This window comes from Carassius auratus, chromosome 36 (genome assembly GCF_003368295.1).
Source record: "Carassius auratus strain Wakin chromosome 36, ASM336829v1, whole genome shotgun sequence".
Lineage (NCBI taxonomy): Eukaryota > Metazoa > Chordata > Actinopteri > Cypriniformes > Cyprinidae > Carassius > Carassius auratus.
This window is the reverse complement of record NC_039278.1, coordinates 6,463,026-6,521,219: the sequence shown is the minus strand read 5'-3', so window position 1 is coordinate 6,521,219 and position 58,194 is coordinate 6,463,026. Positions and strand designations below refer to the sequence as shown.

The 58,194-nt window shown below is 37.9% G+C and overlaps 2 protein-coding genes across 11 annotated transcripts; one reads left to right on the top strand and one right to left on the bottom strand.

The window, feature by feature from the left end:
* The first annotated feature begins 6,088 nt into the window (after nt 1-6,088).
* mast3b (microtubule associated serine/threonine kinase 3b) lies at nt 6,089-39,882 on the top strand. Of its 10 annotated transcripts, none has more exons than XM_026221039.1 (28): nt 6,089-6,485; nt 10,507-10,593; nt 12,962-13,044; nt 14,111-14,186; nt 14,394-14,414; nt 14,730-14,808; nt 14,978-15,135; nt 18,541-18,616; nt 18,693-18,902; nt 25,640-25,741; nt 25,817-25,949; nt 26,041-26,108; nt 26,205-26,290; nt 26,958-27,166; nt 27,326-27,464; nt 27,547-27,679; nt 27,781-27,946; nt 28,065-28,166; nt 28,918-29,040; nt 29,221-29,333; nt 29,659-29,822; nt 31,084-31,205; nt 31,550-31,750; nt 32,633-32,859; nt 32,940-33,062; nt 34,190-34,326; nt 35,591-35,772; nt 36,803-39,882. In XM_026221039.1, exons 1-28 carry the CDS (start codon nt 6,442-6,444, stop codon nt 37,810-37,812), a joined length of 4,374 nt encoding a protein of 1,457 aa, XP_026076824.1. In that variant the 5' UTR covers nt 6,089-6,441; the 3' UTR covers nt 37,813-39,882. The 10 variants fall into 10 exon arrangements, with proteins under 10 accessions (XP_026076824.1, XP_026076823.1, XP_026076822.1 ...); XM_026221038.1 differs by having other exon boundaries at nt 26,202-26,290; XM_026221037.1 differs by having other exon boundaries at nt 6,090-6,485; nt 26,038-26,108.
* A 1,660-nt stretch (nt 39,883-41,542) lies between these two features.
* On the bottom strand, nt 41,543-56,483 carry abcb11b (ATP-binding cassette, sub-family B (MDR/TAP), member 11b). Its single transcript, XM_026221047.1, has 29 exons — nt 56,301-56,483; nt 56,112-56,205; nt 56,007-56,025; nt 55,864-55,890; nt 55,724-55,778; nt 55,201-55,445; nt 54,324-54,411; nt 54,104-54,237; nt 53,822-53,993; nt 53,415-53,539; nt 53,131-53,305; nt 52,931-53,044; nt 51,400-51,510; nt 51,196-51,321; nt 50,914-51,117; nt 50,397-50,567; nt 50,042-50,243; nt 48,276-48,357; nt 47,997-48,102; nt 47,745-47,912; nt 47,563-47,667; nt 46,261-46,422; nt 45,969-46,172; nt 45,327-45,568; nt 45,082-45,238; nt 42,934-43,131; nt 42,618-42,824; nt 42,056-42,202; nt 41,543-41,968 (listed from the first exon to the last, which is right to left on the bottom strand). Exons 2-29 carry the CDS (start codon nt 56,185-56,187, stop codon nt 41,768-41,770), a joined length of 4,023 nt encoding a protein of 1,340 aa, XP_026076832.1. The 5' UTR covers nt 56,188-56,205; nt 56,301-56,483; the 3' UTR covers nt 41,543-41,767.
* Nucleotides 56,484-58,194: the final 1,711 nt, after the last annotated feature.

Here is a 58,194-nt window from a genome sequence, read left to right as displayed (position 1 = left end):
TGACATTCATTTCCTCTGACGTTGACTCTTTTTCAAATGTTAAAATATGAATACTAATCAAAATTATATATAAATGTAATTCACTTGTAAAAATGTTCCCATGTTTAAAAAAATTAATATATATATAAAAAATTATTAAAACATTTACAATATGTTCCTGGCTGCTACAGGAACTAAGGTTCCCATGCATACACTGCTATCAGTTTTATTCTTATTCTGACTGAGAGAAAAATAATTAAAGTTGTTAAATGAATTCCAGTTCAAATTTAGGGTAATTAAATTTCTGGTCGTTACATATTACATTTTTCCTACATTTTCATTCATTTGATTCATGCTTTGTTTACAGTATTTATGGCAGAGAGTAACATTAGCCATAACTGATTTCACATAAAAATTCTAAATGCAGAAATTATTATTAAATCTTAAAAACGTTTAACACATGAGTCACAGAGATTCTGTTGTTTTTTAAACTAAAACAAAATCTGAATTACCTTCCTGTGTTTGCATAGGCTACAAAAAAGACCAATGCTGAAAATGCATAACTTGAATAAATGACAAGGGATTTATTTTATCTAAAATAAAAAGATGAATAAGATGCCGATATATTATATTTATAATAATTTTAGGAAAAATAATATGCATCTGATTTTCAGCCAAAATCGAATTTTGTCGCCATCTCGTGGTCAGAATTTTAATTGACAGTATGTCTACCTCTGTAACCCCACAAAAAGTATGATAGATAGATAGATAGATAGATAGATAGATAGATAGATAGATAGATAGATAGATAGATAGATAGATAGATAGATAGATAGATAGATAGATAGATAGATAGATAGATAGATAGATAGATAGATAGATAGATAGATAGATAGATAGATAGATAGATAGATATTTTGAGCCAGTGAAAAATAAATAATTGCCCTAAACAATATTTTCTATGTCTATGAAAACTATTTTATAAAACTTGGCACAAAGTGTATTTTTCTTGTTGAAGAAAGTAAATTAATTTAAATTATATTTTTGACCCTAACAAAAAAAAATATATATATATAGATTTAATCAAAACTTCTACTTTATTATTATTTTTATTTATTACAAAACATTGGCAGTACTGAATTTTAGGTGCTAACTCACCTTTTCTGAGGTTGAACATTACCTTCTGAATAAAATATAAAGTGCTTTTCAAAACTTAGTCCAGGTGCAGGGCATAAATCAGTCTGAAAACAATGGACATAGAAGGCCTGAGTTCAGTCGGAAGTTTTCTTCCCAGATGATTCCCACTCTAGATGTGGACTTGCTTTATCAACGCTGAAGATTCTTACTAGAGTCTGTCTTGTGATCTGCATCAAGTCAAGTCAAGTCTGCTTTATTTTCAATTCTTCCACATGTACAGTAAATACATACAGAAAATCACTCTCAGACCCCCAGTGCATACAGATAACACTAACAGTGGAGCTTAAAAATCTAGATCAAATATAAAATCTAAGACACAACTATACAATAAGGGCATGTAAAAAAGGCATATATATAATAAAAAAACTCTCTTAAAGTCAACAACAATCTCCTTCGTCTTCTCCACATTCAGAGAGAGATTGTGATCACTGGAGCACCCGGTCAGGCAGCTCACCCCGCTCATGAAGCTTGTCTCATATCTGTTACTAATGAGACCCACCACAGTGGTGTCATCCTAACAGAGGAAGAAACAGATCAATAAAGACATTTAAAGTCAGATAGATGATGCTGTTGTCAAATACTGAAGATCATGCGTTCACACCATGTTCTACTTAAGAACTGTTCATGTCCTTGGACCGGGAACTGTGCGTTTCTATGGCAACTATGGAGTTGGAATCTTGTAAGTATGCAAACACAACATGAGATGAATGCACTTACACCTGGTTTGCTGTAAAAATATGTGGTGATGTGGGTGATGTCAGTCTGAAACCTGTCTGTGAATCCGGGCAGGGCACATCATCCTTCTGAAAGATATTTTAAACAAATTTGTCAGAGTTGAGAAATGAAAAATATTAATATTTATCAATGTTTTGAACAAAAAAAAAAATGAACTCGAAAAATAAAACAAAAACAAAAACACAACCAATATGTATTATACTGGCATTTCATATTTATGCTGAGAGCCCAAAACTTTCTCATTTCAGCTCAAGATTCGTCAAAATTCTATTATTATTATTAAAATCATGTTTATGAATGCATAAATATGCATTGGCATGCATAAAAATCTGTGGTCATGCTGCAATTAATCAGATCTTATTGTTGCTGTATTGTATTGCACCACCAATATATTTTATTTTTAATAACAAAAATAAAAAATAAAAAAAACAGAAGTGGTTGTGACACAGTTAGTCATTCTGTATTCGCTGAGTTCACTTCTGTTTACCACCGATTTATAATCTGCAAAAAAGAGATGGAGAGGAGAAGGTAGGTCCTCATCTCCATGGTAACTGAGAGACCTCAGCTCTCTCTTATTTTGCAGTGTTCAAGTCCTCAACACAAAGACAAAGAGAACAGAAAGGAAAGGCCCAAAATGTTTATGTTGATGGAAATATCAAAGCCAGGTGTATATTATTCAATCAGATCATTCTGAAAACTCTTACTTCTATTACATATTTGTCATATTTATTTCATCTACAGATCATTTTAAGTGTTGAGTTAGTTCATTGCATTGATGTAAGTGTTTTGTAATCAGGAAGCAATACAATACTTGTACTTCTGGTTTGTGCAAAATGCACGTCTGCATGCCTGCTTTTGCAGCCAGAAAATGCAATCAGCTGATTGGTCAAAGGCTGCATTGACCATGAAAAGTGTAATCATTAATAACATGCCAAGGCACTGAGATAAAATGTCTCATAGATATTGAAATAACATGCCCCAGCACTGTAGGGACAGTTTCCAAGTGGATTCTTTTGAGGGTTTCTGGTGCTGTTTGTTTTTCCACCTGTGAACAAATGGCAGAGTTGATGCACATTGTTGAAGTAAGTTATGGCAAGCAAATTTAACATTTATTTCCTAAATGAACTAGAATCTATTGTTATGTTACTAGTGCCTATAAATTTAATTACTAAATCCCGGGCTAAGTTTTGTCTTTTTTGGCCCTGTTCCAAATAGCACACTTCATGAGTTTGTTGCGTTCAAGTACTTTGTTGTCAGAAAGAACACAAATCAGGGTGAATGGCCTATTCATGAGTTTATTTTGCCTGTTTCTTAGAGAAATTAAGTTAAAGCCAAAAGGTATAAGATATTTAGTCAATCTCCAACAGGTTTTGAATAAAATGCAGCATCCCATTGATTGGTAAACATGTAAACAATCACACCATTGTCTAGATATTCAGCTGGCAGATGATTCTTAAATTTTGGTCAAATGAATGCAATTTTGACTGTGTTCAATTACATACAATATGCATTAAATGGTTATTTATACATGTAAATATACATGACTGTAATGGCAAGAGAAAACAAATAAATTTTACAGTACAGTTATGTTTCACTCCTCATGTTAATGGCCCACCCAACTCAGAAACTCATGCTCCCTTCATGCCATGTTGTAATTACCATAATTCTGAGATGACAACACGTGACATTTTACACAGAGCTGATTTATGTGTTTCTATGGCAACACAATCAACGCCAAATCCTTCACATGATCCAGAACTCGTAATTATAACATGTGAGCTCTGAATGTTCTGAAAGCTATGACTTTGACCATGTAACAGCTGCACCACCTGACAGCCACCAGGTTCATTTAGGCGCTACAAAGGCACTACATCCAACAGACGAGCTACTGTAGCTCAAATTGCTCAAGCAGTAATGCTGGTTCTGATGGAAAGGTGTCAGAATACACAGTGCATCGCAGTTTGTTGTGTATGGGGCAGCATAGCCGTAGACCAGTCAGGGTTTCTATGCTGACCCCTGTTCACAGCCGAAAGTGCCAACAGTGGGCATGTGAGCATCAGAACTGGACCACAAAGCAATAAAAAAAGGTGGTCTGGTCTGAGGAATCACATTTTTTTTCACATCACGTGGATGGCCGGGTGCATGTGCATCGCTTAACTGGGGAACTCATGGCACCAGATGCACAAAGAAGGCAAGTGGTGGAGACAGTGTGATGCTTTGGGCAATGTTCTGCTGGGAAACCTTGGGTCCTGCATTCCATGTGGATGTTACTTTGACATGTAACACCTACCTAAGCATTGTTTCAGACCATCTACATCCTTTTATGGAAACGGTATTCCCTGGTGACTGTGGCCTCTTTCAGAAGGATAATGAGAGCAGTGGGAATAGAGCGAGGCCGGTGGAGTGATTGGAAATGAACGACACCTACGACACTCACCGGCCAATGTAACAATATTCTTTCGTGGGAAGAAGGAGGTGGGAACCGGTGGACAATCAGAGAAGATTTTAATAATAAAATAAAGACAAAACGGCGCAAAAGCCCCTCACAGACGACTGCCGCACACAAACAAAATCAAAACATAAAATAAAACCCAGGCCTGGTCCTCTCTCGTCCTTCACTGTCGTCGCTCCTCTTTTGTATCCTTCCATCTCCTCCGTGGGACTAGAGACCGGTGAGTGTTGCAGGTGTCGTTCATTTCCAATCACTCCACCAGCCTTGCTCCATTCCCACGGCTCTCGGCCCCGCCCCACTTGTCACAATATTATATAAATATATAAAGTGTATAAAGTATATTATATATTATTATGTAAAGTATATTATAGACTATAATATAATATAATATTGTATTGTGTTATAGTTATTATATCCAAGTTGTCTGTCTGGAACACAGCATTAGGTTAACATCAATATACGATAGTAGGGGTGCTCCGATCACGATTGGCCGATCGTTATGCGCATCTCGTCAGTAAAGCCGGTTCTCTAATCAGCGGTTAACTCCATCAGATGCATGATTTCACATAGAGCAGCTGTTACTACACAAAGCCGTTGTTAATAGAGAAGATGCGCAAATCCACTTCATTTTCAGTGTTTTTTGGCGCATCTTCTCAGTTAACAACGGCTCTGTGTAGTAACAGCTGCTCTATGTGAAATCATGCATCTGATGGAATTAACCACTGATTAGAGAACCGGCTTTACTGACGAGATGGGCATTAACGATCGGCCAATCGTGATCGGAGCACCCCTAAACGATAGTGTACTACTATTAAGAGCCATTCTATAATGTGACATTTAAGCACTTAATAAACGGATAGCGACTCCTAAGGAGCACTTAAAGCACAGCTACGTGCTACTGTGTTAAGTACATTGTTGGGAAACGCACTTGAAACAATAACGAACGATCGCAAAATTAAAAATAGAAAACGTTCTTAAGCTCTAAGATCAATTGTTATCGGGAAACCCGGCCCAGGTAAAGTAGCCTGTGTTACACTATGTTCTACAAATATCACTACATATTTTTGCATGTATCTGCTGATGGACACATGCTGCTCTGTCACAGGAACATGCACAGGAAATCATGTCGCTCCTTTTGCAAAGTGCATTCCTAACGACTACTTATTGGCACGCACGTGCCCTACTCATTTCAAAGTCCCCACTCCAAGGGGATAAGGATGAACACTTCCATTTTTCCTGGGAACCGTTCGGTACCGTTACTAGTATGGCACACCCCATTACAAAGTGTGGTTCTAGCAGCTAGGAGTCTGCTCAGGTAGCAGCGGCAGTAGAATTAGTCCGGTGAAGAGGTGTTCCACCATAACCTTGCTGTAAGGTTAAACTGATATTTTAAGGTTAAAAATGTACATATAGCTGCTTTAATTGCACAAATTAGAAATTTATTTCCATTAATAATGGAACAGTGACTACTATAGTTTATAGGAATAAGACTAATTGAAAATATATTTAATAGTAAATTCAAAACAACAGTAGAATAAGTATAGTAGAACAAAAACATAACAAAAGTTATAATGAATAAATGTTAACACAGCTTGCCACACAAACAGCTCATTGGTCAAAAACTGCTTCTTATGCCATGCAAATTGTAATTACATGCTAGTTTATCAATGTAAAATGTCATATGAATATTGAAATGACAGTTTCCAGTGGTCTTTCGGGTTGTTTTCCTTTTTTTCTCTTTTCTTTGAGTGTTTGTTTTTTTCCACCTGAGTGTTTAAGCACACCTCCTCTTTGCAATCACATGGGAGATGTGACCGCACCATTCAATCTCAATCATCTCTCACTCGCTCTGCGTACCCGAGTCACTTTCGCTGAGAGATCTCTTTAACTAAAAGTGTTCCTTGAGAATTTGTCTATTTTAAGGAAGTCTCTACACCAGCACAGCACAACCTCTCACGCTGTCGTTTGGCAGATGTTAAACGACGATGTGTAAACAGTGGGCACTTTGTGTCGTCTCGCGTGAGATCTGAAACAAGCTGCTTATTTACACCTGACCGCGCTTCACGGGATTCTTAGAGATGAAGAGGAGAGACAAGCTGAAAATCCCCTCCCTCACTTTGGAGTAAGCGTAAATATGTTTTTTCCATTTCTCAAATGTTGGTATTGAATGATTTTCTCGCGACGGGGGAACCCCCCCGGAACTGATGAGTGAGTTTGTTGAGTCGAGCCGGCGGCGAAATTGTACAAAATAATCCCTTCGTTTACTGATTTCTCTTCATTCCCCGTGTGTTTTAGGGTTGGTATTGGTGTTAACTAAACGCTAAACAGTAAGCAGTGAAGTGTCGGTAGCGCGTTCTCATTCAGTGTTTGGTGTACGGAAGAAAATGCTGTTCAACGTTAAGCGATCAATCTGTTACAATAAGGATTATTACTTGATTATGGAGTAAATTTATCATTTTGTGACGTGAAACAAGTTTTGTATTTGTTTCATGCGCATTACCCAACCAGTTAGTTTCTTAAACCTTAAAACCAAAATGTATGTAATTTCTTTAAATGTCATATATGATATATGGCTTTTTCTGTTTCAGCTTACACTGTAGAAAAATATAGACATTTTAATGTTAAAATAATGATACAGTAAAACTGTTAACTGTATAATCTTTACAAAATAAACATTTATATATTTAAGAGCCTTCACGTGTAATTTTACTGCACAAATTACCGAAAAATGTGTTTTTGACGTAAAAAGTATGAATTGCCTTATTTAACCGCAGTAAAATATTGTTAAAATAAATTTAAGTAAAAATGTGTCGCCTTGTTTATGGAGAAAAAAGAAAAACAGTAAAAGTTCTCATAAAAGCTTGATTTTTTTTTTCTTTTTCTTACACGTTTCCAAGTTTGTTACCTTTCATGTTGTTTAGTTAAAGGATTCGTTCACTTCTAGAATATAAATTCCCTGATAATTTACTCGCACCCATGTCATCCGTGATGTTCACTTCTTTCTTTCCTCAGCTCAGTCGGAGAGAAATTGTAGTTTGTGATGAAAACATTCCAGGATTTTTCTTCATATAATGGACTTCAATTGGGACCAACGGGTTGAAGGTCCAAACTGTAGTTTCAGTACAGCTTCAAAAGGCTCTACACGATCCCAGCTGAGGAATAAGGGTCTTATCTAGCAAAATGACTTGCCATTTAAAAAAAAAAAAAAACATTCATATACTTTTTAACCACAAATGGACTTCACGCATTGCATAGTCTGATTGGATAGGTCATGCAGATGGAAGCGCAGTGTTTACAAAGCGAATATGCAAAGAAAGTCGAACACCCTTTACAAAAAGAAGGTCAATCAGCGATGTCAGACGATTTTGAAGTTGGAGTAGAAACTGAGATGGAGTTTTTCACCCACTAAGGTGTACATAGACGAAGTCCTATCCGTGCGCAACCTTTCCAACATGATTACACAATGCATGAATTTGTGGATTTGCGTTTGTGGTTAAAGTATATACATTTTTATTAATTAATTAAATAATTTATTTATTTAGAAAATGGCCAATGGTTAAACTAGATAAGACCCTTATTCCTTGGCTGGGATTCCTTTGAAGCTGCACTGAAACTGCAACTTGAACCTTCAACCCGCCGGTCCCCATTGAAGTCCATTATATGGAGAAAAATCCTGGAATGTTTACATCGAAATCCTTAATTTCTTTGCGACTGAAGAAAGACATGAACATATCAGATGACATGGGGGTGAGTAAAATTATCAAGAAATTGTTATTCTGGAAGTGAACTAATCCTTTAATATTTACTGTATTATTTTAGTTTCATGAGTGTTACCCTAACAGTGTTTGTGTACTGTTGGCGGTTAATACATAGGCCCACTTGTTGTTATCATATTTTTATTGTACATTTTTCAAAAACAATAGTTTTAGAGTGAATTTTCAAGTACTGTAAATTAGTTACCATTGCTTATTAGTCCGAATTGTCTTCACTATAGTCTCTTCCTGCGAAATGTCCTTTTATTGGAATAATTGTTATAATCACATCGCATCACATTACAGTTTGAATACTTGCAGATGTGCTTTCTATTGAGTGAACTCTCGAATCACACTTTCAGGATCCTACTATGAGTCGAGCTTTTAAGTGAGAACACGAGTCTGAGTGTTCTGACACTTTCCTTATCGCATCCGTAATGTTTTCCTGCGTTTCTGACACTTCCTTCTGCCTGGATTCAACATGCTCACTGCAGCTTTCCAACCCCGTCCTCCCACTCTGAACTGGGAGGGAATATAGCCGACCCCACGGCCCACTACATTCCCAATCCCAGTGTGGAGGAGCCCATATCCAGATCCTTTCGTCAGCGAAAGCAACTCCCTGTTTGATTGAGGATCACTGCTGATTTACAGGGATTTTCAGCTCTGGGTTCCAAAAGCACTGCATTGTGTCAATAAGAAAGATACAAAGCTCTTCATCAGATGCTGCTTTGCTTATTCTGAATGCACAAAGAATGGTTGAAAGCAGCATAACGTCAGATTGTTAAGCACAGGGGGGTAGTATTCACAGTTGGGTCGTCTCCAGTTTTCTCTCTTCACCATGACAACATCTTCACACTTCTAGAGCGCTTGTTGCAATCGCTTGCGGTGAGAACATGCAAACTGCCAGACAGTGGCAGCCCTATTTGTACAGTCATGCGTGCTTAATGTTCTGGTTAGCTTTCAGGCCACCGAAATACCCATTTGTTACGCAAAAACCAAAGTTCCTCGAAGTTCGGGGGATCATTTAGTACAAAGAGTAGAACGGTCAGTACTAAATCAGCACATTACCCACGTCAAGGGTCACAATAATCAATACCAGTCTAAACTGGCTTCCGCTAACAACATGCCTCGTGTCTGTTTTGATGTGCTCCATTAATTCTGCTTTCAGTGTGACATGTAAATACCTGTCGGGTCAGCCTGAATATGTTTTAGGCTGCTCTGCTGACTGAATGGCATGAAGGGACATGAGAAATTGTGTTTCCTGCAGTTGCGGGGCTTGTCTTGATTCCACCAATGCATTTTGTGGAACTGAAAGTTATGGTGGCGGTAAACGGTAAATGACTTTGAAGGTCGCACATGAAAGTAATTTAGTGAACTTTCCTGGAAAACTCCTGCTTCCTGTAGGGCCAGATTTGACAAGGTGTTGACAAGAAAGGCGGAAATGTGAGATTATATGGTTTTATGTTGACGGAACCCTTCTAATAATCGCGTGCGTATTAGATCTTTGATTGTATGAATCATGTTGCACACATTGGCTGGTTATCATAAATGATGCATTTCATCTCAACTCCTGTGACATTTTCCATCAGGTTGAAATGATGTCATTTAAAGATGCTGTATTGATGTTAGCCATCTTGCTAACCTTCGTCAGACTAAAATAGACTGTCTCCAGTCATCCACATGCCTTGTGAGTCCAAGTTTGCTGATTGGCTGAAAAAGTGTGGGCCATGCTTAGATTTCGTTACTTCTTACAAAACCTTACAGAGTGACTAATGACAATACAGATTTATAGATATCTTAAATGCTGTTTTTTTATTTTTATTTAATTAATTCTGTAATTAAGATCTCAGATTCCACATAATATTAATCTGTATTCATTATTGATATTCATAATAAATGTGTATTGAGCAGTAAATATTAGACACACTAGAGACTGAAGTGAAGATGCTGAAAATTCAGCTTTGCATCACAGGAATATATAACACATTAAAGTAGAAAACTAATGATATTTCACAATATTACTGTATTACTGCAACCTCAGTGAACATAAGAGAGTTCTTCCAAAAACATTATGAATTTTTCCCGACCCCAAGCTTTTGAACAATAATGAGACTTATGGCCATTTAATGCATAATGTTAAGAGAATCACTTACAGCAGCTTTAAGATGGTCTTTTCAAAGCCACTGTTCATATCTCATTCATTCATTTGTGCATTTATGTTCTCTTTCCATCATTTCATTGCCGTGTTGCAGCACCAGTATGCCACTTAATGAATCCCTAAAGCACACTGATTTGCAGTGCTGCCGAGAGCATGAAGAAACACCAAGAACAATACAGTCCACATGCACTTAGTCAGAGCGCTAATGCATGTAAACGTGTCTTGCTTTACAGTTTGTCACCCAGCCAGAGTCCCATCATCCTGAGTCCATGCAGTCCAGGCAGCCCCTGCAGTCCTTTACAATCCCTTCACCCCTGGAGGTAAGACAGCCGATCCGCATGCCAAAGCATTACATAAACCTGCTCCGGTCCTGCAGAGAGACAGAACTGTCTTCAGTTAGTCAGCATGACACACACATCTCATTGATTTTTTTTTTCTCATTTAATGGGACCATCACTCATATCTATATGTAAAGCTCATGTTATTTGATTCATATGGATAGAAGAATCACCTGAGCACGACTGACTTGCTGATTTTAGTGTGGTTTATATCCTTTTTAGAATACCCCGCAACAAGACAGTTTATTTAATATGAGAGATTTAATGTTATAATTTGATGCACATGTTAAATATATTTTAGTATATAATGTTATGTGATATATATGGAACAAGCTTGAAGCCCATACTGCTTCCCACAATTACATTTTTCATAATGTAAAACTCAAACACTTTTGTAATTTTACTCACAAAAGAAATGTACACATTTGTATTTTTTCTAGATCTATCTATCTATCCATCTATCTGTCATCATAATAATAATTTTGTGCATATATTTTCAAACACAGAAAATAATAAATATATTTCTAAAAATCATTAATTATTATATTCGATGGTCTGACTTTGACTAACTCCCACGTGAAAATGTCATGTCACTGGGGAAAAAAACGCTTACTTTTTTACTTTGCATGTCACTTAACGTGAAAAAATGATAAATGATTTAGAAGATGCGTAATTTATATTTCTATATAATACCACAACAAATAAATGTAAAAAAAGTAATGATAATAAACTAAATGTATATATATATATATATATATATATATATATATATATATATATATATATATATATATATATATATATATATATATATATATATATAAAAGGCTATATATAATAATAATAATGATAATACATTATATAGTCTATTCCAGCTCTCACGTGAGGATTTGACGTCACTGGTGGAAAATCGCTTATGTTAGTTCATACCATCTTTGGGATTCACTATATCTTCCATCTTCACATGCAAAAATTATATATATTTATTAATTTAGACTAGCTCTCACGTGAAGATTTGACGTCACTGGAGAAACGCTAACATTAGGTCATACCTCCTTTTAAGATTCAACAATCACATCTTACATCTTATTCTCCTAACGCAAAAAAAAATAAAAATAATAATAATAGTTTTAGAAGAGGCAGAGTTCATATTTTGTCCACAAATTCCAAGGCGTTAAACACCTTAAAAACCGGACATCTTGTAGTTAGACCCAGAGCTATCCCTCGGCTGAGACCCAGCTCCCCTCTTCGCAGCCGGATGGTACATCCCAAGCGTATCTCCGGCAATCAATCAACACGAGAGAAACGACCACAACACAGCATCTCACCTGTAAACATAGACTCTCTCCTGCCATCCGATGAAAGTCGCTGTTTGGAAAGTAAATAGTTAATTTTGTGTCAGGTCGAGGCGATATCGGAAGATGATTAAAACAGAATGTGAACTTCCAAACTTTTACTAAGTTGCACGGCGAGTCCAGTCAAGCAGCAGCGAGCCACACAAAGAGCAGAGATGAACCGCTGCGAGCCACGCGCAGTCTCCACTTCCAGTCTATCCAGCCGAGAGGCGGACTCCTGACTCGCGGAGGGGTTCGACTCTCATTCGGGTTCGGTTACTCGGTTTCTGCTCGGACAGTTGGCACTCTAACCGTCTGCGATTATGTCTGATCCGAGCTCCTGGAGCGCGTTGCCTGGCAGCAGTAGAGCTCACTTCGTCACGGGCGCGATGCTCAAGCGATCCAAAAGGTAACGCGTGACATCAGAGGAGACATGCACGATCAAAACTTTCTAATGTGTCAACTTTTGACAAGTGACGTTGGGATTTCTCGCTCGATTAATGTAATCACGCTCTGGTCTGTACAGTGATGCTATGGTTGTGTCTCTAAACAGTGTGTTGTTTACCTAGTAGACTGTATTTTGGGCGTCGCAATCGTTTGTTTAACAAGAAGTGGCGTACTATTATAACATGGCTTTATTTTTGTGCTGTTGATGGTGGCATAGAGAAATATGTGCATGCATTGGTAGACATCTGTATCTGCAGACTAGCAAGAGACGAAGGTGCAATGCATGATGAGAAAATGACAAATGACACGCACAACTTCAGTCTCTCGGGTAATGCATGTGACAGCTGTGTTGAAGGACACCTCCTCTGATGGCTGCAGATGTTGCAGAATTACTCATAGGGTTATTCTGAAATCCAAAAAAGCTGCGTTATTGTAACACTGTTGGGAGCGCGCTGATCATTAAATCCTTTGTCACTTTCTTTGTTAACGTTGCCGTCGACCATAAAGGCTGGGCTGGATTATGTTGAAAGGTTTTTAATAATCCCTCTCCTCTTGTTTGTGTGTTGCAGCTGTCGCAGCAGTAATAGAAAGAGCCTTGGGGTTGGAACGCCGTCGCCCACCCGCCCGCTTTCACCTCTGTCCGCCCACACAGGTAATACTCGCTGTCACATGACACCCGCTGTAGGACAGCTGACACTGAGCCGGCCTGTGACCGTTGAGAGCTGGCGTAACAGAAGCCTGTCCGCTCCTTTAGCGTCTTACCACACTGCCTCAAGGGTTAACTTGATCGCCACCAAAAATATGAAAAAATACAGACCTGTATGGGTTTTTTTTTTTCTTCAAGTCTTCACACAGCTCTCCTCCATTCAGGAGCAGTTTATCAGTAACCATGTCTCTCGACTACAAAAATGACAAAAAATAAAATTAAAGCCCAACTAAAGTAGATCAAATTAATTTTGCTTTGTCTTTTCGAAGCTTTTTGATGCGTTATAATCTAAATATAATTGTGAGCAAATTGATCATCTTTCCCACAGTGATTGGAATATTTAATTAGTGACACTAACTCAAGAAATAAATCCATAAACAGAATGACAAATGATGATTATACCGAATGAATTGTTCACGTATCATCAGAATAACGTATTAAGAAATCCGCTGTATTATTTGTTTGCGAATCTGCTGAATGATTCGCCAGAACCATTTGCTCACAAATTCGCGTGAGGAATTTGTTCATGAATCAGATGAATGATTCACAAATCCGACAGAATAACACAGTATCGGTAACCGATTTTTTTTTTTGTATGTTATATACCTTTTGCCACAAATAATGACTGTTTTCAAACTGGTTTCCCTGGCACAAACAAACACACCGCCTCGTCCAAAAAAACATTGCTCATTGGTGGAGCCTGTGTTTCCATGTCAGGCTGCTCAAAGTTGGTTTTGATTCCACCACTGTGTTTAAACTTTCTTTTGAAAAGTCAGTCTATGAGTGGCTGACTCACAGTTAGTAAGTTGGGAGATAATATTTCAAAACATTACACATGTCAGGTTTAAACCCCATAGACAGTGAATTAGACGCACATTATTGTTCCGAATGGAGATAAATGTCCTAAAGTGTGCGATTTGTGAAACATCTGTGGTCGTCTGACGTCTATTATATCCTCCAGCTTACGTAACACCGTGTGCTCTGTTGAAATTTCCTCTTGTTCTCCTTGCAGCTGCCAGCAGCCCTCTGGACAGCCCACGAAATGTGTCCACTGCTATGTGCTCTCTCAACTTCCCTTTCGCCCGCAGGTAGACAAACGCTTTTTGTCATTATTTTCTGGTTCGTTAAATAGATGACCGACCAGCGTTCTGAATATTTATCAGCATTAACCACATTGTTACCCAAGTGTCCGGTTCACACTATGTACAGCTGACTCATTTATTCCTATACATTTTTCTGTATAGAGCTCACTAAGTTATATTCTCTCTTCTTCATCCCTCTTTATTTCTTCTCAGCCACCTGGCTCGAGCTGACAGGTAGCCAATCTCTTTTTAACACAATGACGTAGCCGAACCTTAGTCACCTCATGTATTTCTGCGACTCTGTGTACTCTTTATAAACTTCCTGTTATTTTTTTATTTTTTATTCTTTGCATCACCATTCAAATAAAAAAAAAAGGAAGATTGACTTGGATTGAATATTGGCATCGTAGTACATGATAAACTATTGCCATTTTTGCCGACTTCTAAATGCATATTTAACTTTCTATTTAATTGAAAGTTTATGAAGAAAGCTGTTAATTAAGGAATATAATTGTGTGTCCTGAAATGCTCTCTGTTTTCTCTTTGTAGAGCGGAAGGGAGACGGTGGTCTCTGGCTTCACTTCCATCCTCAGGTTACGGGACCAACCCTCCCAGCTCAACGGTCTCAGTATGTGGCTCTCATTTATCTGTTATTAAGTCTTGTGTGTTCCATTAAAATACAATGAACAGCATTTGCTTTGACCTGACATGAGGATGCAGAAATAAAGACAGAATGTTTGTCAGAACTTTCCATTGTAGCCATGTATGTGGAGTAATGTTTGTTTGTTGTTTTCCAGTCATCATCTTCATCACAGGAACGCCTGCACCAGCTTCCATACCAACCCACACAGGACGAGCTTCATTTCCTGTTCAAACACTTCCGAAGTTCGGAGAGCATGACTGATGAAGATGGGCGGCCCTCACCGTTTATACGACCCCGGTCACGTAGCCTTAGGTAAACAAAAACACACATGCACGCATTAATTGCAGCATAGGGTGCCACTGTTTGCATTTTATTAATATGGCTATTAGGGTTTGATCATTTAATACCCTTGAGTAGTGTTTCTTGACCGGACAGAGTTTTAATAGATCTGCATTAACTATATCAGACGTATGACTTGGACTTATTGAGTTGTTGTTCATGGAGGGCATTAGAGTTCACGTCTGGCTTTCACTCTTTTTTACTATTTTTGTCGTCTGCTGTTGACAATATTAGTGAAATGGCAAAAAAAACTAATATATGCAATGACTGTGATTTGCATAGTCAAAATAGATTTTTCAAATGGATTGAGAACTTTTTTGTTATATATAGCTCTTTTGTTTTAGGCCATGTATTTAGGTTAAATCCACGAATAAAATATTAAGGTTTAATCTGGATCTGTCAAAAATAAATAATGTAAATCAATGGTTTCCAGAATGACAGAACTTTTACTTGTGGGTGAAATGTCCCTTTAAAGACCACTTTTTAAATATATTTGGTGCCTTTGCACCCTTTTTGGAAACTTGAAAGCCTAAATCCCAAATTTATCGTAACTGTATGGAAACGAACAACAAAGAAAGTCATATTGGCTTGAAATAAATACATTTATGCATTTAGCAGACGTTTTTATCTAAAACGACTTACGGAGCATTCAGGCTAATGTTTTTTACATGAGGATGAGTAAACCATGACAGATTTTTCCCTCTTCTTGTCAGATGAGTGGACTCCTGACTAATAGGAATATCCAGGCTTTCCCCATCAAAACAAAACAAAACAAAAGGAGCGTTTTTATTTTGCAAAAGAACCTCCCTCAAGGCTGAGTCAGAGAAGAGACGGATTTTCCCGTGTTGTAATTGAACACTGGGGTTTGAAATTTGCATCTGACCAGTTGATATGCCAGATGATGAGTCTGAAGTAGAAAGTAAAATCTAATGAGGTGTTTTTTTCTGGTTTATGAGGCTACAGACTGCGGTGCAACACCTCACCTTTAGCCCATATCTCTGGAGGATTCAGAGCTTTAGATGTCCACCCACAGTGCTTCATGCTTCAAACAGGGCGCTCGCGCAAACAAAACACTGCTCGCTCGGTTTTTGAAATGAAAGAGGTTTAGTTGGTATGTTTGTCAGTAAAGTATTTAACCGTCAGTCTACACGATGGCAGTTTTTGTTAGTGATGCAATGGAATATTTTCTGCCTTTGGTTTCAAGCAGAAATATTTTTGAAGGGCCAGAATCATTGAATGGACCAGTCAGGGTTGGTACGGTCACGAAAAACCTGGAAAAGTCTTGGAATTTTAAAGCAGCGATTTCCAGACCTTTATTCGTTTTGGAAAAATGAGTAAAACCCCAGAAAGTTTAGGAAAAGTCACTCTGATGACAAAAATCTCTATGCAAGAGAATGTGTTTTTAAATCCGGTCCTGAATTTCAGTGTGGTATTGTGAATATATTACCTAGTTCTACTCATTTCCGCAGGTTTCGCATTTAGAATGTGGGAAATCCCACAAACATTTATTTAATATAGCATACGGGTTAGATGTAAATAAATTCACACAGAATATCAGATCGAATCAGTCATATGAATACAGCATGAGTGATTCAGCGGCGCCGCATCTTCTCTCTCTTTCACTCTCTCAAAACAGCTTCACATTAGCGCAGCTCGCCTGCACGCTGCGATACGAGATTCTTGCTTGCGTTTTGGGACAGTTGACAGAATTGTCACTCTTGTCTAAATTGGGCCAGTACTGCACTTTCACAAAACTGTATTATTTGCAAGTGCAACTGTATTATTAGTTAAGTGCTTTTAAACCATTGCTTAATCGCGCACACAATGCCGCTTCAAACACCTCGTGAGTACCAAATTGAGTTATTTTTCTGCAGCTTATTGCTCTTATGCGGCCAAATGCCTGTCCTGGCGAGTATCCTCATGAACACAGTCAGTTTTGTCTTAAGTGATTGTAAGCAGTTGTTGAGAAAGAAAACCGTTGTGTATCAGTTTATTGGATCCATGAAGTCAGTCTTAAAGTGACAGCAGCTGTGCCTACTGTCATTAATGTTGATCCAATCGCTGCTCTTGACTAACCCTTTGTAACTTTAATTTTAAGGTTTATAATTTAGTTTAATTTCTGCATATTTCTGTACCTGAATGATACTTGTTAGACCTAAAGTTTCCTAAATTAAATTCAATGTCTATTTCAGTGTGGATAAACTACCCCAGGTAAACATGTTAGCTGTTTGGATGCTAGTGCTGAATTAACAGTAGGGCTGCACGATATTGGGAAAAAATGACATTGCGATATTTTATTTTTCTGCGATATATATTGCAATATTTTTTCATACAAAAAAATGGGGTGAGCACACTTACATTCTCATTTTAAGTTATTTAAACATCGACACCATCGTGTCTATTGATTAATATGCGCGAGGGAGAGAGACAGCGCTTGTGTTGTTTGAAGACGGATCGCTCTCTCTGTCTCTCGCGCGCTCGCGCTCTCTCTCTCTCTCTCTCTCGCGCGCGCTCTCTCTCTCTGTCTCTCGCGCGCTCGCTCTCTCTCTCTCTCTCTCTCTCTCTCTCTCTCTCTCTCTCTCTGTCTCTCTCGCGCGCGCTCTCTCTCTCTGTCTCGCTCGCGCTCTCTCTCTCTCTCTCGCGCGCTCGCTCTCTCTCTCTCTCTCTCTCTCTCTCTGTCTCTCGCGCGCTCGCGCTCTCTCTCTCTCTCTCGCGCGCTCGCTCTCTCTCTCTCTCTCTCTCTCTCTGTCTCTCGCGCGCTCGCTCTCTCTCTCTCTCTCTCTCTCTCTCTCTCTGTCTCTCTCGCGCGCACGCGTGCTCTCTCTCTCTGTCTCTCTCGCGCGCTCTCTCTCTCTGTCTCTCGCGCGCTCGCTCTCTCTCTCTCTCGCGCGCGCTCTCTCTCTCTCTCTCTCTCTCTCTGTCTCTCTCGCGCGCGCGCTCTCTCTCTCTGTCTCTCTCGCGCGCGCTCTCTCTCTCTGTCTCTCTATCACGCACGCGCTCTCTCTCTCTCTCTCTCTGTCTCGCGCTCTCTCTTTCTCTGCCCTGTTAAACTTGCATGTGTTTTTCAGTCCTGTCAATGATAAACTTTCAATCTATGATGGTTAAGCTGTGCAATTAACACAATCCACAAATCACATTCGTCAAGGGCCGGAGAGCAGCTGGCCCGTACAGTTAATGAATAACGGATCAACTACGACAACCTACATCGCACATCCTGCGATGTGACTATCGTGTATTCGTACATTGCGATATCGATGCTTAAACGACACATCGTGCAGCCCTAATTAACAGTATTGATTTATCATTTTCGATCAATATGGATTTTCAGTTAGGGCCCAGTACACTGCTAGTTTTCACCTGTTGTTCTTCTTGTTTTAGCCCTGGACGAACTGGCGGCTCTTTTGATCATGAAATTATAATGATGAACCATGTCTATAAGGAGCGTTTTCCAAGGGTATGTAGTGCCAGCAGATTATTGCCAGTTTTTCCTCTACAAATCTGAGATACCTAATGTTTTCTCTGCTGTGCAGGCCACCGCTCAGATGGAGGAGCGTTTGCTGGAAGTCATCAGGCAGTTTTCTCCCGACAGCACCCTACCGTTGGGAGACGGCGTCCTGGGATTTATCCAGCACCAGTTGGTGGAGTTGGCCAGGGACTGTCTGGATAAATCCCAGAAGGGCCTGATCACATCCCTGTACTTCATAGAGCTGCAGGATAAACTGGAAAAAATGCTGCATGAGGTGAGGTGGGAATTTCTAGAAAGTTTCCTGTTCAGTGCCAATTGTTTGGGTTTAAGACTAACTGTTGATGTTGGAGACGTGGACTGCACATGCTTTGACTTGTGGCCCCTGCATACGGGCAGTAAGACTACAAAAACATTACAGCGACACAGTAGCTAGATTCACCTGATCTGTGGTTTGGTCGACAGCCATATTTACTAACAATTGTTAATTTCAGATTAGTTACATATTAATTACATATTAGTTTCATATTAGTAACGTATTAGTTACATATCACGGACAGGATGAGATACTGATTTCAGTTACTTGTTCATAAAGGGTCTCACAGAACATTGGGATCTTATTGGAATTTTGTGAGTTTAGACATTTTAATCATCATTTTAAAAAATATATATATCGCACCATAAGATATTTTACATTCTGAACTAGTCCTTGTGTTGTCATATAAAGGTCAAATATTTTTTAGAGACATTTGAGGGTCTACAGGGGACTTTTCTTAAGCCCTATTTGGACGGGACTATTTTTCCAGACGTTATTAGAGAAATTTGTGCTTCACAGATGTACTTTGTGATTGTAATCCTGTCTGAATCTGTGAAGTCTGTGTTTCAGAGCAGATTACCAACTGTTTTCGTCAAACTCCATGATCCTCTGAGAAATCGAATCATCCGAATGCGAATATCTGTGATTGCCGACAGAGGGGTTTTTTCACAGCGCACTTTCTTGTGTGTTTTGCCCAATATTAACTATTGTAGATGCTCTTACTACTGCGCACATTTTCTTTGTTTGCCTCTCAGCGAAGAAATAAAAAAATAAAAATCAATAGATGCAAGCAAAAAATGGTAATATTATTGATCTGCAGTGTAACCTGACCCCGTTCTCAAAATTTGTAGATGACTGCTAAAAGTCTTAGATAGTCAGTCGTAAAGCTGTGTGATAAATCACATTATAATCTTGATTTCTGCTTCTCTTGATTTTAAGCATAATTGTTTAATAATCATGATTCTATTTTTTAGCAAAATAATCGTGATTAAGCTTTTATCCATTATCGTTCAGTCCCAGTCAATCGGATATAGAATGCAATTTTCTTGCACTGAACAAAAAAATTGTTTAGGGTTTACTTTGAAAAACCTTTAACCCAGAAATCGCTAGTGAATTTCACAAATAATTGCAAACAAATGTGAAAACATTCAATGGAAAGATTTAGAATTATCTAGTAAAACATACAATCTTTGTTTTATTTACAACTTCGCTTTACAACTTCTAATGTCTGTGCACCATAAGTTTGAATCTAGTTTGACTTTGGTCAACTAGTCCTCTTCATTATTGCATGAACAATTATTTCAGGCTAAGATATGTTACTTTAGCCGGTGTCAGCTTGGAAACGCTGTCCTGTTCTGATTATCCCGAAGCCAGCAGGTGGTCTGAGATGGTGGTTGTGGTTTGGCAGGAATATCAGGCTGGCGGTGACACCAGGGCATGGTTGGCTTCTGTCACTGCTGTTGTTAGTGTGCTGCTCTGTTTGCTTTAAGGGGTTAGAAACATCACTCATTCTCAACAACAGTCCATTTCCCCTAAAGAGTGTGATATCCGCCTCATTGCCCAATGTGTTGTTATTCTATAAATACTTTCTTTCTTTTTTTTTTTTTTACACCCAGCAAAAAAAGAGCTTGCAGAGTTGGCTGCATGCACGTACATTTACATACAAGCGTTTTCGTGTAATTGCACGTGTCGTTTTGTGTATAAATGTGTGCAATGCATACCCTGCAGCAGAGGTTTTGATTAGAAATATAGATCTCCCTGTTAAAGCTCCATGCTCATCTTTGCAACTACAGGGTGTTAGTTTCCATAGCAACCCTTACGCCCACCCTGTATGTAGTGTTCAGACAACCCCAGGCGAAACTCAGCGCGCTGTCAGATCGCTGCTGTGCGCTGGATGTCGTGCTCATAGATAAGGCTATTAAAGTGTTTCCCACTTGCCTTAGTCAGCGGTGCCAAGCGCAGGGCCCCAGATGCTGCAGTCATGCCGCAGTTTAGCTGTTCTTACCGTTCAGTCATCAACCTGTTGTGACGGATAATAAAATTGTGGTTTTGAGCTGGTTTGTGGTTACATCAGTCCACTCTGCACTGTTCCTCTGTCATTCTCTGCTCCCTTCTGGGAGCTCATTGTCTTTGCTGATTTATTTTCACTGGCGTTATGAAAAAAAATAGTCACAGATAAGTCATGTTAGTGTACAAGTCACATTTTGTTATCACATTCAGAAGAAATGTAAAATATTGGTAATCGAACAATTAATGTAAACTCAAAAATCCTTTAAAGGGGTCTTATGATGTTGCTAAAAAGAACATTATTTTGTGTATTTGGTCTAATGCAATGTGTTTCTGCGGTTTAAGGTTCAAAAAACTAATTATCTTACACATAATGTACATTATTGTTGCTGCTCTATGCCCCGTCTTTCTGAAACGCGAAGATTTTTACAAAGCTCATCGTTCTGAAAATATATGTGTGCTCTGATTAATCAGCTATCCAGTGCGTTGTGATTGGCCGAATACCTGAAGCGTGTGACGGAAATGTTACAAAAATAACATTATATACTTAGTAACAAAATATACTTTGTGGTAAACAAACACTTATGTAAAATGTAACAAAATACATAAAATCACAGTTATTACTAGTAGACAGCAGCAGAGGAGCAATTATTTGCTTAGACTTTCATTTTCACTTTTTCTCTATATTTTGAAATTATAAAATCTATTATAAAACAAAATCATCAAGAAATCAGATTTTTGTCAGAATTGTAAACTTTTTTGTGTGTATGAAATAATAATAATAATAATAATTTGCTACTAAACCACACACATCACTGAAGTTGGCTAGCTACATTTGCTAGAAAAATAATGGTACGTTTTTATAAGAATGGAATATATACATTTTCTGTATATAAAAAGTAGATTTAGTACTTGTTACTGTTAATAAGAGTACATTTTGTATGCATCTTAACTCGAGCTTAGTGCTTTACTGTCAAATCAATATAAACAAAAGAAAAATAAACAAGAAATGTGTAGTAACTGCACTTATTAACGCAAAACAATAGTCATTTTATGATTAAATGGTCTTTATTTTGAACACCCCCACACATCAACTCCCCAGTGCTACCAAATCTACTCCTAGCACCACCATCTGCAGAACTGCTCTCAAATTGTAGTCTGGAGCCCTGTGGCATGTTGGTGAATTTGGGGGTGGAGCTATCAAGAGGGGGTTGTGATCCTTTTGGGTAGGAGCATGTTGGTTTTGGTGAAATCAAGTATCAGCGTTTCTCAGAAATCGCTTACTACACCTTTAATACAACAGTTTTTTTTCTAAATGGGGAAAAAGTCTTATTTTCAGACTTCTGGACATTTATTAGCTTCATGAATAATTATTGAATGTCGAACCCCATGTTGCGCTTGGTCCTTGAGTAAAAATGACTGTGTAAACAGTAAGGACAGCCTGAAGCTGGGCATCATTATAAAGCTCTGTGCTGCAGGGGCACAAGCCACAGCCGAGTCTGAGCTGCCATCTGCTTATGATGGAGAGAGACTGGCTGGCTGCAGAGCTAAAAAAGGAAACGGTTCATTGTTTTGATGTGACGGTTCATGTCGAGTTAGAAGCATCCATGTTTCCCTCAAACCCCTCTCGCAGTGGCATTTGGCTTTCTGCGAAACATGAGTCACACATCTTATCGTGCTGTGAGGCTCTTTAATTCGGAGCATGTCTCCATCACTTTGTTCAGCTTCATCAAATGCATAAAAATGCAATAATTGTAGTTTTTTCGTAGGAGTCGCCTGACCGAGCGTGATCCTTTGTTTACTCAGCTTTCCTCCTAAACAGCCTTACATGAAGAGACAGCAGCTCAAGAAGGATTCAGAGTGTTTTTATGCTCTCTGTCGCAGATGTTTGGGTTTAGGATATATAATATCTGAATAACTCTCAACGTTTTGCTCGATCTTTAGATTGTGCCATCTAATGCATCTCAAATCCAGATTCAAGGAGTATGCAGAGTTGATTAAAATTCACACGAGCGCCTGGAAAGGATTTGATCCTGTAGCACAAGTAGCTCATTACCTCCCACTCCCGCATCCCACAAGCCAGCAGATTCCCCAGCACAAGAAATAACATTCCTGTCACTTCGCCAAAATACTGTCCAGTGTTCAGAACGGATACAGTGTTCTTCTGTCTATTTGATGATCAGCACAGTATGCTGCTGAAATCATGTGCCTTATTAAATTAACTCACACCTTCAGTTTTGTGACTCATTTTTTTTTTCTTTAAGTCCACTTATGTTAGTCAATATATAATGCTTAAAATAGTCATACATTTTAATTTATGACCATTTTCCACCGTTGCTCTCCCCCCTTTTAATTAAGTAGACTTTTAAAACAAGAAAACAAAGAAATTTATACTTTTATTTAGCAAGGATGCTTCAAATGGATCAAAAGTCACCGCAAAGGCTTTTATGATATTACATAAGATTTCTGTTTCGGATAAATGCTGTTCTTTTTGAAATTTTTATTTATCAAATAATCCTGAAAAAAAAGAAAAAAGAAATTAAAAAAAAAAGACAGCTGAACTGTTTTCAACATTGATAATCAGAAATGCTTCATTTCTGAAGGATCGTGTGACACTGAAGACTGGAGTGAAGATGCCAAAAAATTCAGCTTTGCATCACAGGAATAAATTACATTTTTAAATATATTCACATACAAATTGTAGTATTTCACAATTACTGTTTTTAATGTGGTGACTTATTTAAAAAATATGGAATAGCAATTTACATATTTTCATAGATGGACAACTGTTGACAACTGATGGACAACTCCCAAAATGAAAATTGACATTTAATATTACTCCATTTGAAATAGTAACTCAGTTAGTAACTCAGTTAACACATTGTAAAAGTAATTAGTTACTCCGCAAAGTAACTGTGACGTTATTTTTTATGTTCCATAATGCTATTATGTCATATAACATCTTTAATATATAAGATGTTTATATTAACTGATTGAAGAATAAAAACACTAAGTATTTTAGAAAATGTTGTATTTATTTGAACTCAATAGATTGCAGCCTGCCATATGATATGCATAGAAATAAAACATATAACACTTCTTTCCCTTAAAAATCTCTTTGGTTGCTTTCGCAGTATGCTTCGGGTCATTGTCCATCTGCACTGTGAAGCGCTGACCAATGATTTCTGAAGCATTTGGCTGAATATGAGCAGATAATATTGCCCAAAACACTTCAGAATTCATCCTAATGCTTTTGTCAGCAGCCACATCATCAATAAATACAAGATAACCAGTTCCATTGGCAGCCATACATGCCCACGCCATGACACTACCACCACCATGCTTCACTGATGAGGTGGTATGCTTTGAATCATGAGCAGTTCCTTTCCTTCTCCATGCTCTTCTCTTTCCATCACTCTGGTACAAGTTGATCTTTGTCTCATCTGTCCATAGGATGTTGTTCCAGAACTGTGAAGGCTTATTTAGATGTTGTTTGGCAAACTCTAATCTGGCCTTCCTGTTTTAGAGACTCACCAGTGGTTTACATCTTGTGGTGAACCCTCTGTATTCACATGGTGAAGTCTTCTCTTGATTGTTGACTTTGACACACACATACACCTACCTCCTGGAGAGTGTTCTTGATCTGGCCAACTGTTGTGAAGGGTTTCTTCACCAGGGAAAGAATTCTTCGACCATCCACCACAGTTGTTTTCCATGGTCTTCCGGGTAGTTTGGTGTTTGGAAAGCAACCAAAGAGATTTTTAAGGGAAAGAAGTGGAATGTTATGCAATGGCCAAGTCAATCACCTGACCTAAATCCGATTGAGCATGCATTTCACTTGCTGAAGACAAAACTGAAGGGAAAATGCCCCAAGAACAAGCAGGAACTGAAGACAGTTGCAGTAGAGGCCTGGCAGAGCATCACCAGGGATGAAACCCAGCGTACGCTGATGTCTAATTGATCTCCAGACTTCAGGCTGTAATTGACTGCAAAGGATTTGCAACCAAGTATTAAAAAATGAAAGTTTGATTTATGATTGTTAATCTGTCCCATTACTTTTGGTCCCTTAAAAAGTGGGATGTACATATACAAACTGTTGTAATTCCTACACCGTTCACCTGATTTGGATGTAAATACCCTCAAATTAAAGCTGAAAGTCTGCAGTTAAAGCACATCTTGTTCGTTTCATTTCAAATCCATTGTGGTGGTGTATAGAGCCAAAAAGATTAGAATTGTGTCGATGTCCCAATATTTATGGACCTGACTGTATATATTACTTTAATTGTTTTTAAATATATTATTAAACTTAGTCTGATTACTATGTTTCTTATTTTTTTATGTAAAGCACTTTATATGAAATGTGCTATATAAATAAAATTGCCTTGCTTTACCCATTAAATAAACTTTTTTTCCGGTTCAGCTAGATTAAAACTTGAATTTAGTTTTCTGTTTCTAGAAAAAATGATAATTTAGATGCATCGCTAGTCAAAACATATCAGAAGTGCTAACTGATTTGGTTAGTGATTTGAACAAAAAACTTCCTTTTTTTTTTTTTTTTTTCATTGCCGGATGTTTTCAGTTGCTAAAATCGGTGCATCACTTACTATCTCTACTACATCCAACTTAATACCTCCCACATCCATAGATCAGCACTATTTGTCCCGTTAACAGATTGTGTGTGTCTCACAAAGGCTCTGGAGCGCTCTGAGAGTGAGGAGGTTTCAGTGATCACGCAGCTGGTGAAGAAGATCCTCATCATCATATCACGGCCGGCACGACTGCTGGAGTGTCTGGTGAGCTTCTGCAGCTACGCTCATTCACAGTCCCAAAACCCAGCTCCTGATTTTCACATCCATCTCTCTCTGCAGGAGTTCGACCCTGAGGAGTTTTACCATCTACTAGAGGCTGCAGAAGGCCACGCCAAAGCCGGCCAGGGCATCAAAACGGATATTCCCCGCTATATAATCAACCAACTCGGACTCAACCGTGATCCCCTTGATGGTGAGATTATCTTGTAGTGGTTTTGTTTCCGAAAGCCTGTCAGTTCCTCTCAGGCTCATGTTGTGGTGTCCTTCATCTCTTTTGACAGAAGTCGTGCAGCTCGAGGAGCAGTATGACTCCGGCCCCACACTGACAGTCGATTCGGAAGAAACCGCTGAAGTAAATGCACCACAAGAAGAGCTGAAGCATTAAAAAGCCTCGCTAGGTTTGGTAAGACGTCACTTATGATATGTCTCTTCCTGTTGCTTCCAGCAGAATAAATCTTTACCCGCACCACTGCGAAGAAAACCCTTGGAGAGTGACTTTGAGACTATAAAACTCATCAGTAATGGGGCTTATGGGTAAGCAAATCACATGATTACATATACTTTATAAAATACATGTAGACGGTGGCAATGTTTCTCTAAAATACCGTTTTTTATGTTCTATCTATGTTTTAATCTTAAATATGAAAAATAGACATAATACATAAAGAAAAATCTATATTAAAAGAATAAAGTATTGAGTTTGGTCTGAGGGCAGATGAGTTTAGGGCCATGACTGAAAATGTAATGTCATAATTTTGTAATAAAATAAAGAGAAAGTCAAATAAAATAGTGTATTTGGGATTATCTGATGACTTTCAAAATGGAAATGTTGATCATTTAAAGGGATAGCTCACCCGAAAGTGAAAATGGTCACCATTTACTCCCATTCTTCTCGTTCCAAACCTCTTATATATATTTTTTTTTTCCTTCTGCTGAACACAAAAGAAGATATTTTGAAGAATTGGGGTAACCAAAGAGTTTTTGATCCCCATTGACTACCATTGTATGGAGAAAAATCAATGGGGTCCAGAAATGGTTTGCTCACCAATATCTTTTGGAAAAACAGGATTTTCAAAATCCCTTCAATAACTAATTTAGTAACCGTGTTTTACTCAAGAATCAGTGCTCCATGTCTTCAAGATCAGGAAGCTCCTAGATCGTTCCCCAAGCGTCTTACTTATGTTCCCCATCCGTCCCGCAGGGCTGTGTATCTGGTGAGGCATAAAGAAACTCGGCAACGTTTTGCGATGAAAAAGATCAACCGACAAAACCTGATTCTGCGGAACCAGATCCAGCAGGTGTTTGTGGAGCGAGACATCCTGACGTTTGCAGAGAATCCCTTCGTGGTCAGCATGTTCTGCTCCTTCGAGACCCGCAGACATCTGTGCATGGTCATGGAGTACGTGGAAGGTAAAGCAGAGAGAGAGAGAGAGAGAGATAGAAATTATTAGTAGTTATAATTTATTATTATAAATAGTTGTTTATATTTAATTGATTAATTATTGTTAAAACGTTTAATGTAAACATATGTAACATGTCTAAGTATGTCTGGGCTACACTGATTTCCAGGTGGCGACTGTGCCACTCTGCTGAAGAACATGGGCCCACTTCCCGTGGAAATGACCAGGATGTACTTTGCGGAGACGGTTCTGGCGCTGGAGTACCTGCACAGTTATGGCATCGTGCACCGAGATCTCAAACCAGACAAGTGAGAAAAGAACGACAAGCCTCATGCATGCCACCGTCTGTGAGCGTAACCTCTGTTAACCTGATCTGTTAACCCTTCACAGCCTCTTGATCACTTCAATGGGACACATTAAACTCACTGACTTCGGGCTCTCCAAAATCGGCCTCATGAACATGACAACCAATCTGTACGAGGGCCACGTTGAGAAAGACACTCGGGAGTTTATCGATAAGCAGGTGGGCAAGAGCACAATACTCCTCGGGTACAATTAATACCAATTCTGAAGAAATGTTCTTGATGTTAATACGGATCTGTGTTTTATTGGTTCTATTCCCAGGTTTGTGGCACCCCGGAGTACATTGCTCCTGAAGTGATCTTGCGGCAGGGCTACGGGAAGCCTGTCGACTGGTGGGCCATGGGCATCATCCTGTACGAGTTTCTGGTGGGATGTGTGCCGTTCTTCGGAGACACCACGGAAGAGCTTTTTGGACAGGTTGTGAGTGGTGAGTTTAGATGAATGGGTTTTCAACCGTCCTGTCAGCTGATACCTTTAAAAGGATCGGGGAACTTTAGCGACTGGTTTAAAATGAAAGATTTGATAACACTGTGTTCCTTATGCAGATGAGATTATCTGGCCAGATGGAGATGATGCTCTTCCTGTAGAAACCCAGGACCTGATCACACGATTACTGAACCAAAACCCACAGGAGAGGCTTGGAAGAGGTGCGCTGTCATTCATTCTGATTCAACAAATTTATTTAGCGCCATTTAACTATGATTTACATTTTTTATAAATTATAGAATTTCAGAATTTGTTAAATTTATATAATTATATTTTAACATTTGTAAAATGTATATTTAATTTTTGAATATATATTATTATTGTATTATTATTATTATTATTTTCTAAATAGTTTATATTTTTTATTATTTTAATTTAACATTTTTATAATTTTGTATACTTTTTTTTGTAATTCTTTTTGTTTATTTTGGAAAAAAAATATTTGTTTATATTTTATTATGATCTAATTACATTTGTGATTAAAAAATTACGTTGAATTACATTTTTAAAATATCTATATTTTAGTTTGAGTCTTTATGAATTATTACATTATTTTGTTAGTAATTATATAGCATTTGTATTTTTTAATTATTAGATATATTTTGTTTTATAATGTTATATAATTCATGAAGACACGGTTTTGCTACCGTAAAGGGCCAGAAATTCAGAAAACATTTTTAAGATAGTATGAAACACGAAGAATGAAACGATGAATGATTGTATGAAACCTTAAGTGAAATGACAGAAAACACATGCATCCAGTAACCCAAAATGACAGAAAATGTATTATATAACCCATTTAAGTTCAAAGTAAATGTTTGGAGTTCGATCCTCTTCAATCATCATTCACACAACAGCTGTGTGTAAAGCTGTGGACAGTTGTGCTGAATTCCCGTGTGTTTGTGTTTGTAGGAGGGGCTTCAGAAGTCAAGCAGCATCTGTTCTTCAGCGCTCTGGACTGGAACGGACTCCTGCGTCAGAAAGCTGAATTCATCCCTCAGCTGGAGGCTGAAGACGACACTAGTTATTTTGACAGTGAGTCTCACTAATTCAGCACAGGGAGGAGATTCGGAGAGCTTGATAAACGCCTGGAGCGCGGCGCTCTGGAAATGTCAGCTCATTCTTGCAGCTTTATTCACTGAGATGCTCTTATAATGTCTTCATTGTACTTCCCTATTACCCCCAAACCCTTTTCGTCTGTTTTTTCCCACATAGCTCGATCTGAACGCTACCATCATTTAGCCTCTGATGAGGATGATGAAACTAATGATGAAGAGTCTTCCTTAGAAATACGACGGTTTTCCTCTTGGTCAAATCGTTTCAGCAAGGTTGGGTCCTTTTGCTGTTTTTTATTTTTTTTATTTTTTTTTTTTTTTAGCACAGCTATCACACTTTATTTCTTGCCATTATTACTTAATACATAACATATATATAGAGGTAGATAGATAGATTAAGTTTATATATTTTCCATTTTTTAATTGAATAAGTAATTTTGTGTGTTTTAGTATTGTTTAATTTTTTAGCTGAAATAATTTCAGGTAACGAAAATAGTTTGACTTTTAGTTAACTATAATAACTCTGGTCAGTGGCAGGTTTTTTGTGTACGCTGGCCATTTTTCCTCTCTCTGACACTTATTATCCATGATTTTGTAGGTGTACAGCAGCACAGAGCACCTGGCGACCCCATCCAACCTGAGTTTCTCCTCGGATCGCAGTCACAGTGAAGAGATGGAGGACGGGAGGGACACTCACTCACATGGAGAGATCCAGAGGCAGGCCTCCACTGGAGACAAGCGGCTCTCGGCTCAGAGGGCGAGGTGCGAGGAATCAGTCCACACAAAAACACACAAATTCTGTCTTTTACTGACGTGTCATTACAAACTAATGAGACCATACAGAACATTGTGTTTACACTACAGTCAGTGTTTATTTAGTATCACTGATACTATTGTAGATTTTTTATTTCCATTTTTCTTTTTTTTTATTATTATAACAATAAATGTTAAAAATTACCAGTCAGAATTACATTGGAGATACTGTACCTTCCATATGAATAATGACTAAAAATTGCTAAAATTATTTTACATATCTACGACGGGATTTGCTTAGTCAAAATTGAGTCAATATTTTAGTATCTGTAAGTAATAATTTAACAGCAGGTATCTTAAATGTAATTTTGTCTAAAAATTCTAAAACTTTCCACAATATCTGCAATTTAATTAACTATTCAAAATAAAATTTCAGATACCTTAATTGGTCACATTGCATTTTTACTAGTAAAAATGACATACTTTGTTGTTTTATTACTTGTGTATATTATTATTAATATTTTATTTTATTTTATAATCAGCTGCAGGGCGGGATTTGTGCTGAACGCGGAGACTTTTGCCACTTAATATGTTCGTTTGGAAACATGAAAATGTATATGTTCCGCACACAAAATATTGCATTCGGTCATTCGGTGCACACGTGCACCGTACCGAAAGCCCTGTACCGAAACGGTCCGGTACGAATACACGTATCTTTACACCCCTTATATATATATATAGATATATATATATATATATATATATATATATATATATATATATAGATATATATATATAGATATATAGATAGATAGATAGATAGATAGATATTAGGGCTGGGCAAGTTTGCGCAACAATTATTTCACCGTGTGCAAATGCAGTTTTTATTATTATTATGAAAGTCCGTTGTCTACAGACACATCATGGGTCACATGAGGGGATGTTCCCGATCACATTATTTAGGCTAATCATCAACATTCACAAACCTGTCCATTGTTATTTTTAACAGAAAAGAATGCACTTGTTTTTCTATTACAAATTATAAAATATTTTCTATAAAAACGTCAATGCCCTAGCAGTGGCAGATAGCTTTAGTTTTATATTTAATTTCATGCATAAAATCATGCGATTAATTGCTATTATAAAATGTAATTTTATATATATATATATATATATATATGTGTATATGTATATGTATATATGTGGTAGAGACTCAATCCCAGTAGATGTTATTTTCCAGCTCTCTGAATGTGTGTTTGATTTCTTCCAGTCTGCGCCCTCGCACTTCTTCCAGCTCCTCTCAGCCGGAGCGAGCTGTGAGCCCCCTAGTGGTGAGCAGCACACACAGCCTGGAGGCCATGCCACGATTCGCCCTCTCCACAGACGATGAGGGTGAGCTGGTTCTCACAATCTCACACAGTTTGAGTTTTTTTATTTACATTTTTTTCCATAAATGTATTGCCTTTCACAAAAAAAAAAATCTAAATTTGCATTTCGTCACACCTGTCAATGGTGGGTTACTTGAGAACAGCCTTAAAAAATATATATTTTGTTAAAAAAGAAGATTTGTCTGTATAATAATGGATAAATTATTTTAATTTGTATAATTATATATTTGACTCTAAATGTTTTATAAAGGATGCCTCCTAGCAATGTTCAAATTAAAGTTCACCTGATTATATTAACACTGTGCTTTATTCACTAAGTGTTTTGATGCAAACCTTTTAATTCTGCAGCTGAAGTTGTGGTATCCAACCTGCGACGAATCAGACTACGTAGCAACAGCACAGGAACGAAACACTCGTCACCAAGGGAACAAGGGAGTCCGCAGTGCTTTGGAAACCAGCTGGAGACGCCCGACAGGCAGCGACTCTCACCGGGGCGCAAAGTCCCCAAATCTGCCTCGGTGTCCACCCTCTCGCTCATCATCACTCCAGGTCAGAGCCCACACCTGCTCAATGATATAAAAAATGATCTGTACTGTGAATTTAAAAGAGAAAAAATAATTAGTGAGAATCAATACATTATGAATAACTAATAAAAGTAACTGTAATCTGATTTGTGTACATTTTAAAAGCATCTAATTTAATTACAAGTACAAAAAGTCCCCATGCAGTCTCAAATCTTAGCCCTTAAAAATCATCGTTTATAATCCAAATTACTTATTTAATTTCTTTTTTTTTCTTAAAATGGCTTGGATTTATCTCTACACCTTTACTTATTTAGTATATTGACTCTATGAATATGCAAATAAGTCCCTGCCTCCACAGAACCACAGCAGTTCAGGCCTGCTCCACTTCCATTGGGTTAATTGAGTTAGTAAATGCTGCACAGTGGCAACACTGGATAAGTGCTGAATCAATTACAACCTAGAGAGCGGGCAAATATCGCTCCCTTTGTATTAATTAAAAAGCTGTCACTCATCTTAGTTCATTGTGATCTCATGAAGTTCATCAGTGAAGCTCTGCTCTGCACAATTAATCTGTTATTTACTTTGCATCTTCATTTTCTTTATTATAATAAATGGATCCGCGAGTGGCGATCTGAATGATAAGTGGATTGGCCTGCATGTTTGAGTCTTAGGTACACTACAGTAAAAGAGAAAAGGCTCAGCACATGGTTTCTCTTCAAACATATATGAAAACACCCAACATTTAAAACATTAGAACCTAGATTTTCACCACGGGGGGCTGTCATTTTTGTAATCTGATTACGTAATCTGGATTACATGTTTTGTTTTTTTAAATGGTGATATTGTTTTAATAAATGTAAATTTTTGGTGACCTGTTTTTTCTCTCTCTCTTCTTCCTCTTCCCCAGATGACGGGAGTGGCAGCCTGCAGGCGCACTCCATTTCCCCTCGATCATTTTCCTCTAATCCATCATCCCGAGACTCCTCCCCCAACCGAGACCTGTCACTCAGCATCAGTAGGCTCCGCCCCCCAATCATCATCCACAGCTCTGGGAAGAAATACGGCTTCACTTTGCAGACCATTCGAGTGTACATGGGGACCAGCGACATCTACACCATACACCACATGGTCTCGGTGAGCGGAGAACCACACTCTTTGAGCTTTATAGGTGCTTATGGGTCTGTTTATTTGGATTGTCTTGCTCTTTGTGTCAGGGCGTGGAGGAGAGCAGCCCCGCCCACGAGGCTGGACTGCGAGCAGGTGATCTGATCACTCATGTGAACGGAGAGTCTGTGCAGGGTCTAGTGCACACAGAGATGATGGAGCTGCTTTTGAAGGTATGCTATATTCTGAAGTAGACCAAAGACGAATCATCGTTTGAAGAATTTCACAGAAAACACAAGCATTTTGAAACCCATGATTGAAGCAATACTTTACAGAGATTCTTACCAGGGCTAAGGGTTGTGGTTGCCACACAGCCTCAAGTGGCTTATTGGTTTTCCAATTATTTGGCAACATTTACAATGATAATAGACACAGATGTAAAAAAAAAAAAAAAAAAAGTTTTAATTGCATAACAGAATCTATATATTGTATGTGTAATATATTATTACTAGTAGATATTATATAAATAATCTTAAATTTTTACTGGTGCTGTCAAAAAATTAATCAAGATTAATCGCATCCAAAAATAAACATTTTTGTTTATATAATATGTTTGTGTACTGTGCATATTTATTGAATATGTAAATATACAAACATACATGTGTATATATTTTTAAAATATTTACGCGTGTGTGTGTGTATATATATATATATATAAATATTTTATATATTAACAAAACATTTTTCTTAAAATATATACATGTTTATGTACACATTAATTTTTACTAATCATTTACTAGTCCAAATTGAATTGCTGATATCTTTGATATAATTACAGATGTCAATGTATTTATTTGCACTAGTAAATGTAAATGTTAAAATATTTAAATAAATTAATTAAAATAATGTATTAAATTAATTTAAAATATTTACTAGTCAAAATCACATTTTAGATACCTGCTGTATGAATAATTACTTTAGTTGATTTTAATTACTTTAATTCCATTACAGATATCTAAAATATAAGTTTTGGCAAATCAAAATGTATCGTTTTAGTTCTCTGTAAGGCGGTTTTGTACCTACAATGTAAATCTGCAAATCAATTTGGAATAGTAAAATGCAATTCTTATTAGTAAAAAAAAAAAAAAAAGCTCTTAGTGATTCAAATTGCATTATTACTAAAAACATTATTTATTGAAATGTCCAAATGGAATTCCAGCTAGAAACGCTGCATGATTAATAGCTAAATTAAAAGATAAATTGGTTTGTTATAAAATATGAGAGAGGGCAAAATTGCTTTTCTTGTAGTTATTATGTCATTGTTTTCATCTGCATTCATTTTGGTCCTCTTAATATACAGAGCGGTAACCAGGTGACCCTGCAGACTATCGCACTGGAGGACACGTCTATAAAGATTGGGCCGGCACGCAAGCGCAGCTGTAAAGGAAAGATGGCCCGCCGCTGTAAGAGGAGCAAATGGAAGGACAGTCAGGACCGGTCAGGAGAACTCTTGTTTTTAAGCTCAATTAAGGACAATGCTATATATTTACAGTGGGGAAATATTTATTTGATCCTTGTTGCCTTGGTGGTATGTTTCGGGTCATTTTCATGCTGGAAGACCTTAAAGAGATAGTTCACCCAAACAAATGTAAATGTGATGTTTATCTGCTTTACCCCCAGGGCATCAAAGATGTAGATGACACTTTTTATGACGCTGCACTTTTTAACTGTTGCAGTCTATCAGTTATATAATTGAAGTGTATAGGAAACACGGCTTTGAGAGTCAAAAAAAAGTCATACACAAACAAAACCAAATGAATCCCTGCGGCTCGTGATGATACATTGATGTGTAAAGACACGAAACGAACGGTCTGTGCAAGAAACTGAACTGTATTTATAGTTTTCTGCCTCTGATTCACGCAATGTCCAAACTGTCCTGAGCGCGTCCTCAAGCGCCGCACGTTGTCATCATCATCTTCTTGCGTTACAGTGGAATGCAAACTTATAAGTGCATTACCGCCACCTATCTCTCAAGTGGACCATTGACACTCCTAATTGAGCTTGTATATATAGTGTCAATGGTCCACTTAAGAGATAGGTGGCGGGAATGCACTTTTAAGTCTGCGTTCCACTGTTTCTTGCACAGACCAATCATTTTGTGTCTTTAAACATCAATGCATATCACAAATTATTTTGAAGGCACTATAATTCCCGGCAGCAAACGAATGCTTCATTGTATTTATGACGTACTGACAGAAAGTTTAAATTATTTGCAATGGTTGCATGCCACGACCAGTGTAGACAGCCTTTAGCCGTTAGCTGTCACAGTGTTAGTGTAAATAGACATCCAGTGTATGGAACCATTTTTGTTGGTGTTATAGAGCAAATCAGACATGCAAAACACTTAGTATTAACTTCTTGATTTTGACTTGCATAAAATCAGCGTCTCATTTGCGATTGTGCTAATATTTGAGTTGACCGCACTCTTTTTCCTCGATTGATATTGCTTGACTATACCACATTGAGTAAATATAGACAAGCAAGAACTCATAGAGACAAACCTCACTGGCGCTGTGAGAGAAGAGTGTTGGCCGCCCTGATTTACAAAGATTGAGATCAACTCACTTTTGTTTCCTACCATGAATAACCAATTGCCTCATTGGTTAAAATTTCCAATCATCTTACATGTATTTGGTTACTCCCAACCCTGTCCATCACTGATGTTTTCCATTAACCTAAATAATGTCTGGTGTTGACCCAGGAGGCGCAGCATGCTGAAGAAGCTGTCCAAACAGAGCACCGTCATGCACAGCAGCCGCAGTTTCTCCTCCGGCCTGCATCACTCTGTGTCCTCCAGCGAGAGTCTGCCAGGCTCTCCCACCCACAGCCTGTCCTCCGGCCCCACAACACCCTGCCGCAGCCCCGTTCCAGACCACACCGCTGGTATGAATAACTCTTAGGAAAAATGAAATATTTCAAGAAGTTTGTCAGTTTAAGTTGCAGAATTATTATTTTTTCTTTCTTTTTCTTTCTTTTTAATATTTAAATATTTATATTTCTTTAAATTACAATATAAAGAGAAATATTAAGATTAGACAAGACTAACTACCTTAATTAGAAAAAGGCAAAAATATTTCTTTTGTATTTATATTTTTCTTTATTTTGTAAAATGTGAACCATTTAATATTCTGCAATATTTCTTCTAATATTTCTGCAAAAATAATATTTCCTTTTTTTATTATTATTATTATTATATGCAGAATCTTTTAAACCTGGAAAACATTTAAAAAATATTTAAATGTTATTTAATTTTTTTTTTAAATAAACTTTTGTTTTCTTAAAAATATTTAGTTTCAGCACTATTTCTTGGACACTTATTAAATTAGAAAATGGCAACAAATATTATAAATATATTTCTTTAAAAAGGTTAAATATTACTTGTATGAGCAGGATTTCATTTCAATTTTATTTAAACCAGTAAAAAAAAAAATATATATATATATATTAAATCTCTTTATATTGTAAAACATATCAGTATTTTAGATTATGCATGATTTCTAGTGCACTTATTAAATTAGAAAACGATGAAAAAAGGTTTGGTAAATATATTGGTTTTGCATTTGTTTTTAATTTAAACCAGGAAATAAACATTCAGATATATTTAAATGTTTATTTCTTTTAAATGTATCTATGTTTTCATTTATTCTTATTCAATAATTGTCTTAATTCAAAATTGTAAATTAAAGAAATGTTTAAGATTTGGAAATATTTAAGATTGTAGGTCTCTTCGATTAGAAAATGTATATAAAAAAAAGAAAAGAAAAACTGTTATATTGTAAAATGAAGAAATGCTTAAGATTCTGCACTGTTTACAGTTCATTTATTCTATTAGAAGATACCATAAAGTTGGTTGAATATATTTTTCAGAGTTTAAATTGTTATAAATTGTGATAAAACATTGCCATCCATTCAGACGCCAGCCTGCCCCAGAACGCCTCTCCGTGCTCCAGCTCTCCGAGTTCACCGGCTGTCCAGATGCGGCCCAGCTCTCTGCACGGCCTCGGCTCTAAACTAAGCAACCAGCGTTTCACTAAAGTTGGGAGACGGAAGTCCACCAGCAGTATCCCGCCCTCGCCTCTGGCCTGCACCTCCTCGCCACAGGCCCTGTCCCCTCAGCGCTCCCCCTCTCCCTTACCAAGCATCTCCAAAACCCTCCACTCCTTCCACGGCAAGACCCTCTCACCCCCCACCATTATTCGGCACGTGGTCCGACCCCGGAGTGCAGAACCTCCACGTTCCCCTCTGCTGAAGAGAGTCCAGTCTGCGGAGAAACTCTCAGGGGCTTTGTTTGCGGACAAAAAGCCCCACGCAACCCGCAGACACACACTGGAGGTCCCGCACTGCGAGGTGGACGTCCTGGGAGACGCAGAGGCGGAGGGGGCCTGTGGTGCGACTTATACAGCGGATCACAGCAGGCTGGGCGGGTACCTGTGTGCCCAGAGACTGAGGGACTGGCCCGGGGAGCGCATGGATCAGATCGTCGTAATGCGCAAGCTGAATCTCTCCGAACGTCGAGATTCCTTCAAGAAGCAAGAAGCTGTGCAGGAAGTGAGCTTCGACGAGCCTGATGACAGGGCACCTCAGATACCCGCTCAGTCGGCCACGTCCGCTGGCGCACGGCCCAAGCAGATGATGGGCGAGACGCAGTCGGAGGAGGAGTGCGTGGCGAGGAGGAATCCGCTGGTTCCCCAGATCGCCGTGCAGGGATCAGAGAGCGAGGAAGCAGATGACTGGAGGCTTTGCTCGGATGAAGACGAGGAAGAGGCTGAGGAAAACGTGTCTCAGAATCAGGGTGAACCTCGGGCCGACACAGACGGCCCACTCTCCTCAGCAGCTGCGCACAAAGCCGCCGAGACAATCGCAGATGCAGCGAAGCCGGAAAAGCATCAGAGTCCGGAAAAAAGCAAACTGAAAGAGAGATGAACGACTGAAGACTGTTACATATCCACAGGCTTCTCAACCCAACCGCTGAGATGTTTGTTGCCACGCAGAATTCAAACAAAAACCGAGTGGAGTATTTTATTAGCGTCTAAATGGAGTTAAACTAGTCTTATGCAGGGAATATTTATGCTTTTTTATTTATCATTTACACTGGAGATGTATTGTTGGCCAAAAAGAGAACTTAATTGTTGCTAGTACATTTTTCTCACCTTCTGTGAACCTGTTGAGGGAAATTGAATGATTTGATTTTTCTATGAAAATGTGCAAATGCTTTCGAATCCGTTTCATCCTCCGAGCTTTTCATTTTTGCACCGACTTTGTGTGCGATTTTATAAAAGCGACGAGTTCAAATGATATTTGACTGGAATTGTCGTGTGGGCCGTTTCATGTATTATTTCACAATCTCAAATGGTTTCCAGAGCGTTTGAAATGATATGCGCGAATTTGCAAACCAAATAGATCGATCAGTTTTAGAAATTTGATTCTATTCATTTTTTTTCTTTGGTTTTAAAGATGAATTTAGATTTTAAATATTTTAAATTAAAGGGATCGTTCAGTCTTTTACTCTCCCTTAAGAATTTCCAGAAGAATTTTTGAAGAGGGTCACCATTGACTTTTTTCAAAATAGCATCTTTGTTCAACAGAAGAAAGGTTCGGAACGACGTGAGGGTGAATAAATTGACAGATTTTCATTTTTAGGTATAATGTCCCTTCAGATCCCTTCCCTGACACGCTGTGCTTCATGATTAAGATTTTCTTTTTCTTATTTGAGTTTATAAACCGAATTCTTTTAACATCCAAAAACCAATCGTTATACATTCAATTCTAAAGTATATTTCCACAGAGTTCCCACGATTATTTTTTACGTTCCTTTCATTCATCCCGTGCACTAACCAACCCCCACAGCTTTGCATGTTAAACCTAAATAAACTGTTAAATGTTCACAGGTGCTCATGGGCACCTCTGAAATATTCGTAGAAACCGTAAAGCACACAGTCACACACCTCATGCGAACTGAAACTCATGTGTGCACAGATCACTGCGTAACCGAGCACGTTATCACGAGTTTTCCATGGACCGTTGGCCTGTCGGGAATCCTCACAAGCTTTTGTACTTGGAATAATGTTTACATTTTTATATATTTACATTTCTACTGTGCGAAGGGATCTTTATGGCCTGTTTTGAACGTAATTACAAATTTGTGCAGGACTGAAGTCAGTGGGTGGAGGCTTTAGCTAGATTATGGTTTTAAAGTTCGGTGTGATGTCATTGTTAATAGGCAGATCTCGCCAATTTTGCACACGTCAGACTGTATGTTTTTGTGTTCATATGCATGACTCTCTTCCAAAACACTTTTTCTAAGTTGAATGTCATTATTTGAATCTAATGGGACAGTGTTTTTATCGCATGAAGGTGCAACAGTTATTTGGATGTTGTCAGTCAGTCAGGACAGCACATGTCTGACAGGTTCCACATTTCTGTTATATTTTTGAAGTTTATTGTTAATTGTGACCTCTTTGTAACTTTTTTGCATCGGGCTACTGAAATCGTAAGCACTCTGTATAAGACAAATTTGTGTCAATTTTAATAGGCTGTTTTTTTCCGCCTGTCAGCTGACCGATTGCATGCTGCATGAATACACGGTTCACGTTGGCATGGCATCCTCAGTGTAATATGTTCAATGGTCAAGTATAGCCAAGCCTTTGAATTACAGTAATGTTATTAAAAGCTTCATGTTATACAGAGCCTGTTGTGACATTTTATCCCTCTGTGATCACAGACTTTAGTGGATGAAGTGTTTGTTGTGTGGATCACGTTCAGGTGAGACGCCGGGTCACTATCTGCCCTTATATTCACACTACAGCTTAACAGCACTGGAAATGCATCATCTATATATCCTGATGTGCTGATGGTTTCTTCCAGAATTGTCAAGAATTCTTGATTATTGGTATGTGTTTGTAAAACAAACAAAAAAAAAATACTTTTGATAAATATTTTTTTAATGTTATAACTGTTTGTCTGATGTTTTGTAATAAATCATTCACTGGTTAAGAGGGAATATCACTGGCTTTTGTTGTTCTTTAAAAATAGCAGTTTCTATACAAGCGATATCAAATAAAATAGTATTTCGAGTCTGAAATAAGAAGGTATTTTTTGATGCAGCCAACAAATGCACTTAGCAGTGCTGCCATCGAAAATGTCCCTTAACAGATGAAATGATAGTACGACAAAGATATCGCTTTCTTCAGCAAACATTCAAACTGATGTTTTATGCTGAATATGAGATTGAGCTGAAGAATGAATGCTTTATCAGATGCAGGTCATCACACTCGCTCAGTCCATCTTTCATAATACTTTTAATTTCAGAGGAGCAACTTCTTGTTCTTTTGTTGCTAGTTCTATCAATGATGTAATCTCCATGCTGTCGGTTAACGCTTTTAGAAACTTTGGGAACACGCGTGGACAAAAATACTGCTGTTCAGTAAATCCATTATGGTTGTTGCAAATAAAATGAAATGTAAAGTTTTGACTGCAGCTTTAAATTTAGATCTACTCAATGATGCACCAAGATTATTTTTACATGTTTTAACAGTGTTGCCCATTATTACCAATAACACACACGAGTCCGTTGAGCTTCTGAATGCACTGGCCAATCAGAAGTGTTCAGATGAGACTAAGGCCCCATTTACACTAGTGCTTTTTCATTTTAAAAACAAATTTTTGCTAAGGTTACACTTATCATTTACACTACTCCGGTGTTTTCCATGTTCGAAGATTTTTGAAAACGCTGCTGACCCGGTTTTACTTTTAAAACTCAGGGGTTGGAATCTTTAAGAGTTAAGTTAATGTTCCCATGTGGCTATTGGCCTGAACATTTTCTAAAAGAGCGAGACAAATATCTGGAATTGCTGCTTGTTGGATCATTTGGATAGTCTTACCAGATTCACATTTTTGAATCTGTCAATGTTTAACCTGACTTGTCACGTTGTTTGTTTTTGTATGGAGAAAACCATGTACTTTGGCCATTTCAAAACATCTGGTCTGAGTTCCACTGCACGAGTCCTCCTTCATGTTTGACCTACTAAGAAGACCAGAATAAAGACCAAAATAAATTGCTTTAAGCAAACAGCAAAACAAAAGGTGCTGTAAGTGATATTAGCCAATTTTCTTATTTCACAGGAGTCATATGCCAAAAACGATTAAGTTAGATTGTTTATTATTTCCATATAAACTGATTATAAATAACAAAGATGAATGCAAAAAGATCCCCCAAAATTTAATTCACAAATAAATGAAAAAAATACATAATTAAGGAGTTTCCCAATAATTAATTAAATTCAGAAATAAAAGAAAAGATCAATATTTAGCATAATGTATATTTGTTTAAAATTCGCTACGAGTGGTCATCGAATTTTAAACAAATATACATTATGCTAAATGTATTTGTTGAAAATCTCTTTTCATTTATTTCTGAATTTAATTAATCGTAATGTGGCTGTCATCTGATTGGCTTGTGTAGAGCGTGGTGTAGAGTCCACCTATTTCTGATGCTAGAAATGTTTCAGAATCAATATATGCACAGGAAGTGATCCACATTTGATTTGACACACACACACATACAAATTCATATATATCATTGTTGTTATGACACAATTTCCTCTGACCCCAGAGCTATTAATTACAAAATTTGTGGCTCAGACTGCTTTTTTGTTTAATCGATAAATGTTTTATTTGATAGTACATAAATACATTCATTTTGCAATGAATACAACAAAGAACACATTTAAGTTTTTGTTTCCAGCAGTTATTAGATTAACAAATGTTTTCTTGTGACATACATTTTTTTATACAATATTTACTCAAAATGCAGTAAAAATATTTCTGGGAAAGAAGGCATGGTAATCAGCCTCTCTAGTTCCTAATGTTGAGTGTGAGCTTAGCTGATCGGCGCTCCGGTCGTGACGAGTTTATAGTACGCGCCCTTCAGGCCCATGAGATAGTCATGATTGCCCTTCTCTATGACGTAACCCCGTGACATCACAGCTATGATGTCAGAGTTCTGGATAGTAGAGAGACGGTGAGCGATGACGATACATGTTCTGCCTTCTCTGGCTTTATCCAGCGCTTCCTGCACAGTCTGACACACACAGACAAACATACGACTGAATGAGTTCAAAGCAAAAGGAAGATCCTCTCAAACTCTGCTTCTGGTTTTACTGCTCACCTTCTCACTCTCTGTGTCCAGTGCTGAGGTGGCCTCGTCCAGCAGAAGTATTTTGGGGTCTCGTATGATGGCTCTGGCTATGGCAATGCGCTGCTTTTGGCCACGGGACAGCTGGGAACCTTGGGAACCAACATTAGTGTCGTATTTCTGCATCATGGGACACATAAAAACAATTAACTTTAGTTTTTACAGCATTTTACATTGATAAGTGAACATAAACAGAAGCTCAGCTGTATACATGCTTGATGCACGAGAACAAATCTCATTGTTTCTCATGTCAAGCAAGCATGCTTGAGCTTCAGTTTGCCATAACTGATGTGTGTGTTGATAAATGTTTACATGTGAATAAAGCCTAAATAAAATCTGTTCATCACATAAAGCAATCAAGACTCTTCAGAAAATTAATGTGAATTATTTTTACAATCTCTTTATGAAACATCTAAGTGGTTTGTGTTCTGAAGACAAACAAATGTAAATGACTTCAAAACTAAAACTGCTTCAAACATAAAATCTCAAACATAAAATCAAATTTCTTGTAAAATGAAGATTCCCCATTGAACACCTCAGGAAGTGACATCACAAAGTCATGCAGCTGGGCTTTCTTGGCTGCGGTGATGACATCATCCATGCTGAGATTGCGCTGATTGTCTCCGTAGCGGATGTTCTCCGCTATACTGCAGTCAAACAAAATCGGCTCCTGGGAGACGATCCCAATCTTAGAGCGCAGGAAAGCAACATTGACCCGAGTAGATTCATGGCCATCAATGAGCTAATCCATAAAGAACAATGATTAGATCACAAACTTGAGTTTCAGAAAAAGAATTTGATGCAAAAACCCAATACAAAGTCTGTGAAAAGTCCCAAAAGAGTTTTCTTACCACACGTCCATTGTTAGGATCATAGAATCGCTCCAGTAGTTGAACGCTGGTGCTTTTGCCACAGCCACTGCTGCCCACAAAGGCCAAAGTCTGTCCTGGTCTAACACTCACACTCAGACCATTCAGAACCTGAATATCTGGCCGGGACGGGTATGTAAACTTGCAGTCTATAAACTCAATGTCCCCTTTAAAATTATCCTGAAAGAAAGAGAAAGGGAGATTTTACGGTCATGTTTCATGACGGTCAGACTGTGTCTTCCTGCCTATGCAGAACATTTTTATATTGCTGCACAAAGAAATAATGCAGTAGTAAAATGCAACGTTTCAAATATTTTGTTTATATGTCCTATATACACACACTGGACACTTTATTAGATACACCTTGCTAGTGGATGAACCCACTTTTGCCTTCAGAACTGCCTTAATTCTTTGTGGCATTGATTCAGCAAGGTGTCATTCCTCAGAGATTTTGGTTCATATTGATCACGCAGTTTCTGCAGATTTGTCGGCTGCACATCCATGATGTGAATCTCCCGTCCACCACATCCCAAAGCTGCTCTATTGGACTGAGATCTAGTGACTGTGGGGGCCATTTGAGTAACGTTAACTCATTTTCATGTTCAAGAAACCAGTCTGAGATTATTGGAGTTTTGTGACATGGTGCATTATCCTGGTGGAAGTAGCCATCAGAAGATGAGTACACTGTAGTCATAAAGGGATGGACATGGTGAGCAATTATACTCAGGTAGGCTGTGGTGTTCAAACGATGCTCAGATGGTACTAAGGGGCCAAAAGTGTGCCAAGAAAATATCCCCCACACCATTACACCACTACCAGCCTGAACCGTTGAGACAAGGCAGGATGGATCCATGCTTTCATGTTCATGCTTTCATGTTTCATCTGAATGTTGCAGCAGAAATCGAGACTCATCGGACCAGGCAACATTTTTGCAATCTTCTATTGTCCAATTTTGGTGAGCCTGTGTGAACTGTTCTTAGCTGACAGGAGCAGCCCCCAGTGTGGTCTTCTGCTGCTGTAGCTCATCTGCTTCAGGGTTCAACATGTTGTGCATTCAGAGATGGTATTCTGCATACCTTGGTTATAACGAGCGGTTATTTGAGATTCTGTTGCTTTTCTATCATCTCTAATATCTGCCCATTCTCCTCTGACCTCTGACAGCAGCAAGGCATTTTGCAGAGAGACTGCCTAAATTTTCTCTTTTTTTAGACCATTCTCTGTAAACCCTAGAGATGATTGTGCGTAAAAATCCCAGTAGATAGTTTTTGAAATACTCAGACCAGTCCATCACCAACAACCATTCCACGTTCAAAGTCACTTAAATCCCTTTTCTTTCCCATTCTGATGCTCGGTTTGAAATTCAGCAAGTCGTCTTTACCACATCTAGATGCCTTAATGCATTGAGTTGCTGCCATGTGATTGGCTGATTAGCTATTTGTGTTACAAAGAAATTTAACAAGTGTACCTAATAAAGTGGCCATTGAGTGTATGTCAAATAAATATATATATATATATATATATATATATATATATATATATATATATATATATATATATATATATATATATATATACTCTAAATATGACCCATTATGTTCAGTCCTGTAACAGATACAATACAATTATTCTGGAATGTACACTTCCACAATAGTTTGGAATAATAAGGATTCTGTTATGTTTTTAAAGGAAATCTCTTTCACTCACCAAAGTCTCATATTTATGATAAAAAATTAAAAATTGTGAAATATTATTAAAATTAAGAATAACCATTTTCTGTGCCAATAACCATTTAGAATAATTTATTTCTGTCATGCAAAGCTGAATTTTCTCCAGTCTACTGTCACATGATCCTTCAGAAATCATTCTTCAATTTGCTTATTTCTTATTTTCATTTTTTTAAATAGATTTTTGTCTTCTGGGGGAAAATAAACATTACTAGTGTCTGTAACCTTTTTAAACAGTTCATTTTACTTCTGAATGTAATAATTAAAATGCAAATGATCATGTTTTTGTTTTTTTTTTTTTGTTTTTTTTTGTTAGTTCTGCCAGCAATGTCATTTTAACCCGATAGTGTGACTTTTTTTCTGGGAAATGTTGGCCAAAAATGATTGGTAGTGCTAACTGAATTACCCATTTGTCTCCTTCATCACTGTAGACACTGATTTTAGGAATGTGGTCGAGTAGCTTGAAGAATCTTGCGGCAGAGATCTTGGCTTTGGCGTAGTCTGGAGTATACGATGACGCTCGGCCGAGAGCTGTGCCACTGGTTACAATCGCTGAAATCACCCTGTAGTTATAAAACCTTAATTATGACATCCATTTACTCCAACTACACAAGGTTACCCCCCAAAACACTTTTTTCATTGGTATTTCACCTGAAAACATAACTGAAGTGTAGCCCCTCTCGATATACCAGGTATCCTCCAAATCGATATGAGGCAGAGTTTGCCATGAAGACCACGCACTGGGCAAACCCATAACAGGCGCCATAAACATTAGCCTTCTTCAGTGCAGCCTGGTACGGAGCCTCCAGGTGTTCCTCGAACATTTCCACAAAATTACGCTCTTTCCCCAAGCCGGCGATGGTGCGGATGTTATTCAGTGCTTCCCCAGATATCTAAACAAACGGCAAGACATTCAAAATAGCCAATACTGAAGCTGAATGGTTGGTGATATTTTTTTAGTAGGGATGTACCGATGTATAATAGTATTCTGTAAAAAGCACTATTACCTTATATAATACTTTACGTGCAATTGAGTTTAAATAGCTATTAGAAAATAAACAGCAGCTGAATATAATAGTTTGGGCTCTGTTGTCAATTTTAACCTGTAATGTTATAGTAATATCCCAAATGAGAGGCTTCCCTGTGTAGTTTACACAGCATTAGGTGGAAGAATTTCAAGTAGAAATCCAAACTACTGGTATCAGCACGTGGCATTGTGAATAATCAGCTATCGGCGGAGAAATTTAGTGTGGGTGTATCCCTAGATTTAACCATATTTTAGTCTAGTGTCACCTGTCCTGCTGACTCCAAGGCCTCTTTGTCCTGCTTGGCGAATCCAGTTAACATCTTAGCCTGAAACCCTCCAGACAGAGCCAGGAAGGGCAGGAAGCACAGGATGACCAGAGTGAGCTTCCAGCTGAAGTAGAAGGAGATGATAATGGCCACACCGATGTTGGTCAGAGAATTCACGATCATGCCGATCTGAGAACCTGTGGCCTGTGGTGTCATTTAATGTAATTAGGCTTCATTTTTATTGAAAAGTGTCACGTGTCATCTAGAAGGATCTGCTGAATGTTTTGCTTACTCCCTGGACTTGTGAGGCATCGGTGGCTAGTCTTGTGGTCAAAGCACCTGGGCTGTTTCGGTGGTCATCAAACCAGCTGATCTCCTTTCCCAGCATGGACTGAAAACCCAGACACCTCAGTCTACGAGTCAGCAGCTCCCCAGATTTAGAGAACGCATAGCCCTGAGAGAACGAGTGAAAGAAGTAGCTGTAAATAAACGCTATCTAGATACTGAGAAAGCAAACGTATACCTAAGGCACTTTTCAACTACGACTTACATGTCTAGAAGCAAATTCTAAAATCTGACTGGAATGCAATTCATAACGGAACATGTGTTGCCAAAAGGGGGCGTTACTGTAGAGTATATAAGTGTAAAAAGTCTTCAACAGTTTTGTCTTTTTTGTTGTTGTTGTTCAGTTTGAAAGAGAATCTTGCAAAATAAGGCATATTTATATATTTATTAGCTACCTAAATAATATAGATATAAGAAATTTTTTAATTTAAAATGTTGCCTAACAACAAACCAAAATCTAAAATTCTACATAGAAAATTTACTAAAATTAAGACATAAAATAAATTAGGGTTCCCTTTCTTTCTTTGTTTTTTTTTTTAGTTAGCCTTCAGTTGGCAAGCTAACAGCTTAGCCTAGTAGCTTAGCATAGTGCTTACTCATTAAGAAGTGCTCTTTTAATTAGCGAGAATAATTAATATTTTTGGTCATTGATGAAGAGGCAGCATTTCAAGGCATGAAGCCATCAACGCACGTCCGAATCCAAACTCTGTTTAACTTCCTGTCTCCGGAGGTACCTGCTTCTGATCAAATTTTGCAGGCAGCATAGATGTACCTTTCGCTGCCTTTGTTATCCCACAATCCTGTGCGTTCATTCCGTGACGATTGGGATAAAAAAAATAAAGATGGCATCTTAAACTTGCGTTTGGTGATCAGTTTGTGTGTAAATGTTTGATTCTGACTAACTTTTTGCACTTTTTATGTTATTTCTAGTGAGAAATCAGTATTATGATAATTAAATATTTGTTTAGTTATCATCAAAACCTGTTCTATTTTGCTGTAGATCATTAAACCGTTACTCTGCATCAGAAGCCTATCCGAAATCACTCTCATGAGGTGCCTTTGTGCAAAAATGCTGCCTGCAAAATCATTGCCTCATAAGGCAGCTAGGCTTTCGGATGCATCTCGGCATTTAAAGATAACTCTATCGCCCCCTTGAGGTGTAGAGCTTCCACAGTAAAGACCAAAATGCATAGAATTGTTGGTCCTACTGTTCAAATTTTTCATGAAAAGGCTTAAAATAAAGACAAACCTGTAACATCTGAGTGAAAAACGAAACCAAACCAACGACTACAAAAAACAGACAGATTCCATTAATTTCCCTCCGTTGTTCAACAGGGTCAGGCATCGAGAAGGTCTGCAGGTCAAGAGAGTTGAAAGTCACCCTTACAGCAAACACATGGACTAGAGGAGAAAAGCTGGCGGAAACCTCACCGCCAGGATTTGGCTGAAGAGGAGAGAGTAGACGGGGTTCACCCCTCCATTCACAGCGGCTCCAAAGCTTCCAAAGAGCATGTAGGGCCATTCAGGAGCGTTGTACTTCAGAATACGAGTCACTGGAGCTGGTTCCACCTCTTCTAAATCTTCATCAGGGACGGCGCTCTACATAAACGTTCAGTGTGAAAATACGTGAGGTGTTTGCGAGATGTTGCGTCAGGCTTATAGTGTTGGAGTCAGAGCTCTAACCTTTCCCTGGAATTCCTGAGGAACGCCCAGCTCTCCAACGATAGCCACAGACAATTCAGGTACAACGTTTGACAGCTGCGATCGAGATCTTTGGTGAACAGAAGCCCTGCAGATATAGTAAACGAGAGAGAGAGTGGGGTAGAAAAAATATGTTGCTTATATAGATACAACCAACAACTTTAAATGAATAGTTCTATAATTCTCCATCAGTTTTTTATTTGATTGTCATTCGCAATACTTCATAAGATTGTAATTCTTCCCCTACATCACCATTTGTACCTTAGACTAGCACGATAGCTTCCAGCCCTGTTGAGACTCTTTCTCTCTGGATCAGGTGCACTGCTTTCAGCCTCCTCCATCTCTGAGATGTGTATGAAATAGAAAGATTAGAATTACGTCACTTTATTTGCTTATTTTATGTGACTATATATACAATAACACAGTTTTTGTGCTTAAAGGGTCAAGATTTGATAAATAAAAAATTTTGACATGCAAGAGGTCTTTGTACTACAAAGCTTCCAGTGAGTTTCAGAGCTCAAAACATGTTAGCCCAAAAACAACTTTTAGTGAAACCAAGATCAGAGAACGACTAGTTTCAGAGTTTGTCACATTATGATGTCATAGTGCGACAAAAGACCACCTCTGCAAAATCATCAACGCCTACTTCTACATCATCACGTCATTGGCTCCGCCCACTTGAGCATTAGTGAGATGAGAAGGAAAGAAGAGCAATACAGGATCACTGGACTAAAAAAAAAAACATTAACTTCCAAAAGTTTCTAATCCTAGGAAATCCTATGCAAACAGACTTCAGGAAACATCAAAACACACAAAACCCCTTCAGATCCACATGAAAAGCTTTGCCGATAGTATCACAGAAGGGTGATTTTGTTATATAAAGTTCTGTTATTAAGTAAAGCTATTAAAAATCGTTTTTGTTAATTTAAAAAAAAATCTGAAAATAAAATATTTATAGAATAGATTAAAAATTTTAACTAAAAAAAAGGGGGGTAGAAATGTTGACCGTTAATTGAAATAAATTTACACTGAAGCACTACAATGACAAAAACTAAGACTGAAATAAAAATATATGACAGCTAAACTGAAATATTTAAAATAAAATCTAATAAAAAAAACGGCAAAAGCTCATAACAAAATTACTAAAAGTAAACTGAAAACCTGAAATTATACAAATAGAAGTCAATTCAAAATACGACTATAATAGTAGATAAATAATACACTGATGTAAGGTTAATTTCAAAATAATAAATATCTATTTTAAGGTATTAAAGATGACTTTTTAAAGAACCTAATTGCATTTTACTCTTAAAAAGTTGTGAGACAAACAGAGACAGACAACAAACTGTGAAGTTAAAATTGGCTGTTTTTCAAAAGGTCAGTGATAATGGGGTCAAAGCACCACGTTCTTCATGAGTTCAGTGCATTGGAGAACATTGACACAAGTCGTGTTAAAGGGACAGTTCACCCAAAAAGTAAAATTCTGTCATAAAAAAAGAAGATATTTTGAAGAATGTTGGTAACCAAACAGAAGATGGTAGCTACTGACTTCCATGAAAAAAAAGTAAAATAAAACACTAGGGCTACAGTCAACACTTTGGTTACCAACATTCATCACAAATATCTTCTTTTGTGTTCAACAGCAGAAAGAAACTCATACAAGTTTGGAAGAACTTGAGAGTGAGTGAATGATGACAGAATTATCTTGTTTGGGTGTAAAACTATCCCTTAATACAGAATACGGTTACACTTAGATTAGGGAACACACATTCGCTATTAATTAAGAGTTTTGCCTCAGTAAACTCCTGATTTGCTGCTTATTAATAGTTAGTAAAATAGTTAAGTTTAAGTATGGTTGGATTCAGTGATCTAAACTATAGTAATGCAGAATAAGGCATTTAAACATGCTTAAATAAGCACTACTAAACAGCCATTGTGCTAGCAATATGCATGTTAATAAGCAGCTAGTTAATAGTGAGAATTGGCCCTTAAAATAAAGTGTTACTCAGAATGTTTGTGTTACTCACCCTGTCGGGCTTTTTGGTTGAGGGCTTTGTCTCCCTGGCTCTGAAGAGTCACCAAGGTGAAGTAGACACCCTTTCTGTCCAACAGCTCATCATGTTTTCCTCGTTCCACAGCACGGCCGTGCTCGAATCCCACAATCACATCAGCGTTCTTTATGGTGGATAATCGGTGAGCGATGGAGATGGTGGTGCGACCCATTCGGACCTTCAGCAGAGGATTGATGGTTGTTTCTTCACTGATTTAGATTGAATCGTCTACTATTCTGGCATATGTGATATGTCTGCCTGGACGTTTGTGTGTTTGTGTGTGTGTGTGTGTGTGTGTGTGTGTGTGTGTGTGACTGTGTGTGTTGCTGACCTTATCCAAAGCCTCCTGTACAACAGCCTCACTCTCATTGTCCAGAGCTGATGTAGCCATGTCCAGGAGGAGGATTCTGGGATTCCTCACCAGCGCCCGGGCTATTGCGATTCGCTGCTTCTGCCCGCCACTCATCTGACCTCCACCCTCACCCACCAAAGTATCAAATTTCTACAAATTAAAATGCATAAAAAAGACACATATGTTATATACACACACCTTTTTTTATGTTTTTGAAAGAAGTCTTTTATGCTCACCAAAGCTGCAATTATTGAACCAAAAATACAGTAAAAATACTAATATTTTGAAATATTATTACAATTTAAAAGACCCATTTTCTATTTGAATATATTTTGAAATGCAATTTATTCCTGTGATGCAAAGCTGAATTTTCTCCGGTCCCCAGTGTCACATGAAAGCCATGCTATACTGTTTAAAAAAACTAAACAAACAGAGCTGTTCCTTAATCATGGCCTCAGTGTATGTACTGTATGTGAGGTGTGAGGTGTTCTCCTGCCTGAGGTAAGTCCATGATGAAGTTGTAGGCGTTGGCCTCTTTGGCTGCTGTGATGATGTCGTCGTTGGAGACGCCAGGTCGCCCGTATCGAATGTTTTCAGCGATGGTGGTCGCGAACAGAACCGGCTCCTGCTCCACGATCCCGATCAGAGAACGCAGCCACTGGATGTTCAGACCCCGGATGTCATGACCGTCCAGTGTAACCTGGAGTCACAGAGCACGTTAGAAAGGTTTCAAGGCCTCTGAATGATGTACTGTACACCAATAGTGCTGTTTCTTTACCATCCCTTCTTTGGGGTCATAGAATCGTTGGATGAGCTGGACCGCTGTGCTCTTCCCAGCACCACTGGGACCCACGAATGCTGTGGTCTCTCCTGACTTCACCTGCAGGTTTAGCTGATCGAGGATCTGTCAGAAGGAGGCGAGTAGAGTTTGTTTAAAGCAGACCAGATAACGTGGCTGTACTGCTGTGAATTTCAGCTTTACCTTCACTTCAGGTCGAGATGGGTAATGAAACGTTACATTATGAAACTCCAGATCTCCTTTCACTCTGTCTAACTTATATCCAGCCTCAGAAAGACAATCGATCTCTGGTTTCTGAAAATAAGACAAGGTTCCTGTCAAAACATCACTCTGGAAAGTGTCGGACAGAGTCTGGTGTAGGATGCATGTCAGAAATGCAATAATACAGCTGTTTCTTTTTTATTTGCTCCTGCATTGAGCTCGCTGGGCTTTACATTGTGTTATTTACACACGTGTAATCTTTCACAGAAGGACTTTAACACTCGTATGTCGTCTTTTCATAATGTGGTGGTTCTAATACAACTGTCTTTATTACATTAAATAGTACCATAATATATTACCATTATAATAAAAAAACATAAATGTCTTAATATTTCTTACGAGCTGATTATTTACTTTTAAATCGGATCTCATTGAAGAGTTTCAGAGTTTTTTTTTTTCTAAGTTTTAGATTTGAGCATTTTTTATTTATATATGATTATGGTATTTATTGTTTTTTAAAGCTGCGGTAGGGAACATTTGACGCTCTAGCGGTTAATAAACAGAACTGCTTGCGTCTTGTGGAAGAACATCGTAGCCGGAACTACTTCTCTCTGTTTATGTCTATGAAGAATCACAAAGGTACTGGGTTACTCCGCCGCGGTACCCCGAAGCAAGCTAAAATAGTCCGAATATAAACACTTATTATAGGTGCACCCTAGTGATTCAGGACAAGCTAAAAACAAGGTTTGGAAAATGGATTCATGGTGTACTCGCTTATTGTATACATTTTTCTAAATTTTGAACACAATCAAAGTTACGGACCGCAGCTCTGATTGGTTGTTTTACCGGGAGCGATGGAGTTTCTGCAAATGGCAATAGTACCACTGGGAGGAGCCAGAGGAGCTTGATTTTTTTCACAGATTATCTGTCTCATATTTTACTGTCAGGACATAATGACAGGTTTAATAAATATGTAAAAAATGTTTTTTTTTTTTTTACAAAAGTTCCCTACAGCACCTTTAATAAACTTTTATTTTTCTACTTTTAGCTTTATTTTTTCACTATTATTTGTTAAAAACAGAATTGAAAAATGAATTAAAAATTATAAAGAATTCTTTTTTATTTATTTTTCATTTTACATTACTATCTTAAAGAAGCAGATTATTTACAAGTTTATATTCGATCTCACTGAAGATTTTCATTGTGAATTTAAAAAAAGTTGTTTTGATTTAATATGATTTATTTGAGTATATATATATATATATATATATATATATATATATATATATGATTAAAGTATTTATTATTAAAACTTATTTTATTTCAGTTAGTTTTTCTTCTATATATAAAAATATATATATATATAATTTTTTTTTAGCATTAAGTTAAGTTAAGCTTTTGTATAGTTTTCATTTCAGTTAAAAATAAGAACACAGATCTTAGTCTTGTTTTAGTGATGTCAGTACTAGATGCTCCTGTGTTTGGTGTTGTGTGGGTTGTCTGTGGTTCTTACTCGCTCTATTGTCTCAAAGATAATGGTGGCGGCTCCTCTTCCAGCAGCAAAAGCCTCCAGACAGGGAGAAGCCTGGCCCAGACTCAGTGCAGCAATGAGCACGCCAAAAAACACCTGTGCACAAAAATAAACACGCAACGAATGACAACAAGGTCAACCATGATGTGTGGGTTCTTCTGCATGTGCGATTATGTGTGTACCTGCAGCAGTGTCCCTGGACTGTACTCTTGTGTGTCCACCACTAAGCTGGATCCATACCAGAAGGCCAGTGCGTAACACAGGAAGATGATAAACCACATGTACCCAGTGAAAAACCCCATGATCAGGCCTTTCCTGATGCCCCATCGCTGGGCAGAGATCAGATTGCGGTCATACCTGCAGAAAGCATTTAATTGAAAGCGTTTGGTGGTTAAATTATGGACTCAGTTCAGAGAAGATCACAGGAGAGCGTGGGAGTCATTATGAGTGAAAATGAGGGTTATACCTCTCCACTTCTTTTCTCTCGCCACCGAATGCTGCCACCGTGCGTATAGAGGATAACACCTCATCCGCAACAGCACCCGCTTTAGCGTACGCCTGCAGCTCCATTCCCGTCAGCTTGGCCACAAACTAGACACACACATACAAACAAAACAAGTGTTCATTTATCATAATTAAAGGGACAGTTCACCCAAAAATGAAAAATGTGTCATCATTTACTCAGCCTCAGGTCGTTCCAAATCGTTCTTTCTTCTGCCGAACACACAATAAGATACTTTGAAGAATGTTGGAGAACAAACAGCTGTTGATCCCCATATTAAGGGAGTCGATGGGGACCAGGAGTTGTTTGGTTTCCAACAGAATATGTATATAGCTATCCTTTTTATGTGAAATGTGAGTCCTGATCCTCACCAGAGCCATGAGACCCGCTCCGACGCCGATGAGAGGAGACACTGAGACGATGACCAGCGTTAGTTTCCAGCCCTTCGCAAAACCCATGAGGAAGCCACACACAAACGTGGTGAAGCGCTGGATGAAGATCCCCACCTGATCGGCAATGGCATCGTTTATCTTGTTGATGTCACTGGGATCATATGGAGATGACACACACACACACACACACACACACAGTATCAGGTCACCTGTGTTTATCTGAAGTGTTTGTGCTCTGGAGAGTGTGTGAATGTGTCGTACTCAGACATGCGCGTATTGAGCTCTCCCACCGAGGTGCAGTCGAACCATCCGATCTCCATCCGCATGACCTTCCTGAAATACATATTCCTGATGATCTGGATCTGTCGCGCCGCTGCAGTTATCCACAAAGAGATCTGTAAAATTCTGCACATTATTAAAGTTTTTGCAAATGGTCTCTCACATTTACAGAAACTGGAGAGAGGCAGTTTAAAAGGTTGACCTGGAGGTATCCTAGAATGAAGACCCCCGCTCCGATGCCTACATAATAGTAGGCGAAATTGGTCATTTCATATTCAATGTCCAGGAGCCTGAAATAGAAGAGCACACTAGATTTAAGAGAAAATTGGGACCAAAAAAACAAAACGTATGAAATGCATTTTAACAATAGAAATAAAAAATTTATATTATAAATTCTTCCAACTATATTTGTATTGTTATTGTATATTTAAAATTAAAAGTACAAAACAAATCAATTTTATTTTAGTGTCATTAACATATTATTATAGTTTTTATTAATATTTTGAATCTTTTTTTTAAGACACACACACACACACACACACACACACACACACACACACACACACACATATATATATATATATATATATATATATATATTATTTTTTTTATTATTTCAATATTTATTTTATTCAAAGTAACAATTTTTATAGATTTAATTTTAGTTTCAGTTTTAGTTAACTATACTCTAAATAATTGGATTATGTTTTTTTTATCCAGAAATTAATCAGAAAAAAGATAAACCATTATCTAGTTAATATTTATTTTACTTCAAATAAAAAAAAGAATATATATATATATATATATATATATACAATTTTAATAGTATATATTGCGTTTTTTAAGCTTAAGTTATTGATACACCATTAACTTGATGATAAAGTTAATCATTTTAATAATATATTTTGGTATTAGTAAAATGACAGTGGTAATAATGTGACTTTGGAAACAACATGTGTACTCATTTCCTCTGTATACATTAAAATATAAAACTGCATTCCTTTATTTAGATTTCCCTAAAAGGGCATCATCGTATTTAAGGGTCCTTGGCGATTCAAAATGTGTCAACCCGCTCTCACCCGCACGATTTGGTCATGTTCAGTGCCAGGTTTTCTTCCTCCGTCCGGTTTCTCCACTGTATAGTATTGTTCACACACACTTTCTCCGGGTCCGTAAGCTCGTTGAGCTCGATGTCGTACTCTATGAAGGTGTCCGTCAGCATCCCAAACACCAGCAGCATCAGCGGCTGCGCCGAACCGTGAGCGATCGCACATAAGCTCCCAAAAATCATCATGCAGATCTCCCGGCAGCTGGCAAAGCGAAACTGCAGGGGAAATCGACAACAAAACATATCAAGTACTGTAAAAATAGCTTTTTATTGACTGTGCATAATATTGAAATGGACCAAAAATGGGCCTACTGCAATATCATGAACAGAAATGTATCCAGATGATCTTCTCGAACCACAACCCCTTAATTTTAGACTACAAGTCATTATAAACGACAAGTTTGCTGCTGTATCCAACAGGTGTTCGTCTAGTAACATGATCTATTTTATGGCATGAGTTCATATTCCTCATTGTTATAGTATCTAGATATTACCAGCTGAAAGAAGCTGACACGGATGGCTGATTCGTCTTTCTTGCCTTTCTTGGACCTGTGAATGAGATGGTTTGCGGTGCTTAAAGGAAACGTGAGAAAGCAAGTCTCCATCATCAAGAAAAAAATGAGAAAAGGATTACTTTTTATGCTTTCCAGAAGCCATTGTCCTGTATTAACACAAATTCAGTTAAAGAAACATTAAAAAGTAAGATCTCTCAATGCTTAGTTTTGAAAAAAGAACTGTAGCTTTCATAAAAAAAAAGAAGGGATGGTAAAAACTTACATGTAATCAGCATTTGTCTCTGTAACAGAATCAATGTGTTCATTAACATCTGAATGAAGTGTGCTATAGGTTTGAGAACAGTTACTACTGCACATCTGTTACTACCTTCATCTGTAAATTCATAACCAACATTTTCCTGTCCAAACTTCTTGACGCTGCGCAGCTTCACGCTTCCCGGCATCGCTCTGCCTGTCCTTGTCTTAATGGCATGTAGAAAACAGATGCTTCAGGATAATTGAATCACAGAAGAACATCATGCACCGCTTCAAACCGAACCCAACACTAAGAACGCACCTTACTGATCCAAAGTGACTCTTCTTTTCTTTTCTGTTGTGGATTTGTTTTATGTTCTATCCCGGATACTCCTAAAATCCAGTCATGATCTTAGCAGAAGTGCTGGTAGACTCTTGTCAGCTGTGAACCTCTCAGTCGATGCAGACAGTATGTGCTCGTAGTTAAATGTCTTGGTCGCTTTGGCTCTGGTGAGGTAACTGTCCGGCAGGTTTGTTCTGTCACGGAGGGTGAATGACCTCTGTATACAAACACTGACATGAGATAATTCTCCCAAAAATCAATTCAGCTACTCGCGCTCACAAGATATGAGCGATATTATAACAGTGTCTTGATATTTATGCTCGGAATCTCATTAAACATAGATATATATAATAGGTACAGATGGTGTCACCTGGATTTCTGAGGAACGTCCAATGGGACGGTCATCTGTCATGCAGTCATTTTATGCAAAATTAACCTAAAATTTAGCTAAAATTTGACTGGTGTGAGATTTAGGATATGTCAAAAGATTATTTCAGATAACTGTTTCTCAGATGGACTAGATCAAGGTAAAAGCTTGCGAGGTCATTTACCCCAGCATGTTTCCGCACAGGACACGGGTGACCCTTCACTGCAGAATAAACAGCTTTGGAAGGAGCATGGTCTTTAATAGCATCAAGAACTTAAACATCAAACACAGTAAACGTATTCATAAAACACTCTGATGTGCATAACTAATGAATAATACTAATGATGATGGGAAATATCCACCTGTGTGTTGGTCAGGGTTTATTATTCACACAGATATTTTGTTGTTCTGACGCAGAACATGCAGACACGTGTGAGACCCGCTACGCAGAAGCCAAATACAGAGACAGAAGTCAATCTTTAACTCAGAGGTCAGATCCTCCTGGAGCTGCGCCTCATTCCACACTCAGTTTAACACCCTAAATGTGACTGACCTCACAGACAAAACACTGCTGCGCTCTTACAATAATCATACAAATCAAACATAGATTTATGGGAATTATGGACATTTCTGATGTCTTGTTTGAATTATCTGAATGTCAGTTCGAATCTATAGTAAAAAAAAAAAAAAAAAAAAGTTTTCTGAATGCAATATGTTTTTTCCTCATGCACTTGCATGCAGGGTTGATATACTTTCTCTGAACTAAAAAATACTCTATAACCTGAAGGCCAAAAGAGGACACCCTTAAAGGAAGAGCTCACCTCAAAATGTACTCTATCTCAAGACATCCAAGATGTCCAAGAGTTTGATTCTTCATCAGAACAGATTTGGAGAAATGGAGCATTTCATGACTTGTTCACCAGTGGATCCACTGCAGTGAATGGGTGCCGTCAGAATGAGAGTCCAAACAGCTTCACCAATATCCACACTACTCCATTAACATCTTGAGAACCTAATGTCTGTAGGAAACGAATCCATCAAGACGATTTTAACTCCTCGATCCATAATAGTTGTCAAAAGAGAAAAATGCACAGATCAAGCACAAATACTACAAAACTGATTTATACAAATATGTTGGTGGATTCTGATGTGAGAGGACAACAGAGGATGGGCTTTTTCACTGGAGGATCCATTATTATGGATTACAGACTGGTATTTTGGCCAAAAGCAAGGGTTAAAACATCTTAATGATGGATTTGTATACTAACATTTGGTTAACAAGACATTAACTGATGAACTGGAGTGGTGTGGATTTGACGGCACCCATTCACTGCAGAGGATCCACTGGTGAGCGAGTGATGTAATGTACAATTTCTCCAAATCATTTTTAAACAATATGCAAACTCATCTCTATCTTAGATGGCCTGAGAGTGAGTCAATATAATTTTCATTTTTTTTGGGACTACAATTCATTAAAAGCAAAACTGTATTTGGTAGAATTACAGC

Excerpts from the sequence above, each read along its gene's own strand:
- mast3b (XM_026221036.1), top strand. The coding sequence starts at position 6,442 with ATGAAGAGGAGAGACAAGCTGAAAATCCCCTCCCTCACTTTGGA. Across the intron at positions 14,809-14,977 it reads CTCCCAGCTCAACGGTCTCA|TCATCATCTTCATCACAGGA; the intron begins GTATGTGGCTCT and ends GTTGTTTTCCAG. Across the intron at positions 31,751-32,632 it reads CTCGCTCATCATCACTCCAG|ATGACGGGAGTGGCAGCCTG; the intron begins GTCAGAGCCCAC and ends CCTCTTCCCCAG.
- abcb11b (XM_026221047.1), bottom strand. The coding sequence starts at position 56,187 with ATGCCGGGAAGCGTGAAGCTGCGCAGCGTCAAGAAGTTTGGACAGGAA. Across the intron at positions 55,779-55,863 it reads GCTTCTGGAAAGCATAAAAA|GTCCAAGAAAGGCAAGAAAG; the intron begins GTAATCCTTTTC and ends TCTCATTCACAG. Across the intron at positions 47,668-47,744 it reads TCTTCAGCCAAATCCTGGCG|ACCTTCTCGATGCCTGACCC; the intron begins GTGAGGTTTCCG and ends CTTGACCTGCAG.